The sequence below is a fragment of the Ornithorhynchus anatinus genome, chromosome X2 (assembly GCF_004115215.2).
Source record: "Ornithorhynchus anatinus isolate Pmale09 chromosome X2, mOrnAna1.pri.v4, whole genome shotgun sequence".
In the NCBI taxonomy this organism is placed as follows: Eukaryota; Metazoa; Chordata; class Mammalia; order Monotremata; family Ornithorhynchidae; genus Ornithorhynchus; species Ornithorhynchus anatinus.
The window spans coordinates 24,721,712-24,777,289 of NC_041750.1; the positions used below are offsets into that span (position 1 = coordinate 24,721,712).

Consider the following 55,578-nt stretch of genomic DNA (forward strand, 5'->3'; position numbering starts at 1 on the left):
AAGAAAAAGTCTTAAATTCACTGCTTCCTGGCTAGCTGCTGAATTTTCACTATCTTAAAGATGCAAGACTCGCTTTCACTTTCTGCCCCCCTAGAAAGACACAAAACCTTTTCAAAGGTCAAGAACAAGGTTAGAACTCTTCCTTGGACTAAAGCCTCTTGAGAAGACTAAAGTGAAAGGGAAAACTCAAAGTCCTCCGGTTCTCACTTTGATCACCATTGAAAAATCAGCTCCAGACCAGTCCTCTCTCCCCTGCAGGGCTTAGGAATCAACTGCCTTGATGATGCCGGGAAGTAGAAAGCTGGGGTGATGAGGGCTCCGTCTCCTTCATTCTTGGATGTCATTAAACTCCATCTTGGATTCTCTCTCTCTCCCAGCCTTTGTTGAGTTTCCTTACAGGTCAGTGGAACATGTCTGTCCTACCAGCTTCGAATCGCTCCGCTGGTATTTCCACATTTCCCCTCTTGCCAAACTCAGCTGCTGTTCTTTCACTGGCAACTTCTGTTCTTTCACTGACAACCATGGGGGGGAATGGAAATTGAGAAAGCGTAACTGGGGCTACTTTGAATTAAGGTTGAGGGGGAAATGAAGACCTAAAACATCCCTTGTTCTCATCGTGGTGGTTCAAAAAGATTCCCCAAAAGATAAAGGGATGAAGTTATGTCCCCTCGCCTTTTTTGTTTTCATCAGTCAGTCAATCAGTAGAATTTAGTGAAACTCATGGTGCACAGAGCACTCTACTAAGTCTCTGGGAGAGTACAACGTGAACAAAAGACACAGTCTCTACCCTCAAGATGCACAAAGAGAAAGTGGACAAATTAGGTATGAACAAGGTGATCACAAAGGCCAGTCTTTCCCTGAAACAATCTCAGGTTTTAACCCTTTGCCCTGCTTTCCCCCCAAAATATCTGGGGGATGGGAAGATCTCCTGCTTTCTAACAGTGCCCCACTATCTGCCTTATTTTCTTGCTTCTGTTAGCAACCATCTAGCTCCCTGGATCCTAGCCCTCTCCTGAGAGAAGGAAAAGGCACATTGAGCTCTCAGAGTGTTGGAATTAAGCTCCCTGCGCCAACAGACTGCAGGGGCTCAGAAAAGACATGCAGGGTAAAGCCGAGGGCTATGAGAGTAGAGGAGAGGTGGAAGGATAAACTGCTTGTGGGGGCAAGAAGCAGTGTGGTCTAGTGGGTAGAGTATGGGCCTTAGAGTCGGAAAGACCTGGCTTCTAATCTTGGCTCCACCACTTGTCTGCTGGGTGACCTTGGGCAAGTCATTTCATTTCTCTGTGCCTCAGTTATCTCATCTGCAAAATGGGGATTAAAACTGTGAGCCCCACATGGGATATGGTCTGTGCCCAACCTGAATAGCCTGTATCTACCTCAGCGCTTAATACAGTGCCTGGCACATAGTAAGAGTTTAGCAAATGCCATTTTTTGTTTTTTAAAAAAGGCAGAGAAGCAAAGAACAAGAAACAGGTAAGTGGAACTTCAAGATGGGAAGGGTCTTGAGGACAAAGGGCAGAGTGCAGAGGGGACCAGTGGGTCTATCTATCTATGTCTCCTTTTCGGGCCTTTTCATTTTCTCCCCACAAGCCACTTTTTCCCCCTCTCTGGAAGCCCAGAGGATGAGGAGATGAAGTAGAGTGGTATCCCTACTTAATCTAAGAAAATTTGGCCTCTTTAGGCCTGGGCTGTATTACACTGAGTCATCTCCAGTGCCTTCCATAGTGTGGCCCTGAGGGGTTTTTTGTGGTTTTTTTTATTTTTTATTTTTTAACTTGAAAGTCAAGAAGCTAAGATATAATCGGGCACTTAGGAGAGAGGATGCAGAGTGCACCCTGTTCTGCATTTTGGCCTCCTGAAAAGGTCAACGGCCCGGGATTAAGAGGTAATTTATTCTTCTGGACGGGCACCGGCCAGGCCCTAAATCAGTACCTAATTTGTTAAGGGTTTCAGTTAAGGGTTTCAAAGGACAGTTGTAGTTTTTAAAGCCCGAGAATAAAAGCCCACTTTATCGAGTGTTTCACAGTTAAAAGCCAGGAAGTGAGAAGCTTTATAGTTTCCAGCCCGTAGACCCATATCAACTACAGAACTATCACTGAAACTCATTTTAACCAACAGAAGTGTCAAAATACAGTGTTGGAGACATGAAGCAACTCTTCTTACCCCACCAAACTCCTCTCATAACTGTCCCGAGACGACTAGATCGGTCAAGGCCGAAGTTTTCATTTCCGCTGAACTAGGTGGGGGATTGGATCTTCCCCAGAAGCTTTTTGTTTACCTAAGGTCTCTGAACTAGGATCGGGAAATTCTAGCCTCTCTCTTTCACAATAATCACCCCGACAACGGATATGATACTCCATTTTCTTTTCTCAATCCTTTCACGCAGACAGGCACAACTGCCAACCGAAGCTGAAGGAAATTCGTTTCAAATCCAAGTCAACTCAATCCAACAGCCACCCCCAGGGGGAATAGAAGCAGTGTGGCCTAATGAAAAGGGTCAGGATTGGGACCAATGAGGCCTGGGTTCTGATCCTTACTCTGCCACTTGCCTTCTGGGTGATCTTGGGCAAGTCACTTTACTTCTCTGTCCCTCAGTTTCGTCATCTGTAAAATGGGAAGTCAATACCTGTTCTGTCAGCCACATGGACTGTGAATCTCATGTGGGACAGAGAGTAGGTATTTGTTAAGCACTTACTATGTGCAGAGCACTGTTCTAAGCGCTGGGGTAGATACAGGGTAATCAGGTTGTCCCACGTGAGGCTCACAGTTAATCCCCATTTTACAGATGAGGTAACTGAGGCACAGAGAAGTGAAGTGACTTGCCCACAGTCACACAGCTGACGAGTGGCAGAGCCGGGAGTTGAACCCATGACCTCTGACTCCGAAGCCCGGGCTCTTTCCACTGAGCCACGCTGACCTGATCGTATTGTAGCTACTCCACCAAGTAGGTGAATAATTCATATCACGATCATTTTTACCAATCCTCAGCACTTAGGAATACTTTTGTATTCAATTTTACATACAATTATTTGCCCCTGTAGTAATAATATTTATTAAGCACTTACAGTGCACAGAATACTGTACTGAGCTCTGGGAGAGAACAACCCCTGTCTCTCATGGGACTTGCCATATAAGAGTTTCAATGGGGAGAAGGGATTGGAGATAGACAGGTTCCCTATCTGATCCTTCTTCTTCCTACGGCACATTTTTGGAAATATTTTGCATGACTGTCTTTCTTAAGGTATTTGTTATTTTTATTATTATTATTACCGCATTTGTTAAGTGCCAGCCACTGTACTAAGCTCAGGGGTAGATACAGGCTATTAGGGTTGGACACAGTCCGCGTCCCACAAAAGGCTCAGACGCTCAATCCCCATTTTCCAGATGAGATAACTGAGGCCCAGAGACATGAAGTGACAAAAAAGCCCAGACTTTCCCAAGGTCACACTGCAGGTAAGTATAAAGCAGTGTGGCCTAGTGGATAGAGAATGGTCCTGGGCACCAGAAGGACCTGGGTTCTAATTCCGGCTCTGCAAGCACTCTAAATTATTTTGGGACAGAGTTGTGTTAATAGCTCTACAGACCAGACATTTTACTACTTGCTGATTTTTTTTTTAAATGGAGCTTACTGAATCTGCTACTTTTCAACACAGAAATATTCCAAGAACATATGCAGAGATGATAAATAAATACGTAGATCTGGTAGAGGAGTTGAACACATGGGAGTCTGAAGAACAGCAAAGCAAGGCCAACTCACATCTTAGCTCCTTGGGTGGTTCACATACATTAGTTTGGCATCCTGAGGAACCGGGGATGAAGTATAAGCTGGCTTCAATTTCAAAGGTGGGGTTCTTCTGGACACCTGCCACTGAACAAGGAGATTTCCATTTAAACAATGGAAAATTGGCATAAGCTGCCCATGAAATTATGGCCTGGAGAAGCATCCATGAATGCTTCTCCTCCCTCTCTCTCTGCCACTCCTTAGAATAAACCCAGAAAAATGGACGTTATTGGTCATCCATGGTGGAGAAACAGCACGGCTTAATGGAAAGCACACAGAACCGCCCCATTTAGACCATAATCTAGTTATGGGCAGGGAATATGTCTGCTAATACTGTTGTATTGTACTCTTCCAAGCACTTAGTACAGTGCTCTGCATATAGTAAGTGCTCAATAAATAATATTGATTGATTGTTGATTGACTTAGAGTCAGGAGATTTGAGTTTTAATCTTGGCTCTGCCTCTTGCCTGTTTTGTGGTTTTGAGTAAATTGCTTAATTTCTCTGCCTTTCAGTTTCCTCATCTGAAAAATGGGGATTAAATCACTATTTTTCCTCCCCCTTAGACTGCGAGTCTCATGTGGGTTGGGGACTGGCTAGAGATAGAAGAGCAGATCCACCACCTGACAGTGCAATTAGTAGCAAAGAGAAAGCAAGCTCCTCGTGGGCAGGGATTGTGTCTACCGACTTGGTTGTGTACTGTTTTTTTGCAAGCACGGTGCTCTGCACATGGTAAGTGCTCCATAAATACGATTGAATGTGTGAATGAATGAATGAAAGCACTTAGTACAGGGCTCAGCACACAGAGCTTAATAAATGCTGATGACTGACCGGTTGAATGATTGATTCCTCATTGTGAGAGTGGGGATGAATATGTTTGGGGGGATGGGTTAACGTATTAGACACAATAAGACCACCAGAAATGATTTGTTCCCTGTTCAACACAACAGGAATGCTGGCGACCCTGAAATGGTGAAAGTTTTAGATTTTTTTCTCCATATTTTTCTTTATAAAAGAGATTAATCAAGAACAGCTAGCAAGGACAAGTCCTCCCTGTGACAGGAGGAAATGCAAGTGGCATTATGTCACTAGCCCTAAAACTAAGTCTACCCCAAAGATTTCAGAACTTTCTCTTGTCAGTGTTAATTGGCTTGTAGGATTTCATCGGTGACAGTGTTAATCTGGGGCGGGGAATATTTTGAGTAGTGTCTCTCAGAGATCAACCCCAGGAACATTTCTATTCAAAATACTTTCACTTTTGACCAGGAGGATGGAATCTACATCAGGCTCATCATATTCACAGATGATACAAAATTGGATAGTGTCGCCCTCATTTTGCAAGGCTGGAAATGGGCCAGACAAATTGGGAATCAATCAATTGTCAATCAATCAATCAATCAATGGTATTTATAGAGTCCTTACTATGTACAGAGCACTGTACTAAGCACTTGGAAGGGCATAATACCACAGAATTAATGGACCTATTCCCAACCCACAGTGAATTTACAGTCTGGGGGAAGAAAGACATTAAAATATAGGAATATAGGGAGATATTTAATAGGGTTATGGAAAGGGCAGTATACATAGGAAGAAAATCCCAAACCCCACAAATCCAGGGTGGAAAAAGACTGGCAAAGAGCAAGTACAGCAGAAAAAAAATCTGGGAGACATAGTAGAACTCAGACTGAATGGTACTAGTAGCAGGGTCCTGGGATATATATATACATATATATATATATGTATATATATACAGGAAACTGCAAGAGTCAGGAAGTAACTCTTCCCCCATAATCGTCATTGATCAGATTGCTATCGGAGTATTAGGTTTACTTCTTAGACTTTTGGTTGTCCTACTTGAAAAAAGATGTAGAGAAATTGGAGCAGGTCCAGAGTAAAGCAGCATTAATGATTAAAGGGATGGAAAATCGGTCTCTTGAGAAACAATGGTTGTTTTGGCTGGAGAAGAGAAGGGCCTTAATAATGATCTTTAAGTATTCGAAGGGTTTTATGTTGAAGATGCTGGCCACCCTGTCTTGCTCACTGAGAGCTGAACAAGAGGGACTGGGCCCACATTCAAAGCAAAAGAGTTCAGATGGACTTAGAGGCTTGAGTCTGTGACAACCCCTGAATTGGTTACCAAAAGGGAAGTCTCCATCTCTTAAAGTGACTGAGAAAAGAACCTGCAATGAGTGGCCTGGAGGCAGGAGACTGGACTAGATGATCCTTGGCCCCTAGGGCCCTTCCAGACCTCTGATTCTCCAAGTGGATAATATGATTTAAAGACTCTGAGCCCGCTGTAGGCAGGAATTGTCTCTATTTGATGCTGAATTGTACTTCCCAAGCACTTAGTACAGTGCTCTGCACACGATAAGCGCTCGATAAATACTACTGAATGAATGAAGGAGAAGAGAAGTAGCATGGTCTAGTGGCTACAGCATGGATCTGGGAGTCCCCTGTAGACTGTGAGCTCATTGTGGTCAGGGAATGAGTCTGTTTGTTGTTGTATTGTACTCACCCAAGCGCTTAGTACAGGGCTTTGCACCCAGTAAGCACTCAGTAAATACGATTGGCCTGGTTTCTAATCCCGGCTCTGCCACTTGTCTGCTGTCTGCCACTTGTCTGCTGTTTGACCTAGGGCAAGTCACTTATCTTCTCTGGGCTTCATTTACTTCATCTGTAAACTGGGGATTAAGAATATGAGTCCCATTTGGGAGAGGAATTGTGTCCAACCCAATTTGCTTGTATCCACCCCAGCGCTTAGTACAGTGCCGGGCACAGAGTAAACACTTAACGAATACCACAATTCTTATTATTAAGAGGGAAGGACAGAGGGTGTCTCTGAGAAGCACCAGGGAAGAGAATCAGTGAAAGGCAAAACCCCCTGAGAGGGGAAAACATTAATTGTAGAAAACTGACTGGGCCTGAGGAAGAAGCCATCGTCAATGAACAAAGAGCAAGGGCACAGAGAAAGAGAGACCCCATTGATCAGAACCAAAGGTGCAGAAAAAAATTGAGATTCAGATTAAGAATTAAGATGTGGGGAGGCAGGAAAGGTTGGGGAGCAACGTTGGGAGGAGATCACTCAATCATATTTATTCAGTTCTAACTTTGTGCAGAGCACTGTACTAAGATCCTGGGAGAGGTCAATATAACAGTATTGGTAGACACGATCCCTGCCCACAAGAGTTTACAGCCTAGAGGGGGAAACAGACGTTAATATAAATAAATAAATTACAGTTATCTCCATAAGTGCTGAGGGGGTGAGGGAGGGGTAAATAAAAGGGGCAAATCCAGATTTAAGGGCTATGCCGAAGGATGGGGGAGAAGAGACAATGAGGGCTTAGTTGAAGAAGGCCTCTTGGACGAGACAGGCTTTTAAGGGAAGGAAGGAATTGTCTGAGACAAGTCATTGAAGAGGGATAGTGTGGCTGGTCTCAAGCCTTCCTGTCTCTTCACGTTACCTTTTCAGAGTGTCCCAACACCAAACCGAACTCAGTCGGACAGGAAGGGTTTCAGTTGAGATGCATGAGATCTGGATTATGTTGGGGACTTAATGAACTCAATTAGCCCCCCAGAACCAATCCTCTTGTTTTTTCCTCAAATTTATAACATTCGCTCTACCGGGGTGGAAGAACATTTTTGGTCCATATGTTTCTGTTTCATTCACTTGCCAAAATGTTGTTTTGTTAGAGCTATTGGATGTCTGAATACCTTTTCCCTAGAAACGGGAAACTATATTTTGTTCACTGTTAGCAAGTCAGGACAAGTTAGAACAAGTTGGCACAAGTTAGAACTCCAAGACGTTCAAGTTTGACTGGAAACTCCATCCTCTAAAGGTTCAAATGAGGTATAAACTAAAATGAGCATAATGCGGCTCTGGTTTCAATTACACACTTTGGCTTTTGTGTCTTCCTTGGCATCTGATAGTCTTCCAGTTCCCGGGAACATCAACAAAAGCAAAAGAAAATATTTTAGACATTTAACCAAGTGTCACTGAACCAGGAAATGAGTCGACCTCGTGCAAGCAGGGAACCATCACCCCGAGGTTCCTTGCATACAGATGGCTCTTACCTTTACCACCACCTAGAGGGTTTTGAAGTCATCTGCGTAGACAATAATCAGGATTTTTCCTTGGGCTGTGGGCTGGTAGCCACCCCCAGATGGCTCCGCTGCAGTATATCTTGGCCCTGGAAGAGGATGAAGCACCACACTGGTGGTGGAAGCTTCACATCCAGATCAATATCTCCATGAACTTTACCTTTCTTGGCTCTGATGGCCATTTTTGATTAGACCAAACCCTGAATCGTGTGGACAAAGTTGATTGTGAGCTCCAAGTGGGATGGAGGTTATGTCCCGCCTGATTATCTTGTATCTACACCAATGCTTAGTATAGTACTTGGCACATGGTAGAGTTAGAAAATATTATTATCATCTAGAGCTCCTCCTAATACTTTAGAGAATCAGCGTGGCTCAGTGGAAAGAACCCGGGCTTGGGAGTCAGAGGTCATGGGTTCGAATGCCGGCTCTGCCACTTGTCAGCTGTGTGACTGTGGGCAAGTCACTTCATTTCTCTGTGCCTCAGTTCCCTCATCTGTAAAATGGGGATTAAGATTGTGAGCCTCACGTGGGACAATCTGATAGTCGTGTATCTCCCCCAGCGCTTAGAACAGTGCTCTGCACATAGTAAGCACTTAACAAATACCAACATTATTATTATTTTTCTTCTTCTATTACAACTATTCCTCCTCCTCCTCTAATAACTAATACTCTTATCACTATTCCCTCTAGATCGTAAGCTCGTTATGGGCAGGGAACATACCTGCTAATTCTGTCGTATTGTGCTCTCCCAAGTGCCTAGTCCAGTGCTCTGTACATAGTAAGTGCTCCACCAACACTATTCAGCGATAATCCTACTGCTCCTAGTATTACTCCTAGGAGCTGGTAGCCCACAAGGAGCTGAATTAAAGTCTACAGGGGCAGACAGACATTAAAATAGATGAAGTACAGGGGAAATAGTGGAGCCTAAGGATTTTTACATATGTACTGTGGGGCTGTGATGAGTATCAGAGTTCTTAAGGGGTAAAAAAGCTAAGTTCATCGATGCCACAGAGGGGAGAGCAGAAAGGGGAAATAAAGGCCTTAGTCTGGGAAGGCATCTTGGAGGAGATGTGATTTGATGAGGGTTTTGAAAGTGGGGGATAGGGGTGGGTTGCTAGATATAAAAGGAGAGAGAGTTCATTTCTAGAATCATCCTACTGGGCAGAGTTCGACATTGTGGGTGAGGATCACAAACTCTCATCTAGGGTGATGGGCCAACCCCAGCAGATCAGGAAATCATAGTCTTGAGAGGTCGTCTAGTCAATCCCTCTGTCTCCAAGCAGTCCCCAAGCAGGGGGCACCTGCTGACCTCCATTAAAACCACTGATTGATAAAGCGCTCAGCCTCGGATCTCCCTGCCCGCTTCTCCGCTGTTTCTGGGTGGCAGAAAGAGGCGACTTTGAATTCGATATAATTTAACGTTTACAGAGAAAAATCAATTAGATTGCAAGAACATCATTCCTCATTCCAAATGAAAGATCTCAAAATTAACCATCTGCAGCTGTTTTTTTATTACATCTGAGTGGAAAATATATGGTTTTGCAGGGCTGGCTGGTTTCTTACAGTGTAGAGTAGCAAATAGACTTCAGTGGGTTAGAAAAATCTCCCCTTTTATATAATGATGCCAGAGGCAGAATGGGCCCAAGAGATTTCGGAACATTTCATCTTTGACTTAACGCAAAGCTGCCTTATACCCAGTGTGCTGCTTTAAAACACAGAGATGAGGAACTTTATTAAAGCATCTTACTATTAACTATTCAGTGCCTCGAGGGCAAGACCTCTCAGACTTGATCAGAGCAACCTTCCTTCAGGCTACTTTTTTATGGTATTTATTGAGCCCTTACTACGCAGCAGACACTGTACTGAGTGCTGGAGTAGACACTAGATAATCCGGTTGGATACAGTCCTTGTCCCACATAGGGCTCACAGTGTCAATCCCCATTTTACAGATGTGGTAACTGAAGCGCAGAGAAGTGAAGTGACTTGCCCAGGGTCACATAGCCGACAAGTGGAGGAGCTGGGATTAGAATCCAGGCCCTTCTGACTCTCAAGCCCGTGCTCTATCCACTAGGCCATGCTAATTTCCAGAAGTGAAGTGAAGTGAAACCAGCCTAAGGTGTCATTTGGAAGAAGTGGAAACTTCTGCAAGTGTGCACTTAAAGTATCCTGTGATCACCAGGTTGAGACTGTTCCTTTCCAAAGCACGGAGCACTTTTGTACGTATCTGTAATTTATTTATATCAATGTCTATGTCTCCCTCTAGACTGTAAGCTCAATGTGGATAGGAAATGCATCTGTTGTTCTCTCCCAAGTGCTTAGTACTCTTAGTACACTTAGTATTCTGCACACAGTAAGCTCTCAATAAATATGACTGATTGACTGATGAATGAATGAGAAGAATATCTGTAAATTGCCTAGGAAGGGTATTGGGAAGTTTACGTAGGAGGAAATCCTCTTCCAGGGAGTCCCAGGGGATCAGGAAAAGCTAGACCTTCTTCCACACCTGTTTGTGGAAGAAGAGCTTAATAAGTTCTCCGCACCAAATAAGCACTCGATAATTACAGCCCGTAGTGATTCTGCTGTAGGCAGCGTGGGGTCTCTTGGGCTAGGGGCCTTAGCCTGAGCTGAAGGGCCAAACAAGGCCTTTGTTTCTGAGTCTTTCACGTTTTTCCTTCAGTTTCCCTGGCCTCCTCCTCTTCCACCCTCCATCCTCCCCTTCCTCCTCTTAGCCCACACCCTCTAGTCTGTAAACGGGAACATGTCTTTGTACTCTCGCAAGTGTTTAGCACAATGCTCTGCACACAAGTGCCTAATAAATATGATCGATTGTTTGATTAAATACTAATCAATGGGACTATGATAATTCTTTGGCTAGGGAGTAGGGACCTATTTTCTATCATCCCCAGGTAGTGGAGAAGCTGGCAGAAGACAGGGTATAGAATTGAGAGTGCTTTCCTAGCTATTTGCAAAGTGAAAATTTACTATTTTTCCTGGATTCCCCCTTGGATTTCCCAAGGGGTAATTCTGCTAGGAAGCAGTTTTGACATTTCCAAATAAATAAATACATAAATAAACATGGAAATTTGAACTTTCCCTGCTCCCTCCCACCCCCTGAACAGTTCCCGGGGGATAGATCATCTGGGATATAATCATAATAGCATTTACTGAGTACTCACTATATGCCAAGCTGTGCTAAACTCTGAGGTAGAAGGGAAATCAGATCAGGCGTGGACTCCGTCCCACATAGGGCTCACAGTCGAAGAGGCAAGGTAAATAGGTATTGAATCCCCATTTTACAGATGAGGAAACTGAGGCCCAGAGAAGTAAAGTGACTGGCTCAAGGTCAACAGCAGCAAGTAGTGGGATTCCCCAGTAGCTCACCGGTTTTTACGAGATGTTCTTCCCCTTGACTCTATTTATTGCCATTGTTCTCGTCTGTCCGTCTCCCCCGATTAGACCGTAAGCCCGTCAAATGGCAGGGACCGTCTCTATCTGTTGCCGACTTGTTCATTCCAAGCGCTTAGTACAGTGCTCTGCACATAGTAAGCGCTCAATAAATACTATTGAATGAATGAATGAATTTGAGGCAGATGCCATATTTCTGGGGCAGCACTCAACCTTCCTGGTAGAAGCAGGTCACAGGGCAATCCCTAGTTCAGAGGGAAAAATTTAGCTCCTTGGAGAGTTTCTGAGTCAAACCATTCTTCTCCAACATAAAGGGCGCTGAAGAACTGCCCCACCATCATCACCTCCATCAGCACCTCCTCCAAGAAGAAAGGTGGGAGAGCAGATTATTGTAGTGATCATGGACACTATTATTATTATTGCTATATTTAAGTGTTTACTATGCTCCAAGTACTATAGTAAATGAAGCAGTGGGGTAAATACAAGATAATCAAGTCAGGCACAGCCCCTACCCCACTAAATAGGAGGGAGAACAGCTATTTAATCTCCATTTTACAGATGAGGAAATCGAGACCCAGAGAAGTGAAGTGACTTGTCTCAAATTGCTCAGTAAGTAAGCGGCAGAGCCGGAATTAGAATGCAGGTCCTCTGACTCCCAGGCCCGTGCTCTTTCCACTAGGTCACACTGTGCCTCAGAGGAATTTTAGGGGCACCCTGGGAAACAAGAAGCCTTTCGACTGGATGGCTTGTGAACTGGAGGACAGTGAGTTCCTTTCTAGGAACAGGGATCATCCGAGTTCACAAAAAGAGTTCATCATGAGGGTTGAGTCTGCTCAAAGTCCCTAACACGGGCACTTGAACTCAGCTTGACGGGAAACCAACCGATTTCCAAGCCTTCAAGAGAAAAGCTCGACCACGTGCTGAAGCCCAGAGGAGTCTGCAGGCAGTCCCCAGAAAGGTGGGGCACTTGGTGACTTCTTGACTCTCAGGGAAATGACAGAGTGGGTTAAACATTCACCCAGTCAGAAATTCAGCTGGGTCTTTGATGGCTTTTAATGAGGCATCCCTGTTGGATGCTTCATTAGAAAAGAGCCAAGCACTGTATTAAGTGCTAGGGTAAGTATAATATAATTACACTGGTCACAGTCTCTGTCCCACACGGGGCTCACAGTCTTAAGTAGGAGAATATAAGATTTAATCCCCATTTTACAAATGAGGAAATTGAGACACAGAGAAGTTAAGCAACTAGCCCAAGTTCACATAGGAGACAAGTAACAGGGTTAGACTGACTCCCGAGGTCCTCTGACTCCCAGGACAAAATTCTTTCCACTAGGCCAGGCTGTTACCCTGGAAGAGCACTCAATAAGTACATCTAAAAGAATGAATGAACGACAAAGGCACTAGTTTAGTGACCTGGGGACTTCAATTTGGGAGAGCTGGACTCTCAAGCCTTACTCTGAACCCTTATAAAATGATTACTGAGAAACAGTTGGTCCACTGGAAAGAGACCGCACTTTATCCCAGGAGACCAAACACTCATTCTGTTCGTCCATTAGACTGTAAGCTCCTTGAGGGAAGGGAATGAATATCTTCTTCTGTTTATCTCCCCCGAGTGCTTATTTCAGGCCTTAGCACTCAATATGTGCTCATCGCTGACTAAGAGATTGATGGGTGGAATGAGGAAAACACGTCCGCATCCCTGGAATAGAGAGTGGAGAAACTACTTCTGAAATTGAAACTTCAAGGGGTTTCATGGAAAATTCATCCAGTAGAGTCACGATTTGGTATTTTTTCCAAGAACTAGGTAGGTATTTGCCAACATCCTTTCTCCACAGTATCATCTTTGGCCAACCAACCAATCAACACCACCACCCTCCAAGCCATCAGTGCAATCCCAGAAGGCCCCTGGGGTGGGGGTGGAATTGTCTTTCTCACTGTGCCTGACTCTCCCCCTTCACTGTCCCCAGGCTCCGACTTCCAGTGAATAAGTCAATTGGAAATATTGCACAACTCTATCATTGAGCGTGTGCCAGCCCTCTGAAAGGTGAGAAAAACAAACTCTTTTCTATCATCCGTCAAAACTCCACATGGACCCCATTTCATCTTCTCTCTAACTGCAGCGTCCTGCCTGGTTGAATGGGCTTTCTGTAACCTGAGCTGACCGTTTGGAATTTAAAATTAGCGCAGTAATTATATTTGCTGGGCTACTGACTGAGGGGAAATTGAATTCTGCTGGTGGATTTGCATATTGTGAAATAGGTCAGGGCAGCAGATGGCCTTCCAAGAAGAGAAGAATAACTTGGGGATTGGCTGCTCTTGGTTTGTTTTGGGGCTTGCTTAATTAAGCCCTGCAAAGCATGCAAATGTTCAAATCAAGTTGAGGTGATCCAGGGTGGTAGGATGAATAATTATAGGGACTTGGAGACATTTTAGGGTGACCATTTTGAGTTTCAGAATACATTATCAGCAACAGATCAAAATGTAACAGGGCCACTGTGTTCTACCAGGTGCTAGCGAGATTAGAAAAAAGAAAGACATTATATCAGATATATCCAGATTGGAAGCTTGAAATGGGCAGGAAACGTGTCACTAACTCTGTTGTATTATACTCTCCCAAGTGCCTAGCTCAGTGTTCTGCACAGAGTAGTGCTCAATAAATACCATTGATTGACGGATTGGTGTCGAGTTAAAAACGGAAATAATGGGCTCAGCAGAAAACTGTCTATTCATTCGAAAGTTCCAAGTACTAAATTTGTGCACTCTGCAGGCAGATGTACACATACATAGATGTATTTGTAGAGAAGAAGTAGCACGATCCAGCCAAAAGACCACAAAACTGGGAGTCCAGAGATCTGGGTTCTAATCTCTTCTCTCCCACTTGTTTGCTGGGTGAGCTAGGGCAAGTCACTTAACTTTTCAGCTTCCTCATCTGTAAAATGGGGGTGAAGTAGCCATTCTCCCTCCCCTTTAGACTGTGAAACCCCATGTAGGACAGGGACTGTGCACAATCCACTTGCATTGTATCTATCCCAACACTTAGCACAGAGCTTGGCATACAATAAGTGCTTAACAAGTACCATGATTATACAACATGCACTCACCTGATTCTCTGCTACCTCTGATCTCAGTGTGCAACACAGAGCAGAATATTTCTGCCAGCACAAGGAGGCTTGTAAGGGGTCTGTTTTATACTGCACAATCCAGTTTCTGATGTCTTCATATATTCAATCATATTTGTCGAGTGCCCTCTGTGTGCAGACCACTGTACTAAGACCCTTGGGAGAGCATAATATAACAATAAACAGACACATTCCCTGCCCACAACAAGTTTATAGTGTAGAGGAGAGAGTCTATTCTATCCCCAAACTGGTAAGGATACAGAACCATATGTCCGTTCATCCAGTATTTTTATTTTAAACTCAGAGGCTCCTCCGCCTCAGCTTCTGCTGCCGAATCTCGAGGCTCATCCACCATTTATACCGGGAGACTCTGTCCAACATCATCAAGAAGCTTTGTATAGGAGTTATCATATTTATTAAGTACCTGTACTGTGCAAAGCACTGTGCTGGGAAAAAAACCTCACAACCTCAATCCTTTTTGAAAAGAAGTATTACTGTGGATGGATTCTGACTTTGGAGTAGCCCGAGAGGCAGTGTTCTCCTAGTTTGGGGTTTGTTAGTGTCCAGAGCTTGTCAAAATGGGTTTTAGTGCATCAGTCGAAACCTAGTAGGCCTCCTTGAGTTTTTAAAACTCACCTCCTTGAGTTTTAAACCGCACCTAAAACATTCTCAGCAACCCATTCTCTCCCCAAGTTGTTCTGATCCCTCCTGAGCCTGTTAATGCTTCTTCTGACTGGCCGCCCCCTGTACTTTGAGCTCCGCGTGTTTTAGGCAAAGCACATCTTGTTTTCTTCCAGTTTGTCTTTCATGTCGGAGCATACGCTTTTCTAGACTTAGTTGCCACAGCTCATAGGGCAGAATTCATCCTTCATTTTCTCCTCCTTTATGTTTGTGCTCTCTGGCAAACACTTCCTGGCTTTGCGAGGCGGCAAGGCTAGTGTTTAAGTTGCCCAAGCCAGCCCTTTCATGCAGCTCTGACTGACAATCCCATGGCAGGCGGCAAATACTTTCTGGAGGGTCCCGCAGCTCCTTGGAGAAACTAATCTCAAAACCCGTTCCTGTCAGGCAGCCCATCTCCCAGCTTTGCAAATCGGTCACAGATGTAATTGCATTTGCCCTACGCCCCGAGGAATCCCGCGTCTGCGGTTGGAAGTTTAAACTCCTCTGCTCCTTAAAGCGAGGACCATTTCTCCCGGCTGTGCATAGCAGCCGTGAAACCAAAAATAAGCTGACAGTAGAATTCAGTGTTGCCAGAAAGCACGGTATCTGTTGCCCGGCATGACCAGAGGCTGGGTGCCCACTATCGAATCAGGACCATTCATGGGCTACCGGGTCCCCATCACTTCTTCCCTCTTTTCATCTCCTCTCCTGTTGCTTCCCTCAGTCTACTCCAGAATAAGAGGCATTCTGAGGAAAATTAGGATGTAGCACTCTTTGGACGTCAGGCCATAACATGCCCAACATCTATCACAGAGGCACCACCTTCACTTTAACTTCCTACAGCTTATTAAAATAAACACAAGAATCAGATCAGGGCCCCACCCAATGCTGGATTAAACCGGGTGCTTAGACACATGGCTGCTATGTTTACCTCACCGCCACTTTTTTACTATTTTGTTAATGGTATTGGTTAAGCTCTTACTGCGTCCAAGAACTGGGGTAGATACAAGACAATCAGTGCTTAGTACAGTTCCTGGCACATAGTAAGTGCTTAACAAATATCATAATTATTATTAATTATTAGAGTGGACCCGGTCCCTGACCCTCACAGGGCTCACGGTCTAAGAGGGAGGGGGGACAAGTATTTGATGCCCAATATACAGATGGAGAAATTGAGGCAAAGAGGAGCTAAGCGACTTGTCTATGGTCACAGAGCAGGCAAGTGGCCAGGGCGGCAGCCTAAATTCAGGCCCCTGATCATTTCACCTCTTCCTTCTCCTCCCCAGTCTATGACAGAAGACCCTTTCTTAACTTGGGTTTCCTGAACCCCAAATCTGACCCAGAATGGGCAGATTACATAACTGGGTTGTAGATAATGATTTGGGCTCATAATAGTGAAGATTCCATTCAGGGTGTGGTGGTGTATTACCAGGCTAAATGTTACGGAATGCAATAAATAGCTAAAGCGTGGAACCATGATAGAGTCCTGGGGCAGGGGAATGGGAAACTTCCCCAGATCCCATTAAAACTGATCGACCCAGAAGATAAAAAACCCAAATTCATGTTGGCTAGTCCACCAGCTAAGAAACAAAAGATCGTTTACTCTTCTGTGCATAACTGTGGAGCTGTTTTTAACCTAAGCTCTTTTCTCCAACAGGGTTTGGGATCCAGAAATAAATGATGGAGCTTTCCAAATGATGGAGCTTTCCAATGTCATTCTGCACCCAAAATTTCCAGATTAGCAATGTGATGCCTCAAAAGCCTGCTTTGTATTTGAAAAGAACTCCAGGAGCTCAGTTAAAGTGATTGATTCATTGATTGATCGAACGATTGGGTCCTAACCCAAGGATGGGGCTTCTTCCAACCAGTCTCTTCTGTGACTTTTCAGGGAGAATGTGATAATTTGGACTTATTTTTCTATCACTTTTCCTCAGTAAGTATGTCACTGCTATAAGAAACATTTCTAAATCTGAGAGTTTTCAGGGAGAATTTCTGATTTCCTGAACTTCTCCAGATGGAGAGTGGGGCCTTTCTGGGAGAGATGTGTCCGTGGTGTCGCTATGGGTCAGAAACGACAGAAGACGAGACAAGACAAGAACTTCTCCATCCCACCGTCCTCTTTCTACTTCCCCTTTTCTCTTTCATCTTCCTCTTATTAAGCCAGAGATGATATTGTGGCTGTCACAGGCTCCTTAGGGAGCAGGTTAAAAGGCAGAATGAAAGAAGGGGAGGGGATGTGATTGGTTCAGTGTCTGCTTGGCCTAATCAATCCCCTAACTCCATTGCAACAATATAATAACTGACAGCAGTGTGGTCCAGTGGAAAGAACATGGGCCTAGAAGAGGACCTGGGTTCTAATCCCAGCTCTGCCACCTGTCTGATGTGTGACTTTGGGCTAGTCACTTAAATTCTCTATGCCTCAATCCCCTTGTCTGTAAAATGGGGATGAAGACTGAGCCCTATGTGGGACAGCGACAGTATCCAATCCGATTATCTTGTATCTACCCCAGCATTCATTAATTCAATGGTATTTATTGAGCGTTTACTATGTGCAGAGCACTGTACTAAGTGCCTGGCACAGAGTAAGCACTCAACAGATACCATAAAAAAAACCCAAAACAGTATTGATCTTTTTGGACTTCCAGATTCAACTGGTCGCTACTCATCCTACTCATGGAAAAGTCTATACATCGAACAAGAAAATAACATTCAGTCCAACTGACTGAGGGTACTGAATGCTAGAATTTCCATCTCTCTTAGTCAATGGTATTTACTGAGTACTTATTGTGTATAGAGCACTGTACTAAGCACTTGGGAGAGTGCAATACAGTAGAGTTGGTACCCACAATCTTTGCCCTCAATGATTTCACGCTCCCAAATCAAACCTGGTGAGGAGATTCGCAATTCCATTCTGGCACTCACCACCTAGTCTGGTGGTTGCCGAAGGGGTTGACTTGACCTCCGGACTGCCGTTGTGGCTACAGAATGGCTAGAGCTATCTAATTCTCTGATCCCTGCCTGTTTATGTTTCCAACTGGAGCAGTGCCTTTGGGCAGGACAGCTGTTCCCGTACTCCAAACAAGGCCCAGGGTGGGGCAGAGGGTGAAAGGGCAGAAAGGAAGCTGCGTCTACTTGTCGAAACACGTCAGGCCCTTTTCCTCTTCAAGGGACGCCGCGTTAAGCCTACAGTCTGAGCCGAGCTTGGAGGGGAGCGGGGCAGGGCCAAAGGAGACAGAGGCCTGGGCTCCACTCACCAATTCTCCACCTGGGGACTGGAGAGGGAGAGGAAGAAAGTGAGGTTCTGTCTCTTCTCACACTTAACAAATACCATTAAAAAAAAAAGGCCTGGTCCCGCATGGAGCTCTATTCCGCCCCTGTATTAGTGCCTCCTATTTTTGTGTTTAATATTCTCTGTTTCAGCCAGTGAAGCCGTCGGAGGGTGAGGCTTCTGAATCCCACTGTACCCCGATCCTCTTGAGAGGGTCACCCGCGGTCTGGGGCCACTTGGAAGCTATTTCTACTTTATTCACCAGAAATCTAGTTTATCCATTGATGTCCAGTGATGCTGACCGATCGATAGATTTATCACCCCGAACGTCTTCTAGCGATAGCTTGCACCCTGTAGCAGTTTTTTTTTAATCATCATTACCAAGAGGTATTGATTAAGTGTCGGCTCTGCTATTGCCATTCAGGCCCAGATGAATGTGGTCATTGCAATCAGAGGGAGGCACACGGAGGAGAATTGGGCTGGTGAGTGGAGCAGTCTGAAGATACATTTACCTTCACACTGCGGCAACACCTGGGTTTCTCAAAGCTCTGAACATCCTCACCACAAAAGCGAAATAATCAATAGCAAATACAAAAGTGCCCTCTAGTGGCCTGCGTTTCCTCAATGCTGAACTTCAACTGCGGCACTGAAAATTTGCTTTTTCACAAGTGTCAGTAATAATAATAATAATGATGTTGGTATTTGTTAAGCGCTTACTATGTGCAGAGCACCGTTCTAAGCGCTGGGGTAGAGAAGCAGCGTGGCTCAGTGGAAAGAGCCCGGGCTTGGGAGTCAGAGGTCATGAGTTCGAATTCCAGCTCTGCCACTTAGCTGTGTGACCGTGGGCAAGTCACTTAACTTCTCTGTGCCTCAGTTACCTCAACTGTAAAATGGGGATTAACTGTGAGGCTCACGGGATTACCCTGTATCTACCCCAGCGCTTAGAACAGTGCTCGGCACATAGCAAGCGCTTAACAAATACCAACATTATTATTATTTTTATACAGGGTAATCCGGTTGTCCCGTGAGAGGCTCACAGTCTTAATCCCCATTTTACAGATGAGGGAACTGAGGCACAGATAAGTTAAGTGACTTGCCCACAGTCACACAGCTGACAAGTGGCACAGCTGGGATTCGAACCCATGACCCCTGACTCCCAAGCCCGTGCTCTTTCCATTGAGCCACACTGCTTCTCTAACCTTGGATGTCCATTTTTTTTCTCAGTAAAATGGCAAAATTCAGTGGCGTCTACTTCTTTGGGGTTGGCTGAGGAGGTGGGAGAGGAAGGAAAGGGAATGAGGTATCCTGTTTCATTCCCACAGGGAATGAACACAAATCCCACGTGGAACAGGGACTGTAAGCGCTTAGTACAGTGCTCTGCGCACAGTAAGCACTCAATAAATACTATTGAATGAATGAATAATCTGCCCGATTTTCTTGTATCTGCTTGACACATAGTAAGTGCTTATGTGGCTCAGTGGAAAGAGCCCGGGCTTGGGAATCAGAGGTCATGGGTTCGTATCCCAGCTCTGCCACTTGTCAGCTGTGTGACTGTGGGCAAGTCACTTCACTTCTCTGTGCCTCAGTTCTCTCATCTGTAAAATAGGGATTAAGACTGTGAGCCCCACGTGGGACAACCTGATTACCCTGTATCTACCCCATAGTAGATAGTAAGCGCTTAACAAATACCAACATTATTATTATTATTATTAATAAATGCCATGAAAAATAAAACAAGCTCCCCTAGCTAGTCTGTAAACTTTTTGAAGGCAGGGATGGTGAATACCAATTCTGTATCAGTACTCTCCCAAGCCCTTAGTACAGTGCTCACTAAATACTATCGATTATTGACTGATTGAGCTCTTAGCAGCTGGTGTGTCTGTTTTTACCTCAGAGTTTGGAGTGAAAGATCATCTCCGAAAAACTCTGAAGTATAAAAAGGGGAAAATCCAAGGAGGTTTAAAACAGCCAAATCTACCGAGTTGCGGTCTCTGCTGGTCTTAAATCCTCACAAGGGCCGGAGATCGAGAGGTCAACATATCAGTCAACAAGATTTTATTAAAGTACCGGCGTGTTGGCCAGGCATGGGGGGCGGGGAAGGCTGGTGGTGGTGGTGGTGGGGTGTGTGTTTAAGCACTGCTTGAAAGCTGGGAAGAAACCTCCATTTTGTTGTAAGGACAAAACTTGGGATTGTCTGCCTAGAGCGACTGTCAGTCTCAGAGCTGCTTATCCAGGACTAACATGCTCCTTGATTGGTTAATGATTTCTAGGTTGACAGTGTTTTCAAGGGTCTGTAGAGACTCCTTTTTAACTCCGCTGTCAACCACCAAGTGCCCAGAAGGGTATTCCGGGAGTAGGATGACCATTTGTACGGCTTTATACCGGTCGGCCGGTTTGGCTTTCAGCTGGTCTGTCCCCTGTGCTGCATGGATTTGGACCCAGACCTGTTTGCGGCTGGTATTTTTGACTTTTGGGCCCAGCCTCCCTCCATGGGGTCAGAGAGACGAATGAGGGTAGAGCGAGTCTGCTAGTTTGGAAGCTTAATGAACCTAATTATTCCAGTCCGCAGGTCTTTGCAGAAGGGCGCAAGGGGAGAGAGTTTAAGGCTGCTCCCTCCTGAAAAAGAAGAGAAAGAGTAATTGGTTGGGCAAGGCTGAAGTTGCCTATCACTTGATTTCCCACCATGCTTTGGCTTCAGGGCAAGAGTCATAGAGGTCATCCTGATTTCAGAAGCTGAAAGAAAAGAATGGATACCTCATCGGGAGCCCGAGTGCTTTCTCTCCCTCTCCCCCTCTCCCCACCCCATTACCCAAAGAAAGGAAACAGTAAATTAGTAAGAAACTGTACAGTTTCCCTGTGACAGGCTTAAGGTTGGTTGTCCCCGAAGCCTAGGCAGACGTGAAATGGCCCCCAACGGATTTCAGGCCCTGGAAACCCGAGAGTGATTTGCAGAAAGAGCTCAGCCCCAGGGACTCAAATGAGCAGTGGGGAAAAGTCACCGAGTCTGTGAGGAAGGAGTCGTAGGAGGAGCCGCAGTGGAGAACCATGAAGTTACAATTTCTTTCCGAGGTAATGGAACAATCATCCGTCTGTCTGGAGCAAAGGTCACAGCCTCTGGAAGAGGTCTGATGAGTTAGTTTGGGAAAGACGAGTTGAGAAATAATAAAATGGCAGGATGATAATATCTTCCACATCCTCCAGCCAGTACCTTTCATCCTAAAGGATCCCAAGGAGGGGAGCAAGTTAAATGATCTCAGCAAAGGGAGGGCTTGCTCTCTTTCCCTACAATCAGTCACCCCGGAGGTCTTATTGAGATGTCTTTTCCTTGGAAACTGCTTTTGGTGTATCTAGGTAGGCAGAAAGACTACATTTTATCCATCCCTCTCCCATCCCTCCTCATCTGCCTTGTCTGGCTCCTTCTAATTGATCTACATTAGAGAGGATAAAAGCCCAACCAAAAGCCTACTCGGGTGAGGGAATATCACAGGGTCACCCATCTGTTCCTCGAAATTGGCTAGCTCGTTGTGGGCAGGTAAAGTGTCTGTTTCTTGTTATAATGAACTCTCCCAAGTGCTTAGTCCAGTGCTCTGCACACAGAAGCGCTCAATATATATGATTGAATGAATGCATTCATTTTAAGGCCAAATGTCCACCTTCTCCATCCCCACCAGGGCTTCAAAGCATAATAGCAAATGGAAGTCCTCATCTGGTTTGCCAGCCAGATGGTGGTGGAAGCATTGTGGCCTAATGAAAAGAGCCAAGGCCTGGGAGTCAGAAGGCCTGGTTTCTAATTCCAGCTCTGCTATCAGTCTGCTGTGTGATCTCAGACAAGTCTCTAAACTTCTCTGGGCCTCAGTTGCCTCATCTTTAAAATGGAGATTAAATCTGTAAATCCTACCACCTCCTGTTTAGCCTGTGAGTCTCATGTGGGACAAGTACTCTGTCCAACCTGATTATCTGGAATCTACCCAGTGCCTGGCACGTAGTAAGTGCTTAACAAGTACCATAAAAGACTCCTGGGTGCTAGGTGGTAACCTAACACCTAAAACCTACACTGGAATGAAGATCATGTTGCTACGGAGTAGAATTTACAGATAAAATGCTATTCTAAGTTGCTACTTAGTTCGACAGTAGCATTGCCCTGGGCACAGTGCCAGATTTTAAGAGCATTAATAGGAGGCCGCATCATTTTCCATACCCCTGGTGCCAGGGCAGGGGGGGTGGGGGAAAGACAGGTGGCAGTTTGGTGCAGCTCGGAGAAAAATTTGTTGATAAAGCATATTGCCTGCCAAACTGGCCCTGTTTTTATCCCTGCATGACCATAAACCTTTATCCGGGGAGGAATTTTGGATTAAGGGAGAGAAGCACGCTGTCGTTTTTATGGTTTTATTTATTTTTAAACTGGGCTTCTTCTTCTAGAAAGAATTGGGGCTGTTTATCATCACAGAATAGAAGCACTGGTTTATTTCTGCCTCTCTCGCTTCTCGAGAAAACATTCTCGACTCCCTGAGTAACTATCGAACTAGTTCATGGCTTTGAGACTCGGTGTACATACAGAGGTATTCATTTACAGAGTTGTACAGGCTTTAAGAAAAGTTCACGTCCAGATCCAGATCTCCAGGACTAATAAGTAATTAATTAGGGCAGTGTTAATGAAAATCAAGCAGAAGCCTTCAAAGAATCATCATCTAGCTTTCCCCTTCCTTTGTTTTTCCATTTTATTTGAGTTTTCTGAGAAACCTCCCAGCAAGCTTGTCGTGGGCAGGGAACTTGTCTACCAACTCTGTTGTATTGTACTCCCCCAAGAACTTAGTAAGGTGCTTTGCACATAGTAAGTGCTTATTAACTGCCATGATTGATTGATTGACACTAAGAATGACCTTTCTGTAGGGGGATGAGAGCCAGGCTAGTAGTAGTAATAACAGTATTTATTAAGTGCTTACTGTGCGCAGAGCACAGGAGAAAATATGCAAGTGGGAATCAGATCTGGTACATTAAACTAGGCAGTGGCAGAAAAAGCAGATAAGGAAGAGGGAGGGTTGGAAGTCTTTGGACTGGGCTCAGAAACTTTTACCAGCCTAATGGAATTTCACCAGGGCCAGATGATCTTGGGAAATCATTTCCGGAAGAGGTCCTGAATTAATCCATCTTTCCTTGGTTGCTATGAAAAGTGGGAGAAAGCCAGACCCAGGCTCAGTGGAATGAGCCTGGGCTTGGGAGTCGGAGGTCATGGGTTTGAAACCCAGCTCTGCCACTTGTCAGTTGTGTGACTGTGGGCAGGTCACTTCACTTCTCTGTGCCTCAGTTACCTCATCTGTAAAAAATGGGGATTAACTGTGAGCCTCACACCGGACAACTGATTAACTTGGATCTACCCCAGCGCTTACAACAGTGCTCTGCACATAGTAAGCGCTTAACTAATACCAACACTATTATTTATTGAAGACAAGATAGGCATGTGACTGCTTGCTTTTTTTAATGTCGGAGAGTTCATATCGTTCCTCCTCCATAAGGAGCTTGAAGTACTTTTCAAACACTTGCTTCAGTGACCCAGGTGAGGGGGAAAGATAAGGCTTAGATCAGTACAGCATAGAACTGCCTGTGTAGCTATAAAGTCTTCAAACTATTTGCGTCTTTGTTCCCCTACCTAGGGCTCTTTTTTTGTTTCGGCTCACTCATCACTGTCTTTTCTTCTGTTCTCTCTTCTTTCTTTTCCTTCCCTGTCCCTCTCATCTTTCCCTCTCCACCCCCCCCCACTTCTTCCTTTCCTCCCATCTTCCCCCAAGAATCAATCAATCAATCAGTATTTATTGAGCACTTAATTATGATGTGCAGAGTACGGACCTAAGCACTTGGTTACAACATAATAGAGTTTGTTGACAAAGTCCCTGCTCGGAAGGAGCTTTCTTTCATGATAATGGTGGTCAAGTGCTTAGTACAATTCCAAGCATTTACTACAGTGCTCTGAACACAGTAGGTTCTCAATTAATATGATTCATTATTTGTTAAATTATTATTATGTGCTAAACACCATACTAAGTTCTGGGTAGATACACTTAGTTCAGGTTGGACCCAGTCCCCATCCCACACATAGTGTAAGAGGGAAGGAGAACGGATAATCTTATCCCCATTTGTCAGATGAGGAAAGTGAGGCAGGAGAAGGTTTGTTTTTTTAAATTGTATTTAAGCGCTTACTAAGTGCCAGGCACTTTACTGAGCACTGTGTAGATACCAGCTAATCAGGTTGGTCACAGTCCCTGTCCCACGTGGGGCTCACAGCCTTAATCCCCATTTACAGATGAGGTAACTGAGGCACAGAGAAGTGATGAGACTTGCTCAAGATCACTTAGCAGGCAAATGGCAGAGCCAGGACTCGAATCCAGGTCTCCCGACTCCCAAACTCTCTCCACCAGACATTGCCACCTGACTCCTTTTTCCCCTGTCATTTCTCGCTGATGCTCCCCACTTGACTCAGAGGACCCCTGGTAGCTGGACCTGAGAAGTTGGGAGGCTGGTCATTTTAAATAAAGAACACTTCACCCCATATCTCCGAACAGGAATGGTGACGGGCCAGTTAAAGGCCAGACTAGGTAGGCCAGCCACTGACCCCTGGCTCCACCAATCCTCTTCTCTCCCCCGCACTCTTGGGGTATCTACCCATCTCCGGGAAGGCCAGAGCCTGGACCGCTTCTCAGCTGGATTTGAACCCAGGCCTCAGAAAATAGCAGGCAGAACCAGCCCTCAATCTCCCCGGAAGCCCTGGACCTGTCAAACTCACAGCCCTCCCGGGATAGAGAGAAGCATGGGTGCTGTGTGCTGCTGAAGGAGAGGGCCAGGCAACAAAACAACGGAGAACTTGACAGGTAGGTGGGCTGTGTAGGTGTGTGTTGGGTCTGACACGCGTGAGTGTGCGTGTGTGTTCACGTGGATGTAAGTCCCAGAGGGAATTGGGGCGTGTGCCTCTTGGTGAGCGACTGAATGTTTGTTTATGCGTGTTCCAGGGAGTGGGAGTGCGAATCTTTGCGGCAAAGAGTGTGAGCATCCCTGAATGCGAGTGAGCCTCTGTAGGGGAAAGAGTGTGTTGGTGTGTGTCTGGATGTAAACGTGTTGTCTGTCTCCGTGTATCTGTTTTAGGTGTCTGGCTGGGGGGTGTGTGTTTATGGGAGTCTACCCTTGGTTTGTCCTTCGAGTTGCCCAGCTTGGCCTAGAGGCAAAAATCTCCCCCTCCTCTCCTTCCGACCCTCTCCCTCCAACCCCCTCCTCTTCCCCCAAACCCCGCCTCTCCCCACCTCCATCTCCTCCTTTTTTTTCCACCCCCTCCTCTCTCTCCACCCCCTCCTCTCATCTCCATCCCCTCCTCTCATCTCCATCCCCTCCTCTCTCTCCACCCCCTCTTCTCTCCACTCCCTCCTCTCTCCTCCCCCTTTTTCTCCATCCTCTCCTCTTCCTCCACCTCCTCCTCTTCCTCCACCCCCTTCTCTCTCTCTCCACTCCCTCCTCTCTCCTCCCCCTGCTTTTTCTCCACCCTCTCCTCTTCCCCCACCCCCTCCTCTCTCCTCCCCCTGCTTTTTCTCCACCCCTTCCTCTTCCCCCACCCCCTCCTCTTCCTCCACCCTCTTCTTTCATTCCTCCTCCTCTCTTTCCACCCCTCCTCTTCCTCCACCCCCTCCTCTCCCTCTTCCTCCTCCTCCCTCTCCCTCCTCCTTCCCCAAGCTCGGAGATTCCGGATCGAGTCCCCTCTGCAGCGTCCTGGCTCCAGGCCCGGGGTCCGGAGGGGAGGGAGTTGCAACCGCTGCATCCGCTGCAACCGCTGCAGCCGCAGCCCTCCTTGCCTAGGGCCGGTGCGGGCCGGGCTCAGCTGGGCTGCAGGTCCTCGGCGGGAGCACCGGGAGCACCGGCGGAGAGAGCAGGGGAGCAGCAGCCGCCGGAGGGAGAGAAGCGCCCCCGTCCCCTTTCCCTTTCCCTTTTCCTTTTCTTTTCCCTTGCCGGCGCCATGCCCCGCATAGAGACCGATCTCAAACTGGACTTTAAAGACGTCCTGCTCAGACCCAAAAGGAGCAGCCTCAAAAGCCGGGCCGAGGTGCTGTTGCCGTCCCTTGGTTTGATGCCTGTGACCTTGCCGCTTCCCCCAGAGCCCTCTTCCCTCTCTTTCCCCCTAACCTCTTCCTCCCCGTCTTCCGCATAGCACCTTGCCTTCCCTCCCTCAGCTGCCTTCTGCCTCCTCCTCCTCCTCTCCTACCTCTTCATCCTTCCCTCCTTCTTCCCTCCCTCCTTCTTCCCCCCTCCTCTCCCACCTCTTCCTTTCTCCCCCTTCTTTCCTTCTCCTCTCCCTTCCCTCCTCTTCTACTTCTTTCTTCCCTCGTTCTTCCTTCTTCCCCTCCTCCTCTCCTACCTCTTCCTTTCTCCCCTCCTTCTTTCCTCTTCTCCCTTCCCTTCTTCTCCCTTCCCTCCTTCTTCCCTCCTCTTCTACCTCTTTCTTCCCTCGTTATTCCTTCTTCCCTCTCCTACCTCTTCCTTTCTCCCCTCCTTCTTTTCTCCTCCTTTCCCTTCCCTCCTTTCCTCCTCCTCTTCTCCCTTCCCTCCTTCTTCCTCCTCCTCTCCTACCCCTTCCTCTTCCTCCCCCCCCCACTTTTTCCTTCCCTCCTTCTTCCCTCCTCCTCCCTACCTTTTCCCTCCTCCTCTCCTACCTCTTCCTCTAACTTCCCTCCTTCTTTCCTCCCCCTCCTAATAAGAGTAATAATAATTGCAGTATTTAAGCGCTTACTATCTGCCAGGCACTGTACTGAGCACTGGGGTGGATACAGCCAGATCGGTTTGGACTCGATGGAGATTTTTTTCTTTCCCCACAAAGAGCCGGGGGGAGAGAAAATGGAAATAAATATCCCCTCTGCCACGGCTGCCTTTGAGCAGGGGGTAGGCTGCAATGACCACCCAGGTAATAGTTTTGGAAGGAAGAAGGACTCAGACTCTAAGTCTGTCTCGGTAAACTTCAGAGTTCTTCAAGGAGTTAGTGACCTTGCCGGTTGGGCCGGCAGGTGCCTGCAGTTTGATGATAATAATAACTATGGTATTTGTTCAGCACTTACTGTGTGGCAAGCACTGATCTAAGTGCTGGGGTAGATTCACACTAATCAGGTTGGACACAGTCCCCGTCCCCCAAGGGGATCACAGTTTTAATTCCCATTTTATAGATGAGGTACCTGAGGCACCGAGAAGTGACTTGCCCGAGGTCACGCAGCAGACAAGTGGCAGAGTCCGGATTAGAATCCAGGTCCTTCCAACTCCTAGGGCTGTACTCTATCCAGTAAGCCACACTGCTGGTCAGACTGGGCAAGGGCCTAGGAGAGTGGGGAAGAAAGCTGTGAGGCTTGGAGGAGCTATACATTGTGCTTTCAATTTGCCCAAACAGGAAATCACGGTGCAGTTTTGACTAACAGGTGGGCATCAATCCCTCAAGAGAAATTTCTGAGTGCCAACTGTGTGCAGACCGCTTGGGAGAGTACGACATTACCAGGGGCGACCTAATGGAAAGAGTACAGGACAGGGAGGGAGGAAACCCAGGTTCCGATCCCGGCTCTGGCACCAGCCTGCTGCGTGAACTTGTGCAAGTCACTTAACTTCTCTGTGCCTCTGTTTCCTCGTCTGTGAAATGGCGATTCAATGTAGGTTCTCCCTCCCCGCCCACACGCCTTTTTATGATATTTGTTAAACCCTTATTATGTGCTGCCAGGTACTGGCAGGGGCTTAGGCTGAGAGCACGATGAGGAACAGGGATTGGGTCTGATCTGCTTATATCGTATCTACCCCATGCTCAGCACAGTGCTTGGCACAAAGTAAGCATTGAATAAATACCACAATTGTTATTGTTGTTGGAAGTAGACACGATCCCTAAGGAGTGTATTATCTAAGCAGGGAGACAGACCCTGAAATAAATAAGAGGTTGTGGGGATTAACGGAGTTTAAAGATCTGAATTCAATGGCGGGCTGACGACTGACTCATCTAAAGGGGCTGTGGGCATCCAAGTGCCTAGGTAGCATTTGGGAAGCAGCGTGGCTCAGCGGAAAGAGCATGGACTTGGGAGTCAGAGGTCATGGGTTTGAATCCCGACTCTGCCGCTTGTCAGCTGTGTGACTGTGGGCAAGTCACTTAACTTCTCTGTGATTAAGACCGTGAGCCTCACGTGGGACAATCTGATTACCCTGTATCTACCCCAGCGCTTAGAACAGTGCTCTGCACGTAGTAAGCGCTTAAATACCAACATTATTATTATTATTTGGGGGAGGGGGTGGGGGAGGGTTTAGGGTGAGGAGATGAGAGATTAATCAGGGAAGACTTCCTGAAGAGATGGGTTTAGTCTGGAGAAAGGAGATTGGATTGGAGGCAGGGAAATGGCCGGCTGGAGGGGAAAGGGGAGAGTCACCTAGTTCTCTGGAACAGCCAGTCCAAGAACCCCACGTGGCTGCCAGGATTTGAGAAAGAGCAGCAAGTGCAGGTAAAGAAATTGGACACCGCCCTCCCTCCCTCCCCCAGGGCTCTGAAGCGGCAGGAATAAACAGCTCTGGCCTGAGCCCAAGAAGAGGCTGCCCTCTCCTTCCCACCGTAGAAAATCAGCACAAACACCAACCTCCTTAAGCAGTGACTGGGGCTGCCCTGATGTGCCGCCTCCACACTAATTATGATATTTATGAAGCACTAACTATGGGCCAAAGCCCCGTGCTAAGCCTTGGGGCAGATAAAAGGGAATCGGATCAATCCCCCCTGCGTCGCTTGGGCTCGCAGTTTAAGAAGGAGGGAGACCGGGTGTCAGCCCCATTTTTCGGGTGTGGAAACTGAGGTCCAGAGATGTCAAGTGACCTGCCCAAAACGCAGCAGCAGGCTAGGGATGGGGGGAGTTGGGATCAGAGCCCTGGGGTGTTGACTCCCAGTCCTTTGAGCTTCCTCTCAGGCGGTGCCGCCTATTTGCATGGTCAGTTGGAGAGGTTGGAATCAGAAAGCCTCAGGTGAGGTTTAAGCCCTTGGGTGAGCTAGCGGCGGTGTAGAACCTTCTTCAGAGTCCTACTAAAATCACATCTTCTCCAGGAAGTCTTCCCTGACTAACCACTTCGCTCCCCACTGTATTCTCCCTCCCTTCTGCATCGCCTAGGCTCGTGAGTCCTCCCCCGAATCCTGTCGAGGGGCCTGAGAGCACTGACCGGTATGTTTTGCTGTCCCCACACAGGTGGATTTGGAGTGTAGCTACACGTTTCGCAACTCCAAGCAGACTTACAAAGGGATCCCCATCATCGTGGCAAACATGGACACGGTTGGCACATTTGAGATGGCAGCAATGATGACACATGTAAGTGTGCGTTTGGATGCATATGTGTGTTTGTGTGTGTGGGGGGGGGGGGGGAGGGCACACACATGGCCTAGGGGAAAGAGCACAGGACTGGGAGTCAGAAAACCTGGGTTCTAATCTGGGCCCTGCCACTTGCCTTCTGTGTGACCTTGGGCAAATCACTTAACCTTTCTGTGCCTCCATTTCCTCAGCTGTAAAAATGGGGATAAATGCCCGTTCTCCCTCTCCCTTTGACTGTGAGTCCCATGTGGGACAGGGACCGCATCTGATCCGATCGTATCAGTCCCAGCCCGTAGCACGGGGTTTCGAACACGTTCAGTGTTATTAACGAGGCATTCTCCCCGGGCTGATTGTGCCACCGATGGGACGAGTGAAATAAAGAAAGCCGGTGGGGACAGCAAGTCAGAGGTTGGCCCAAGACTCCTCTCATCCCTTGCTTGTTGCACTGGACGCAACACATTGAACTAAGCACTTGGGTGAGTACAAAAGAGTCATGACACGTGTTCCCTGCCCATTTACATTTGTCGGGGAAGTTCGTAGATCAGTTTCTGTTTCTTCCCAATTTACCTCTAGACTGTAAGCTCATTGTGGACAGGGAATGTGCCGTTTATTGTTATATTATACTCTCCCACGTGCTTAGTACAGTGCTTTGCGCACAGTAAGCACTCAATAAATATAATTGAATGAATGAATGAATCTCCTTTTTGTCCAGCCCTCCCTTGACCTCCTATCAATATAAATGTTTAGGGCAACAGTGGTAATGACATGGCATGGACTTTGGAATCATAGCATTTGGGGCAGTGTCGCTTAGTGGCAAAAAACATGGGACTGGGAAACCAGGAGTCCTGGGTTCTAATCCCACCTCAGCCTGCTGTGTGACCTTAGGCAAATCACTTTTCCTCTCTGAGCCAGTTTCCTCCTCTGTAAAATGGGAACATCTTCTCTACCTACCTCTTAGATTGGATCCCCAAGTGGGCTAGGAACTGTGTGCTTTGATTATCTTATTTACCGCTGAGCTTGGTATTTAGTAAACCCGATGATGATGATTATCTGATGGGGAACTTCTGAGACAGACTAGTAATGTAGTTCCACCCAACAACCACCCCGCAGAGTAGCTATTGTTGCAGAAGGAGAAGGAAAAGATGGCTAGACTGGCATTTGGAAGAGTCCCTGCCTTTTTTGCTCAATGCACAGCACTGTCCGCCTCCTAGACCAATCGACCACCCCGGCGAATGGCTCTTTCGTGCCTAAAGCCTTTTCCAGAAAGTTGAACAGGAACCTCAGAAAGACCTGGCGCTGTGCTGTTATTTGTTAATACCCGCTGCAGAAAAAGTAGGCCGATGGTTCCCACCCTAATCGTATCGTTTATTTCCTAGCATGCCATGTTCACCGCGATTCATAAACATTACTCTCTGGAAGACTGGAAGGCCTTTGCCAGCGATCATCCAGAATGTTTGGAGGTGGGTCCCATCCCAGCCTGCGGTGAGAGCCGGTGGCTCCGAGTGGACTCGGGAGGGTGGGGAGTGAATACGGTGTATTGAGAAGGGATCATTTGGGAGATTTAAGGGGATTTGTTTGTAGGGTGGGAGGGCTAACCACTGTGACAACAAAGTTGGGTTCCAGTGAATCCCTTGTTCCTTTATGCATCTCTCTGGGATCAGCTGGGCCTCACTGAGAGAGAGAGTGTGTGTGTTGGGGTGGGGGGGGGCGGGTGGAGGGGCACCTGTAGGGAGAACAAAGCTGGAAAAGGACCTGGGTTCTAATCCCACCTCTGCCATTTTGCCTGCTGTTTGACCTCAGGCAAGCCACTTCACTTCTCTGTGCCTCAGTTCCCTCAACTGTAAAATGGAGATTGAATACCTGTTCTCACTCCTACTTATGATATAAGCCCCATGTCGGACCTGATGACCTTGTATCTACCCCAGCGCTCAGAACAGTGCTTGACAAATAGTAAGCACTTAACAAATACCACAATTACTATTATTATTATTATTAAGAAGTGTTAACTCTACACCGTGGTTTAAGAAAGCTGTATTTATCTGTGAATTGACCCTAGGAGCATCTAGGCGGGGATCATAGCCCAGAGAAGGATTTTACTTTCAGCTCATACTTAAAGAGACAGAGGCAGAGATTAGGCAAATGGGATAGCAGGAACGAAAGGTTAATCTGAGCTCAAATATGTTCCCAGACAGACACCTATAGGAGTATACGGTCATATGCACCAATATGATCCATTTTAATTGTGTATTGTTCTGAACTAGTAAAATGAGAATACACTAGGGAAGCAGTGTAGCCTAGCGGAAAGAGCAAGGGCTTGGGAGCCAGAGGACCTGGGTTCTAATCCCTGCTCCGCCACTTGTTTGCTGTATGAACTTGGGCACATCACTTCTCTGTACCCCAGTTACCTCATCTGTAAAATGGGGATTCAGTCCTCCTCCCTCCGACTGCGAGGCCTGTGTGAGTCAGGGACTGTGTCCGACCAGATTATTTTATAGCCACCCCAGCGCTTAGAGCACAGAGTAAGCGCTTAGTACCATAAATAATAAGTAAATAGCAGAGACCTGGAGTTCCCTCTCACTCTGTGAGACTTGGTTCTTTTCATGAGGACAATTTACAATGTGATACAAAATTTTACCATTGAAAAGAACAACAAATAAAGTACCCCTGGGTACTCCTACTGTGTCCTCACCCTGTCCGATGCCAGGCATAAACAGTTTCCTCTAGCACTGTATCCAGACAGGCTCACATTGTCAGATAAACAGTCCCTAATTCCCTAACGGTGTTCCAAACAAAGGATCCAGTGAAAACCCACATTGTCAGAACTGGCTGTACTAGGACCTGTTCCAGCATTTTCCTAAAATAGGCACTCGATATATCTGGTCGGCTAGTGTTTGTTCTTCCTTTTGTCTCCAAGAGCCTTCTTTGAAGTGTAACAGAGTTCTCACTGTATCTTCCTGACTGCATTTTGACAAACTTCCTTAGAGTGTTGACCATAAATACCCCAGTTACCTCCACGGTTTTCTGAGTTAGACTTGCCCGACCCAAGTTTCTGAAAAAGGCTGGAAAGTGTCGGATCAGGGCTGAAAAGACCCAAATGGTGGTCTCCTGGATTCTTAGTTTTTCATTCATTTGTTCATTCAGTCATATTTATTGAGCGCTTACTGTGTGCAGAGCACCATACCAAGCGTTCGGGAGAGTACAATAAAACAATAAATAAAGACGCCCGTTCCCTCCCAGGCCTCATTTTCCCTTTCTCCCTCTTAAAATTCCTGCCATCATTATGCTCCCATTCTCAAAATGAAAAGTTGGTGGCTTAGTCTTTTAACCCAAACCGTGGATAGCACGATCCCCTCCTCAGTGTGGGATTTAAATTAAAGATTAAAGGTGCCACTGCAATGATTCTAGAATGAATGACTGTCCAAGGACTTCATTGAAAAGAGTCCAGTTGAAAAATGGGAAGGGGGGGGCAAAAGATCTTGGGAAAGGTAGAGAGGGCATTACTGAAATCTCCACCAACAGGATGGCCTATCCCGTGTAAAATGGGCTGTGCTTAATGGAGTTTCAGCGATGAAGTTCTCAGTGATAGAGTTTGGCCCAAAGCTGGAGTTGGGAGAGAGGACCCTGAGGTCGTGTCTTTATTTTTTGAACCTCTCTTTGTTTTTGCTCGGCCCAGCATGTAGCTGTGAGCTCCGGCAGTGGTCAGAGTGACCTGGAACGGATGAGCGGTATCTTGGAAGCCGTCCCTCAGATAAAGTACATTTGCCTGGATGTCGCCAACGGCTATTCGGAGCACTTTGTGGCATTTGTAAAAGAGGTCCGGGCAAAATTCCCCAACCACACCATCATGGTAAGTCCCGAGCAGGTGCCTTGGGGCGGAAGGGTGAGCCTACGGGTATGTTCTTCAGGGTAATGTATGTGGCAAGAGGGGACCTAAAGGATTGTCATCAGCCATGGAAAACTTGGCTCCACCAAAGGGAAATTTCCAGCCACATTGCTTGCTGTGTAACTTTGGGCAAGTCACTTGAATTCTGTGTGCCTCGCTTTCCTCAACTGTAAAATGGGGCTACCTGTTCTCCCTCCTATTTAGACTGTGAGCCCCATGTGGGACAGGGACTGTGTCTGACCTAAATAACTCGTACTTACCCCAGCACTTAGAACAGGGCTTACACACAGTAAGCGCTGAACAAAAACGATTTTTAAAAAGGGACAAATAGAGCTGTATTTCTGTGCAGCTTTTCTGTTACAACATAAGGGAACACATTTGCTATTCGCCCCACAGCACTTACATACCTATCTATACGTTATATATTATAAATCAGGGATTTATATAGCATCTGTCTCCACCTCTAGATTGTAAACTCATTGTGGGCAGGGAACTTTGTTTTACTGGACTCTCTCAAGCACTTAGTATGGTCCTCTGTAAGCTCTCAATAAATACCACTGATTGATTGAAGGATAGTGTCGTAGGGTATCGAGAACAGTGGGGGAGAAGAGCAGTGGAGGAGCAGTGTAGTCTGGTGGAAGGAGCACAGGATTTAGGTTCCGATTCCAGCTCTGCTACTTGGCTGCTGTGTGACCTTGGCTAGGTCATTTAAACTCTGTGTGCCTCCGCTCCCTCATCTGCAAAATGGAGTTTAAATAATTGTTCTCCCTTCTCCTTAGACTATGAGCTCCAGGGACTGTGTCCAAGCTGATTATCTTGTATTGATCGTCTTGTAATAATCCCAGTGCTTGGCACGTAGTAAATGCTTGTAAGCTCACTGTGGGCAGGGAATGTATCTACTAACTCTATTGTATCTCTCCCAAGCGCTTAGTAAAGTGCTGTGCACACAGTAAGGATTCAATAAATACCAGTGATGGATGAACAGATGCCATTATTATTATTATTACGTGGGAGAGTAGAGAAGCATGGAGAAGCAGCGTGGCTCAGGGGAAAGAGCATGGGCTTGGGAGTCAGAGGTCATGGGTTCGAATGCCGGCTCTACCACTTGTCAGCTGTGTGACTGTGGGCAAGTCACTTAACTTCTCTGTGCCTCAGTTCCCTCACCTGTAAAATGGGGATTAACTGTGAACCTCACGTGGGACAACCTGATGACCCTGTATCTCCCCCAGCGCTTAGAACAGTGCTCTGCACAGAGTAAGCGCTTAACAAATACCAACATTATTATTATTATTATTAGAGCACTGAAGGACAAAACTCTCTTGCCAGCTCGGATCCAGCAGGTTATGCTAAGGGATGGGAGTGGGAACGTGAAGTTGGATCCTTTGAGTAGCCCCCAGCAACCAATGGTCCAAGCATTCTGGCCAGCCAGCACAGTGACTTCTTTTTCCTGTTTGGTTTCCTAGCAATACACAGACAACCTTCCCCTCTTCCTAATCCTTCATTGTCTGTGCTGATCCCAGTCAGCTGTGATTCACTGGGGCGGATCAGAGAGTCCTGCATTCTTTAAAAAAAAAACAAGTTGTAAAGACGCTGTGCAGGGCAACTTCTCGTAGAGCCCTTGGGATGTGGTGAGATAAACTCTCTCACGATGATCAGGTTTCCCGAAGATGAACGAGTCCATCAGTGCTAAATACGATGGGGAGGATGATGACGATACTCAAAAGAATACCAAAGTGGCACTTGAAAAATTCTTGGCGAATGTCAGATGCTCCAAGCAGGCAGTCTAAGGCTCTGGCCTGTCTCCCTGCTCCTTTAGGGAAAACCCACCCTCTTCTGCGTCCTTATCCTGGCCTCGGTCTCAGAGAAGTTTGAGTTCACAGGGCTGGAGGTTGCTTTGCAGGGACGAAGAATCCCGGGTTGATTCGGATCTATTAATGTAGCTGAGGCCTGGATTTCTTGGAGCGGGTGAGGAAGCTCTCCCTCCAGCCCCTAGAACCTTGTGATCTGGAGGAGTTGGGGTCACAGGGCAAATCACTTCGCTTCTCTTGGCCTCGGTTACCTCATCTGTAAAATGGGGATTAACATCGTGAGCCCCATGTGGGACATGGACTGTGGCCAACCTGATTAACTTGTACCTACCACAGCGCTTAGTACAGCGCCTGGCACACAGTAAGCACTTAACAGATACCTTCTTTAAAAAATGGATTCTCAATCCAGGGTAGGGCTAAATTAGCGGGCAGTGGAAGAAGGAAACGTGCAGGAAAATGGCCAGACTCTTCCCCGGTCAGTCCGTCTGGTCTTCTTTGTTACTAGGAGGGAGGGGAGTCAGAGGACCTGGGTTCTAATCCCCGCTCGGGCACCTGTCTGCTCTTTGACCTCGGGCAAGTCACTTAACTTCTTTGGGCTCCAACTACCTTGGGGATTAAGACTGTGAATCCTATGTGGGACAGGGCCGTAGTCCTCTGGCCCGCAGGCCTGTGCTCTTTCTGCTTCTCTGCGTGTGCTCTGCATTCCTGGTAAGCCTCTATCTGCTCAGCCCACTAGGGACTTTGCTTCTGCGATAAAGCCGGCTTGCTAATCTCCATGTGGACATACATGCTCATCTCCTCCTCACCCGCAGCCCAGATTCTCTAAGATCTGGCCCAGTTTTCTGCTGCAAACTGCGCTTCCTTTATTCCCCTCAGTTTTCTCTTCAGCCTTGCCCCGATTTCATTTCTAACCTCTGAGTGTATCTCTGTACGTGTCTGCCAGCGTGCCCGCGTGCACACATGCACACGGCGGTGCCCGTGCCTGCACACACGTACGCACGTGAATCTCTTTTCATGTCTGCAGATGGGAACCCAAATGCCTGATCCACAGCATTTATTGGCTAACACCTTGCGGTTGGAAAATATCCTATAATCGTGGAGTGAGTATTCTGTGTGACCTTAGGCAAGTCGCTTAATCCATCTGTGCCTCGGTTTCCTCATCTGTCCTCCCTCTTAGACAGAAGGATGGGGACTGTGCCAGATGTGTATTCTGTCTACCCCAGCACTTAGCACAGTGCTTAGCTTATAGTAAGTGCTTCACAAATGCCATTATTACTGTCATTATTATTGTTAGCTTTATCAGGTTTTTTGATGTTACATCTGTTGATCAAGGACCAGATCGACGCTTAGATGACAGGATAGGATCAATGACAATCAAGGGGTCTGATTCTAGTGCCTGATATTATTCACTGGTTATCTGTCTTTTTAATCAATCAATCCCTGCCCCTAAGGATCTTCCACGCGACCTATCAATCACTGGTATTTATTGAGCGCTTACTCTGTGCTGAACACTCCGCTAAGCACTGGGAAGAGGCCAAGAGAGCAGGAAGACATGATCCCTGCCCTCAAAGAATCTAGTGGATCTATCTTTCTACAGATCTAGTTAGATTTTTACCGTTGTACTCCCCCAGATGCTTAGTACAGTCCAGAAGGCCGAAACTGCAGACGGTATGAGAAGCAGGGAGGCTTAGTGGATGGAGCAGAGGCTTGGGAGTCATAAGGATCTGTGTTCTAATCCCGGCTCCACCACGTGTCTGCTGTGAGACCTCGGGCAAGTCGCTTAACTTCTCTGGGCCTCAGTTACCTCATCTGTAAAATGGGGATTAAGAGTATAAGCCCCATGTGGGACGGGGGACTGTGTCCAGCCTGATTAACCTGTATCTACCCATCACTTAGAACTGTGCTTGGCGCATAGTAAGAGCTTAACAAGTACCATAATTATTTGTAATATATCTATAATTCCTTTTATTTATATCGATGCCTGTTTACTTGTTTTGATGTCTGTCTCCCCCCTTCTAGACTGTGAGCCCATAGTTGGGTAGGCATTGTCTCTATCTGTTGCTGAATTGTATTTTCCAAGCGCTTAGTACAGTGCCCTGCACACAGTAAGCGCTCAATAAATCCGATTGAATGAATTATTATTAGACCTGCAAGCAAGCAGCTGGATTGGAATGGCTCTGCCGACTGTGACTTCTGTGCCTGGGCTCGGGTGTTGGTGAGGCAGCCGGGGGAATGCAGACCCAACGAGCCAGCTGTATCTCACCGGCTCCGGCCGAGCCTCCGGATAGGGTCCCTAAAGGGTAGCGAGTTCCCCCCTCCCCCTTATCTCTTCCCCACATTCGGCACGCAGGCTGCCCATCTCCAACCCAGCCTCCTCCGGAAACTACTATTCTACCGCGTCACTCCACGGCGGCAAGTCCGCTGCAGATAGAACTGGTTATATCGAGTAGCTCTTTCTTGTGCTGTGCTGTCCTGGGAGAGGGGATGAATAAAGGGAGCCAGGGCGACGCAGAAGGGAGTGGGAGAAGACAAAAGAAGGGCTTAGTCAGAGAAGGCCTCTTGGAGGAGATGGGCCTTCAATAGGGCTTTGAAGGGGGAACAGTAACTGTCTTTTGGATATAAGGAGGGAGGGCGCTCCAGGCCAGAGGCAGGATGCGGGAGAGGGGTCGGCGGCGAGATAGGCGAGATCCAAGTACAGTGAGTAGATCCGTGGATGGAGAGGCTTAAACCCAGTAATGGGGAGGTTTTGTTTGACCTGGACGGGCAGGGGTTGGGGGTTTTTGAGGAATGGCAAGATGTGAGTCGAGCGATCGATCGATCATTCGACCGGTGGTATTCTTCGAATCCGTACGGTGGGCAGAGCGATCGATCGATCATGGCGTCTACTGAGCATTTAGCGCACGCCAAGGACCGTCTTAAGCGCTTAGGAGAGGACATCAGATTTGGTGGACGTGTTCCCTGCCCAAAGGGAGCTTACAGTCTGGAGAAGGAGAGAGAACATTAAAATAAATTATGGATACATACGCAAATACTGAGGACGGGGTGGTTATCCAGTGCTTAAAGGGTACAGATCCAAGGGGCATAGTCGATGCAGAAGGGGGAGAGAATAGGGAAAGAGAGGGTTTATTCAGGGAGGGCTTCTTGGAGGAGATTGGGATTTTTAATAGGGTTTTGAAGGTAGGGAGAGTGGTGATCTGTAATGCATGGAGCGGGAGGGAGTCTCTGGAGGTGTTGGGTTGGTGGTGAGGAGAGCGAAAATTAGAATTGGTAGACACCACCCTAGCCCTTGGGGAGCAGACAATCTAGTGTGGGTGATCCTTCAAGAAGATGATCCATGAAGCAGCAAGTATAGATTGGAGGCGCGGAGGGATAATATGACACACACATCTTGAAACATTGTGGTACAGCACCCCCAGAGGGACAGGGATCGTGTCTAATTCCCACCTGTGCATTCTTTCCCCACGTTTAGTATGATGCTCCGCACACAGTAAGTGCTTAAAAAAGACTACCACTACTAGGTGAGCGCTTCTTCGTAGTGAATCCCCTTAGCTAACGGGGCAGACTAGCTCCACCCCGAGGGGTAGGCAAATCTTTGTCAGACTAAGCTCCTAGTGGCACTTGTGCAGAGGGAGGGCGGTTTTAAATAGTCTGTGGACTTCTGGGATTGATTGGGCTTCTCTTTTTTCTCTCCCTATGTCTCTCCATCTCTTGCCATCTCTCTCTGTTTCTCCCTCCATCTCTTTCTCTTTTCTCTCTCCCTACTTCCCTCCGTCTCTTGCCATCTCTCTCTGGCTCTTCCTCCATCTCTCTCTCTCCCTCTCTTTCTCCCCATCTCTCTCAGGCAGGTAATGTGGTGACAGGAGAGATGGTCGAGGAACTCATTCTGTCTGGAGCTGACATCATCAAAGTGGGAATTGGACCAGGTAAGCCCAATCGACGAGGCAGAGAGACTCAGGGAGAGAAAGTTGAGAAGGAGCATGGCTTAGTGGATAAGGTACAGGCCCGGGAATCGGAAGGACTTGGGTTCTAATCCCGGCTCTGTCACTTGTCTGCTGTGTGAACTTGGCCAAGTCACTGAACTTCTCTGGACCTCACTTCCCTCATCTGAAAAATGGGGATGAAGACTGTGAACCCTATGTGGGACATGGACCGTCTCCGGTCTGACTAGTTTAAATCGACCCCGGTGCTTAGTACAGTGCCTGGCATATAGTAAGTGCTCAAAAAATATTAAAAAAAAAATGTTCTATGAATGAGCTGGTCGAGGCCGCTCCTACAGGCTGTGGTCCCACTGATAAGGAAGCAGAAGCAGCATGGCCTAGTGGATAGAGCACGGGCCTGGGAATCAGAAGGACCTAGGTCCTAATTCTGGCCCCACCACTCTTCTGCCGTGTGACCTTGGGCAAGTCACTTAACTTCTATATGCCTGTTACTTCATCTGTAAAATGGGGACAGGTACTGGGTCCACCCTGATCTTGTATCTACCCCAGTGCTTAGTACAGTGCCTGGTACATACAAAATGCTTAATGAATACCACAAAAACAGAACAGCCGCACCACTGGCTTGCTGGGCGACTTTGGGCAAGTCACTTAACCTGTCTGGGCCTCAGTTTCCTCATCTGTAAATTGGGGCTAACCACACCTATCCGTCCCTACCCTACAGGGATCGGGGAGGGAGGATATAGAAAATGAGATCATTGGCGGGAGAGTACTATCCCTCCGGATCAACTCTCCTTTCCCTCCGACTGTAGGCTTGGTGGGAGGGGAGCATTATTCTGTGTGTGTGTATTTGTGTTTTTGTGCGTCTGTGCTTGTGTGCCGGCACTTGGTGTCTGTGAGGGCAGGATGGGGGTAGGAGATACATGTGATGTCTGGGTGGAAGGAGTAACAACTTTTCTCGCCCGCCTTCCCCCCCATGTGTGTTCTGTGTCCCTCCCAGGTTCCGTGTGCACCACCCGCCACAAGACTGGCGTGGGCTACCCTCAGTTCAGCGCTGTGATCGAGTGCGCCGACTCCGCCCACGGCCTCAAGGGCCACATCATTTCGGTGAGTCTGCCCTTCCGTCTCCCCGTCCGTCCGACTGACCACCGGGGCCGGCCACTCCGTCCCCGGGGGGGGGAGGCTGGTAGCTCAGGCCTCTCGCTTCTCCCCTGCCCGAGAGCCCCTGGGGTCCCAGCCCCGGGCCCGGAGAAGGGGGGCCAAGCAGCAGCCCCTGACCCTGAGGCTCCCAGGGGTGGCCGTCCCCCTGTCCGGAGGCCGGGAGAGGTAGACGGAGGCCAAACAAGACCGGAAGCTCCCTGGGGCAGGGAACGTGTCTACCGACTCAGTCCTATTGGACTCTCCCAAGCGCTAAGTTCAGTGCTCTGCACACCGTAAGCGCTTAATAAATACCACCGATCGATCGATTGGCTGTGGGCACCGTCCGTGATGTCTCCATATCCTGAAGCGTGTCCCGATTTACTTAATAGAGGCCCTAGAGTTTGGGGAACACAGAGGGACCACTTAGTAGTTTCAGTCAATCTCCAGTGGGCTTTACTCCATCAATGTGGTATTTGTTGAGCGCTTGCTATGCGCAGGGTACTGTACTAAGCGCTTGGGAGAGTCCAGTAGAACAGAGTTGGTAGACACGTTCCCTGCCCACAGTGAGCTTACAGTCTAGTAGGGGCTAAGCAGTGGGGTAGGCAGTTGGGAACATTCTCCGGAAGCAAAGAGCTCTTCACCTTGCCTTCTCCACCTCTCGATCCTCATAGCTGACACAAGGAAGGTGTGAAGCCCCCTGCCCAGTCCTCCGCCGGGCAAAGCTTCTTCTCCTCCCTCATCGACACCCATGCCCGTCACCCCCGCCGATTGTTCCGGACCTTTAACTCTCTCCTTAGGCCCCCTGTTCCTCCCCCTCCCCCATCTCTCACCCCCAATGATCTGGCCACCTATTTCCTCACGAAAATCAACACGATCAGGTCTGAGCTCCCCAAAGTCACCCCTCCGCCTCTCCCCTCCCCCCCACCGACCCCCTCCCCTACTTTCCCATCCTTCCCTGCAGTATCCTCAGAGGAGATCTCCTCCCTCCTCGCAAGTGCCACCCCCTCCACCTGCGCCTCGGACCCCATTCCCTCTCACCTTCTTAAAACCGTCGCCCCTGCCCTCCTCCCTTCCTTAACTTCTATTTTTAACCACTCAATCTCCAAGGGCTCCTTCCCCTCTGCCTTCAAACATGCCCACGTCTCCCCCATCCTAAAAAAAACCCGCTCTTGACCCCACTTCCCCCTCCAGTTGTCGTCCTATCTCCCTACTACCCTTCCTTTCCAAAATGCTAGAACGAGTCGTCTACAATCGATGCCTAGAATTCCTTAACTCCCATTCTCTCCCAGACCCCCTCCGATCTGGCTTCCGTCCCCTCCACTCTACCGAGACTGCTCTCTCTAAGGTCACCCGTGACCTCCTCCTTGCCAAATCCAATGGCTCCTACTCCATCCTGATCCTCCTTGACCTCTCTGCTGCCTTTGACACTGTCGACCATCCCCTCCTCCTCCGTACCTTATCTCACCTTGGCTTCACGGACTCCGTCCTCTCCCGGTTCTCCTCTTACCTCTCTGGCCGATCATTCTCGGTCTCCTACGCCGGAGCCTCCTCCCCCTCCCATCCTTTAACTGTCGGAGTTCCTCAAGGGTCAGTTCTCGGCCCTCTTCTGTTCTCCATTTACACTCACTCCCTCGGTGGACTCATCCGCTCTCACGGCTTCGACTGCCATCTCTACGCAGATGACACGCAGATCTACATCTCCGCCCCTGTCCTCTCCCCCTCCCCTTCAGGCTCGCATCTCCTCCCGCCTCCGGGACGTCTCCACCCGGATGTCGGCCCGCCACCTAAAACTCAACATGAGCGAGACTGAGCTCCTCATCTTCCCTCCCGAACCCGGTCCTCTCCCAGACTTCTCTATCACCGTGGATGGCACGACCATCCTTCCCGTCCCGCAGGCCCGCAATCTCGGTGTCATCCTTGACTCGTCCCTCTCGTTCACCCCACACATCCTATCCGTTACCGAGACCTGCCGGTTCCACCTCTACGATATCGCCAAGATCCGCCCTTTCCTCTCCACCCAAACGGCTACCTTACTGCTACGGGCTCTCGTTATATCCCGGCTAGACTACTGTGTCGGCCTTCTCTCTGACCTCCCTTCCTCCTCTCTCGCCCCGCTCCGGTCTATTCTTCCCTCCGCTGCCTGGCTCATCTTCCCGCAGAAACGATCTGGGCGTGTCACTCCCCTTCTTAAACAACTCCAGCGGTTGCCTGTCGACCTCCGCTCCAAACAAAAACTCCTCACTCTAGGCTTCGAGGCTCTCCGTCACCTCGCCCCTTCCTACCTCTCCTCCCTTCTCTCTTTCTACCGCCCACCCCGCACGCTCCGCTCCTCCGCCGCCCACCTCCTCGCCGTCCCTCGGTCTCGCCCGTCCCGCCGTCGACCCCCGGGTCACGTCCTCCCGCGGTCCCGGAACGCCCTCCCTCCTCACCTCCGCCAAACCGATTCTCTTTCCCTCTTCAAAACCCTACTTAAAAATCACCTCCTCCAAGAGGCGTTCCCAGACTGAGCTCCTCGTCCCCCTCTACTCCCTCTGCCATCCCCCCTTTACCTCTCCGCAGCTAAAGCCTCATTTTCCCCTTTTCCCTCTGCTCCTCCACCTCTCCCTTCCCGTCCCCACAGCACTGTACTCGTCCGCTCGACTGTATATATTTTCGTTACCCTATTTATTTTGTTAATGAATTGTACGTCGCCTCGATTCTATTTAGTCGCCATCGGTTTTTACGAGACGTTCTTCCCCTCGACGCTGTTTAGTGCCATCGTTCTCGTCTGTCCGTCTCCCCCCGATTAGACCGTAAGCCCGTCCAACGGCAGGGACCGTCTCTATCTGTTGCCGACTTGTTCATCCCAAGCGCTTAGTACAGTGCTCTGCACATAGTAAGCGCTCAATAAATACTATTGAATGAATGAATGCTGAGATCACAAGTGCCAAAAGCCTGACAATATAGATATATATCTGTATATGGACGGATATGGATATATATCGGTAATTTGTCCATTTATATTAACGTCTGTCTCCCCCCTCTAGACTGTAAGCCCGCTGCGGTCAGGGAATGTGTCCGTTATATTGTATTCTCCCAAGCTCTTAGTACAGTGCCGTGCACACGGTAAGCGCTCCATAAATACGACCGATCGGCTGACTGACCGAAGCAGCGACGGGCCCCCTCCCGCTCGCTCTCTCCCTCACCTTCCGGACTTGCCTTCCTGCAGGATGGAGGCTGCGTTTGCCCGGGAGACGTCGCCAAAGCCTTTGGTAAGCGTGGGGTGCGGGGCTTGGGATCTGGGGCGCCGGGCGAGGGGTGCAGGGTTCGGGGTGGCGGGTGAAGGATGCCCCGGGATGGCCGCCGATAGGCGTTGCCAATACGGGCCTCTCCCCGGAGGCGGGGGGGTGCAGGGGAAGCGGGAAAAGGCGGGGCAGGGCCGACCCATCACGGCCTGCCAGGTCGGGGCGCCGGATTCAGCAGGGCGGACCCGCCAACGGCTCGCCCGTCCGACGAGCCCGGCTCTCTGCTTCTTTGGGATTTTTGAAACTGGGGGGCTGGCCAGGAGGGGTTAGCCCTCCCCCCCCCCCCCCCCCCGGGCAGGCAGGGGGAGAGAACCCAGGGGTTGGTTCTCCATCCTTCCGCCCAAATGGCCCGTTAGACTTGGGTGGGGGGTGGGAGGCCGCTAGGGGGCGGCAGCGTCTCGTGGTCGGAATCTCGGAGCTGGAATTTGTGGAAATTGTAATTGCTGTGCCTCAGATTCCGGGAGGGCATCCTCCGCCTCGCCCCTCCGCCTACACGGCCCCCACTCCTTCTCTTGCCCAGCCTTCGGCTCCTCCACTCCCACCTCCCTGCCCGCCCAGGTCCACGGCGGACAAGTGGCAGAGCCGGAATTAGAACCCAAGTCCTTCTGACGCCCGGGCCCGCGCTCCGTCCGCTAACCCGTGCAGCTTTTCAGGGAGAAAGGCCGAAGACGGGGAGGTCGGCAAGATCTCGTCGCCGACCTCTTCCCCACGTCCTCCCCGTAGCCTGCGGCTCCTTCCCCCTCCGTATATATTAGACCACCACCTTCTCCACCGTCACAACATTATTAAGGGCACACCTCCTCCGAGAGACCTTCTCCGATTAGGCCCTTTTACCCCCCGGCTCGCTCTCCCTTCTCTGTCTTCTGTGCACCTGGATCTGTGACCTTTGGACATTTGATATTCGGCTACCCCCAACCCCACGGAAGCAGCGTGGTTCAGGGGCAAGAGCCCGGGCTTGGGAGTCAGAGCTCATGAGTTCGAATCCCGGCTCCGGCACTTGTCAGCGGGGTGACTGTGGGCAAGCCACTTCACTTCTCTGTGCCTTAGTTACCTCATCTGTAAAATGGGGATCAACGGTGAGCCTCACGTGGCACAACCTGATTACCCTGTATCTCCCCCCGTGCTTAGAACGGTGCTCGGCACATAGTAAGCGCTTAACAAATACCAACATTATTATTATTTCTTTAAACCAGATATTACAAATTACTTATTCCTATTCATGTCCATCTCCCCCTCTAGACGGTAAGCTTGTTATGGGCGGGGAACGTTTCTGCTGGCTCTGATGTGTTGTGCTCTCCCAAGCGCTTCCTACAGTACTCCGCAGGTAGGAAGCGCTCAGTAAATACCACTGATTGATTGATAGACGTGCTGCCTGCCCACCAGAAGCTAGTGACAAGGTAGCGACAATTTGCTTTCCCTCGTAGCGGGCCTCCGTGAGCTTTCACATTCCCGTTCTGGGCCGAACTGAGGGGGGGTCGGCCACTTCGCGGGATGCTTTCGGTTTCCGAGTTCTCACTTCACGGCTGAAATGTTTGTAGACTTTGATGCTGACTCATTCTCTTTATTCCCAAGCTTTAGTGGTGTGAAATGTGATCTGTTGTAATGACTAACTAGCTGAGGCCCGGGAAACATTTGCAGGAATTTTATGTTTTCTCCTCCTCCTGTCTGGCTTTTCCCACCGCCCCCTTCCATGTCTGCTCTCTCCGTCTCTCTCCGTGTCTCTGTCCTTGTCTCGCTCCCCTTGCCTCTGCACCCCAGTTCCGCTGATCCCGTAACGTGCAGAGGCAGTGTGGCCCAGTGGAAAGAGCACAGGGCTGGGAGTCGGAGGACGTGGGTCCGAATCTGCCTCTGCCACTCGCTTGCTGCGTGATCTCGGGCAAGTCCCTTAATTTCTCTGTGCCTCTAAATGGGGGCTCTCCTTCCCCCTTAGACTTGTAGGCCCCACGTAGAACGGGGACTGTGTCTGGCTTCAGTCGATCATACTTATTGAGTGTTTACTGCGTGCAGAGCATTGTACTGAGCGCTTGGGAGAGTACAATATGACAGTGTTAGACATATTCCATGTCCTTTTGCTTACAGTATAAATCCATTATTTATCTTATTATTAATAAAAATTGTGGTATTTTAAGTGCTTACTATGAGCCAAGCACTGTACTAAGCAGGGCTGGGGTAGATAGCCGAAAATCGGGTCCCAGTGTGCCTGTGGTCCCGGCCCGGGGGGGGGGGGGGGGGACGACATGAGACAACCGGGAGAGGGCCGGGTCTCTCTTCGCTGCCTTGGATTTGCTCCCTTTATTCACCCCTCCCTCAGCCTCATAACATCTACGTCCATAGCCACAGTTTATTTCTATTAATATCAGTCTCCCTCTCTAGACTGTCAGCTCCCGGTGGGCAAGAAACACGCCTACCCACTCTGTTATACCGTTCTCCCCCAAGCACTTAGCACAATGCGCTGCCCACAGTTAGCGCCGAATAAATACGCTCGATTGACCGAGGGCTGGCACGAGGCTTCCTCGTCCCCGCGGCAGGCCGGGGGCTAAGCTTCTCCGGCAGCGGGCAGGGCCCGGGAACTTCGTCCCAAGGCCCCGAGCCCCTTGAGTCTGTCCTAACTCCACCTTCCTCCTCGTCCTCTCCACCTCCCCCAACCGTCTCTCGGCCCGCGCAGGTGCCGGCGCGGATTTCGTCATGCTCGGGGGCATGTTTTCCGGCCACACGGAGTGCGCCGGCGAGGTCATCGAGAAGAACGGCCGCAAGGTGAAGCTGTTCTATGGGATGAGCTCCGACACGGCGATGAAGAAGCACGCGGGCGGCGTGGCCGAATACAGGTCAGGAGGCCGCTCGGGGAGCAAGGGGCGGGAGGCCGCCGGGGTGGCGGAGCGTTTCAGTCATTCAGGTGTATTTATTGGGCGCTTACTGTGTGCGGAGCACCGTACCTGAGTGCTTGGGAGAGTAAACTACGACAATAAACGGACACATTCCCTGCCCGCAACGAGCTTACGGTCTAGGAGTAAGAGGCGGGGTACAGAAGAGGGGGCCCAGCTGAAGCCAGCCGTTCCGGGCCGGCGAGCCCGCTCGCCGCTCTGATCCAGACCGCAGTGCGCTTGGCGGGTCTCCGACCCAGCTGCCTCCTCCAGAGCGGGGACCCTCCTCCCCTCCGGCCTTCGGCCACTGCCTCTGCCGAGGAGTCCGAGGGGCTCCTGGACCTAACAGGGAAGCCCGCCCTTGAACGGTAGCCCCCAGTAGGAGGTCTAAGGGTCTCAAGTCCCAGGTCTCATCACTGTGTCAAGCACTGGGGTAGGGACAAGTTAATCAGGTTGGACACAGTCCCCGTCCCACATCTTAATCCCCGTTTTACAGATGAAATAACTGAGGGCCAGAGAAGCGAAGTCCCTCGCTCAAGGTCAGGTGCTGAAAGGGTCCCGGGTTTGGGGGCGGGCTCCTGGCACTGACCGCTCTCCACCCGCAGGGCCTCCGAGGGCAAGACGGTGGAGGTGCCGTTCCGGGGCAGCGTGGAGAACACCATCCTGGACATCCTGGGTGGCCTGCGGTCCACCTGCACCTACGTGGGAGCGGCCAGGCTCAGGGAGCTCCCCCGCCGGGCCACCTTCATCCGCGTCACCCAGCAGCATAACACCGTGTTCGGCTAACCGCCACCCGCCCGGCCCTGCCTCGTCATCCCCGTCCCCCCGCCTCCGCCCGCCCACCCCGTCCTACTCCCTCCCCGGGGGCTCGCCGGGCAGCGGGTCCCTTCCTCTCCCGGCCCCAGCAGGGGGCCTTGGCTCCTTTCCCAGAATTCCCTGCCGGAGCCACACAAGAAGGGCCAAGCGGGCAGTCTCGGCCCGCTCTGGCCACCGCCGCCTTCACCGGGCACAACCCGCGCACCTCGGGCGAGAGAGGACGGAGCCGTCCTTGAGAAGGCCGTGCGTAGCGTCCGGTCTGCTCCCGGCGGGCCTTCTGCCTGGCCCAGAGGGGAGGGACGGTCCTGGCCAGCCGGGGAAGCCTCCGATCCCAACCCCCTCGCCGGAACCCATTCCTACACCCGGGGGCCCAGAGGCCACTACCGGCTGCTCCCCGAGAGAGCCCAGAAAGGGCTGGCCTTCCCAAGGGCGCCCTACCGTTTGGAGAATCCACACCCCATCCCGCCTGAAAGGAAACGAGGATTTCACCCTGGCAGCTTCACTTTAGGCGGGTCCCGCCGAGAGGAGGGAGAGCAGTAGCTAGTACCTCAGCTTCCTCTGAAACCTCTTCCCCTCCGCCCCTGGAGATGAAAGCCGGCGGACCCCAACATCCATTTTGATAGCTGACCCCTCCTAGGGCGGTAAGAGGAGCAGCGATGGTTTGGAGCGAGCGTCAGCTGCATGCAGAGCACCGTCCTAAACGCGCAGGCAGCCGAGGAGAACCACGAGGCACGTTCCCTCCCCACCGGTTTCTAAACGGACGGCGGAGACGGACTTGACACTATTTATGGAGTGAAATCAGAATAAATAATGAAACGTTAAATTGCACGTACATATATCACCTGAGGGCAGAGGGTGGGTATAAATAAAACCTAAGGGTTGGGTCCATGAGGCAGCACGTTGGGAAGCAGTCGAGAGAGGCGGGTTGGAGGAGAGGAGGAGGCTTTGAGGGGGGCAAGAGGAGGAGGGCTGGCTGAGGTCTGGTGGATTTTGGGGGTCGGGGGGGAGGGATGGGAACTCTTTCTGACCTCCTCACTCAGTGCTCTGCGTCGCCGAGGCCTCAGCCGTCTGGAGCCACGCTCAGCCAAGGGACAGTACCGGTGGTCGGGGACTGGATGGCACTGACCTCCCCCCAACTCCCCCGCCAAGGACCGCAGCGGAGACCCTGCCACCTGGAAGCTGGTGGACTCACCCCTGACCCAATAATCATAATCAGCACTGTGTTCTTTCTTAAACGCTTACTCTGAACCAAGCACTGTGCTTGGTTCTGCGGTAGATACAGGTTAATCAGTTCGGACCAATGCCCTCGTCCCATATGGGGCTCGCTGTCGAAGTAGGAGGGAGGATGGGGATTAAATCCCCATTTGGGGAACTGAGGCACTGAGAGGGTTAAGTGACTTGCCCCGGGTCACACAGCAGGCAAATGGAAGAGTTGGAATTAGAACTCAGGTCCGCTGACTCCCGGGCCTGTGCTCTTTCCACTAGGCCACACTGCTTCTAATCGTGGAATAATAATAATAATAACATTAATAGTGCTATTTGCTAAGTGCCGGGGCAGACAGAAGCACATCATGTCGGGCACAGTTCCTGTCCCACTTGAGACTCACGATCTTAATCCCCCTTTTATGGATGAGATAACTGAGGCACAGAGAAGTGAAGTGACTTGCCCAAGGCCACACAAGCGATGGAGCGGGGATTAGAACCTATGACCTTCTGCCTCCCAGGCCCGTGCTCCATCCACCATGCCATGCCGCTTCACTGCCCCATCTCTTTTTCGCAAGGATCAATCCTGGCTTCGCAATGCCTTTCCCGATCGATATCCAATCTCTCCATCTTGTGCCCTCCCCAACTGCCATTTCAGCACTTCTGCGCCACCTAAGAACGCTACCAACACCACTTACAAACCTATATTTACACTCTAGAACTTGCATCGAGCTAGAATTGATTTTTGCGTCCATCTCCCCCACTAGATTGCCAGTCCACAAGGGCAGGGAAACTTGTCCATTAACCCCACTGTACTCTCCCAAGCGGTTGGTAGAGTGCTCCGCCCGCGGGGGAGGCACTCTATTAATAGAGAGTGAGCTTTATAATAGGGCAGACTGGAGTCACCTCTTAAAGGGCCCCCTGGACACAGCACCGGGGTCAAATGCCAGGTTTGGCCCACCAAATGGAATGAAGAACTGGAACGGGCCTAACTACTCCAAAGAGATCTGAGAATCGAGGGAAAAGAATCTCACTGCCACCTGGGACTAATACCCGATAGCGCAGTGCAAGATCCACGGGAGGATGCCTCTGACGGCCTAGTGGACGGTGCCTGGGCCTGGGACCTGGGTACGAATCTCGGATCCACGACTTGTCTCCTGGGTGACTTCGGTCAAGTCACTTCACTTCCCTGTACCTCAGTTCCCTCCTCGGTAAAAATGGGGATGAAGACCGTGAGCCCTAAGTGGGACGGGGACCGTGCCCAACCCGATTATCTCGTATCTTAGAACGGTGCCCGACACATAGCGCTTAACAAGTACCACGATTATTATTCTGATGATGACGCAAGGGGTCGGTGTATTTCACCAAACGCCCTGGCCCGCTCTCTTTACTGAAATTCTAAACTTCCAAGACAGCTCGGCTTCGCCTCTCTCTGCTGCAAAATGCATCGGGTCTTCCCCGACCCCGAGGCTGTTCCTGACCTTTGGCTCCGGAAACCTGGGGGCGTCGGGGTCCACGCTGACCTGGGGGCCACAAGTAAAGGGAGTCCGGGATAGTTCGTCTCAAGTTCCTTTTCCGGGAGGCAGCCAGAGTTCACGGTCGCGACCTGTTCCGGGAGAACCCACCAGGAGAGAATTTTCAATGAGTGAAGATATTTCGCGTTCAAGCTTCCCTTCCTGCTCCTCCCCGCCGACCGCCAGCCAAACCAGAACTGGTCAGAAGATGGGCAGCTCTAGGCTTGAGCCAGCGAATGACCGGCTGGGCCTCCCTTTCCCAGTCCTTTGCCGGACTGTTTCCTCGCGCTCAATTCAGAGATCTCTGCGGGCCGGGATTGTGCTGCTGGTTGTGTTAATCGCGTGTCCGCTGATTATATTCAGTTTACAGTCTAGGGCCGTGCAGACGAGACGGACACGCGCCCCGCCCCGCCCCTTCTCCACACGAGGACTGCGACCCACCCAATTATCTTGCACCTTTCCGAGCGCTCGTTACAGTTCTTCGCAAGTAGTAAGCACTTAACAAAGGCTACAATTATTATAATAATTACACCTCGTACTATTATTATTACTGCCTGGAGACGGATCTCCAGCCCAGTGCCTCCGGGGTTCACACACCCCCACAAGCCCCCCCCACCTCCGAAACCTCCCTCCTGCAGTCAGCCAACTGGGCGTGCGATCACCACAGCAACACTGTGACCTCGGGCAGTGCCTTTAGGGGGGATTTCCCATCACTCACCTCGCTTCTGTCTTCCCGGCATCCCCGTCAGGCTCTCCCGGACTCCCTCTGGGTGACCAGTGGGGACACGGACCCAGAGACGTCAGGCAAGTCACCCAAGGCCACCCAGCGGGCCGAGCTGGGGCGCCCAGACTCCGAGAGGTTCGGCGAAGTGGCTGAGGAGCCCCAGAAATGCCCCCACCTCCCTCAGGGGAGCGAGGAGGGGCTTGCCCCCCGCCAACCCTGCTTTCTCTGGAGTGTCGGCAAGAAAGCCAGGACGCGGTTGTTGGTTTGTTTTTTGTTTTTTTTGTTTTTTTTGTTTTTTTTTTGCAATTGGCACTGGTTTTTATTAGTACGAGTATACTGAAACAATAAACTTGTACTGGTATACAGACAATTTCTTTAAAACAATTTTGTTCAAATTTTGAATCAAACATTGTTTTATTATAATAATGAAATAATTTCTACCTAGAAAACCTGCAAGCACCATCAAAGAAAGGGACCATAAAATTCAATAAACAGACTCGAGTGTATCCTACAAATAGACACACCACGATTAGAAAATAGAATATGAATTCTTCCATTTTTTTTTTAATATTTGTTTTAAAAAAGCTAGTGCAAGTACAATATTTTACACTGGAATTACAGAGAGTATGCACGCATATGGAAAAAAGTTCTCCTGTCACAATAAAAGCTCTTAACTATGTCTGTATGCACTTAAAATTCTCTTTTCTCTTCAATAAGGTGCAAAACATCGTTCCCTCCCTAGTTCTCCCTTGTACCGGCCACGTCAGCCGCCCCATCGCCCCAACCCGAAGCTCCGGGGTCCCTCTTCCGCTCGGCCCGACGGAGGCCTGGAAGCGGAAGCGGGAACGGACAGGATCCGTCCTCGGATCGGCCGACGGACCGTTGGATCTCCGGTCGAGACCGGGCCGCGTGGCCCTTCCAGAAACGAGGACTCCCCTTTGCATGTCCTAAGGCCACCAAAAATACTGAGAGGGCTAGCGAAAACAAAAGTCATCGACCGTCGCTTCTCGGCCGATGCCGTGAGGCGGGGGCGAGGCGGTTGGGGGGGTCCGGAAACGGTCAGTCCCGGCCCCCTCGTCCCCTCCCCCCAGATAATAGTCACGCCCAGCCCCAGGGAGCGCCCCTCTCAGACGCCATCGGGGTCCGATCCCCCCTTCCCCCCCCCCCGTGCCCGCGAAGAGCGGCGTCTGCCACGGTGGGGATGACTGTAAACGACACTCCCAACGGACACCCGTCAGCTGGCGAAGGGAAAGGAGACGGGCGTTCTGACCGCCCGGAACCGAAATGAACGAACAAACAAACAAACGCGAGAAAACTTGGATGAAGTCTCCAACCGATCCTCCCTGGAAGACTTGAGTCCTTTCCGCTAATCACAAGAAGAAACTACCGACGGCCACAGAGGCGGCGCTTGGATCGGGACCGCCTGTGGGCCGACGCTCTCGGCCGGAGGCCGGCTGCGTTAGCGTCGCTAGGCCCGCCCGGGGTGGGGGCGAAGAGGGGTGCCCATCCCTCCCACGCGTACCCGGCGGCCCCGGACCCCAACCGAGAGCCGGGCGGTGGATGGCGGGGAGAGCGTTTCCTCTGGAGGGCCCCGGACGCCCTGGCTTCCTGAGGTGTTTCTCGGCCACTCGGGGTGTCTGGCTACTTGGCCGCCTTGGTCTCCGGACTGGAAGAGGGCTCTCTTCTCAGAAACCGCTCGCTCTGCCTGTCCCCGGTTTTGGCCTCCGCGTAATGTGGATCTGGGGAATCCGATGGAATTACCTGGGCCCACCCTCTGCAGCGTTCCCGTTAAGGTTCACGTCTTTACCCCCACAGGCGTGAGGTGCGAAGAGGCTGACTGGGCTCTTTTCCCTAAGGAGTCCTCTGCCGAACGGGAGCCGCGCTCCCTTGTCACAAACACTCCGTGTTCAGGATTAGATTCTTTGGGTTTATCGGAACTGGAAGTGCTGAGTAGGTCAAAGGGCGTCTCTGGGGGCAGAGGGGGGAGGCGACGGCCAAAGAAACCCGGCCTCTCGCCCAGACGGGCGAGGGTCTCAGCAGCCCCCCCGCCCCAACACACGAAAACGGGCCTCACGTGGCCTGAACAGAAAATTCAGCATAGTTGTAGTTTAAGAGCATTTTAAGTAGTTATTCTTCCTGGTCATAACCACACAAATCAGATCACCTAGACATGACGGATTTCTATATACAAAAAAAAAAATTAAAAAACAAAAAACAAAACCCAAAACATGTAACTTTCAACCTGTCTCTGGTTTTTGTTTTTGTTTTTTTTTTTTTGAAACAAACAAGGTATGAAACACGCTGTTTCAACAAATCCATGTCTTTCAAACACTGAATGAATCGTTTCAACATTCATTTTTCTTTTGTGCAATTGTTTAAACATTACCTGTACTCCTCAACGTGAGTGCTTCAAAAGTTTTTCTTAAGCTTCTCAATTAGGTTTATATCCCTCCCTACCCTCCCGCTCCCCCCGCCCCACCCCCAAATCCCCACAAGGTATAGTGCTACAAGAAAAGATCTTATCCGTTCGGTACCCCCACCTGACTTGAGGTCACCTATGTAAAATAATTTTCTGCTCCGAAGTAGAGGTGTACAAGTTGTTTGGAATTTCCCTGTCAACAGAAACACAACACTGACCTTGGAAATTTTAGGAAAGCAAACTCAACATGCCAGCCATGTGCTTTAAAAAAAAAAAAAGTCATTTCCCTCTCTCTATCTCCCTCCTCTCTCTTATTTGACACGGTCTTCAATGTTCTATTTTGGAAATTTGGGGTTAAAACACACACACGGTGAGATCCCCAGCCCTTCTCCGCTTCAAAGGGGCTTTGTTCATTCCCCCTGCCCGACCCCTTCCGGCCGGGCAGCTGGCCCAGTGCCGGATTTCCTCTCTGGCCCGTGGGATCCAACCGAGAGAAAGGGCACGTCGGCTGCGTAGGGGGCGTACCTCGCGGTGACCACCAAGATGGCAGGACTGTGGGCCTTTCGGCCCAGCTCCGATTCCCCACACCCGACGCTCCCACCCGGCCTCACTGACTTCAACCCATCTGAGAGCTACCGTCCTCGAAAGAAGCGGATTTCTTCAGTAGTCACGGGGGTCACCGAGCTATCGCCAATTGCTTCCGTGACCATCCCCCCTGCGCCCCTCCCCACCCCCGAAACAACAACAAAATAAAAACGCAGCACAAGAATTTGGCAACATATTTAGGTAAAGATCAAACCCTGTGCAAAGAGTGGATTCTATCATCATTGAGAGCTGCCGTTCACATCTGAACCTACAGCTCTGTATTGCTATCTCTGCGGGGCCCTGGGTGACCCCCAAGAGATGCAGGAATTTCAAACTGTCCTTGAAATCGAACAGCCCCTACACCAGAGCAGGCAAAGTGCTGCTTCTGGACACATCAGTGTACCACACAGACGCCAATCCCATCCCTGAGTTATAGCTGTGAAAGGCTTCGCAATGTTCCTTGATAGGGGAGACAGAGTAGTGATGTCACTTCCTGATGCCGGACACGAAAGGAATGACAGGACGGTTGGGTCGAGGCCCCGGAGCTGCGTCGGAAGTCGCCCAAGGGGACGGGGGGACGGGGGGGGGGGGTGGTCAGAGGTGCCCCCCCGACCCTGGCCCCGCTGGCTAGGTTAACCTGAGGGAGGGGAGGGATGCGAGAAGAGGGAAAGGAAAGTCCGACGACGACGAAGACCCTCACGAAAGACTCGAAACACGATCTGAGGCGACGTCAACCTCGACGCTCGCCCCCGGGGCCCGGACAAACCCAAGCGAACGCTAAGTCCGACATTCCGTAGAACAGTCGTTAATGTCATTTGAGAAATCCCAATAAAGAGAGGTTCCTGTTCTTTTTTGTTTGTTTGTTGGTTGGTTGGTTTTCAACTTCTATTTTTCCCCTGACTAATTTCTCGGTGATCGGGTTCCAACGTAAATGGAAAGGTCTGCACTGGAGAGGAAGGCCAGGGTCTGAGATATTGCAAAGCGGACCCCGTCCGGAGAGGCTCGAGGCAGGTCCTCTGAGGTTGTGTAACCTGTCCCCAATCTCCCCAGGCCCCGCAGGTCGCCCTGGGCCAGAACTGGCCTTTCCTCAGCTTGCCATGTTGTCAGTTCTCTCAGACGGCAGCCCCAGCTGAGGGAGGCACCCGCTTTCCTCGGCGGACGGCTCTGGGGTGAGCCCTTTCGGCCCCGCGAGCCAGGGTCGATGCCACTGACGTGCGTTGTCACTCGTCAGCTACGCTCTCTGGGCCCTACGTGAGAGAGGGACCTCGGCAACTCACCCTGGGCTCTGCTTTCTCTCCCTGGGCCTGAAACCCGCTCCCTCCAAGACCCCAGGACCCTGGGGAAACGGATGATGAGCCTTGGTTTTCTGGATCTGATTTTCTCCCTGGAGGAAGCTGGGGAGGAAGGGGTCTCCAGTCACCCTTGACTTGCAGGTGCAGTTTTGAGGGCGGAGAGGAAGCGGCTAGATCAAGGGGGTGAGACCTCCTCCCCACCCACCCCCCGGCCCCCACTCCAGGGGACCCGCTACACGTGGAAGTCCGAGGGAAGGGAAGCTTAGCCGCCATCCTACTGGAGCCACTACATTGGCACATAAAGTATCGCACACGCTACACAAGCGGAAGGCAGAAAGCGGGGATGAAGCCGAGAAGGACCCCTCCCTTGAAGCCCACACATCCCCCGTCGGTGCCTATAGCTCCAAACCGGCTTTGTTTTCCCGCCTTAGTGTTTGTTTCGGAGA

General features: G+C 49.7%; 1 protein-coding gene across 3 annotated transcripts; it reads left to right on the forward strand.

The window, feature by feature from the left end:
- The first annotated feature begins 25,975 nt into the window (after nt 1–25,975).
- On the forward strand, nt 25,976–48,218 carry GMPR (guanosine monophosphate reductase). Of its 3 annotated transcripts, none has more exons than XM_029053206.2 (9): nt 25,976–26,409; nt 29,549–29,668; nt 31,045–31,128; nt 33,342–33,515; nt 39,201–39,282; nt 40,295–40,401; nt 43,643–43,685; nt 46,384–46,543; nt 47,185–48,218. In XM_029053206.2, the coding sequence occupies exons 1-9, from the start codon at nt 26,323–26,325 to the stop codon at nt 47,363–47,365; spliced, it is 1,038 nt and encodes a 345-aa protein (XP_028909039.1). In that variant the 5' UTR covers nt 25,976–26,322; the 3' UTR covers nt 47,366–48,218. The 3 variants fall into 3 exon arrangements, with proteins under 3 accessions (XP_028909039.1, XP_028909041.1, XP_028909042.1); XM_029053208.2 differs by lacking the exon at nt 25,976–26,409 and adding an exon at nt 27,084–27,264; XM_029053209.1 differs by lacking the exon at nt 25,976–26,409 and adding an exon at nt 28,690–28,822.
- Nucleotides 48,219–55,578: the final 7,360 nt, after the last annotated feature.

Bases quoted from the DNA above. Each gene is read 5' to 3' on its own strand.
- GMPR (XM_029053206.2), top strand. From the start codon at position 26,323: ATGCCCCGCATAGAGACCGATCTCAAACTGGACTTTAAAGACGTCCTG. The intron at 31,129-33,341 runs GTGGGTCCCATC...TGCTCGGCCCAG, and splicing joins ATCATCCAGAATGTTTGGAG to CATGTAGCTGTGAGCTCCGG. The intron at 33,516-39,200 runs GTAAGTCCCGAG...CATCTCTCTCAG, and splicing joins TCCCCAACCACACCATCATG to GCAGGTAATGTGGTGACAGG.